The sequence below is a fragment of the Dysidea avara genome, chromosome 7 (assembly GCF_963678975.1).
Source record: "Dysidea avara chromosome 7, odDysAvar1.4, whole genome shotgun sequence".
Taxonomy (NCBI): Eukaryota; Metazoa; Porifera; class Demospongiae; order Dictyoceratida; family Dysideidae; genus Dysidea; species Dysidea avara.
The window spans coordinates 24,399,691-24,471,779 of NC_089278.1; the positions used below are offsets into that span (position 1 = coordinate 24,399,691).

The window sequence follows — 72,089 nt, forward strand, 5'->3', positions numbered from 1 at the left end:
ACAATTATAAATGTATGCAAAATTTAGTTACCTGCCCATGTTTGCACAGATCTAGTCATAATAATTGATTAAATCACCATCACTGAGTCACCATTCCCTCTTTTCAGGCTCATATGACATGAATACACTAAAGTGCTGGATTCCCATCACCCACTTACTGTAAGCTCCAACCACTGTTAGTACAGGCAAATAAGATCACCAATCTGACATCAAATGTGCAAGAACTAACAATGCACATGTTGATCCATTCATTGCACAGCTAATAACTGTTTTGTCCTTAGATTATGCTAAATACACATTAATGCTGTCTAAATCACCAGGAAACTAATAATAAAACTATAAAAATAAAAATCATAAAAATAGTTGATTGCAAGGCCTCGCAAACAAAAAGCACAATGGTTGACAACTAGTGCCGGGCAATATAATGAATATATTTTGTATTGTGATGTATTATTAATGTCGTGATATGATAGCTAGAAATTTTTATCGTGATAGAACTCACGTGACCTACCCAGCTTGTAAAATGGTGTCTCTAGTTTTGCAAAGCCTTGCATGCACCCTGTGTGTAGTTATACCATTAGATGTGTACATCCAATCTAGTATACTCTCTACCATTTTGAAAGGCGCTGGGTAAATACACAGATATGTTTACAATGGTCAATGCAATGCAGTGGGCAGTAAGAACAGTAGTCCAAAGTACCAATGCAATTACACTTGTAATAGATAAGATGACAAAGGTATCGCAGATTCAACCTTAAGGCTAAGTATTGTAACTTGTAAGCTATCAAGTATAAAGTTATGGGTATAGTGTATATCGTGATATATATTCATATCATGAATAAATTTTGCCATGACATATGACATAAGAAAAATCTATATCACCCAGCACTATTGACAACTGCATGAATTTCATGATTCATATCAATGATCAGTTGATTGCAATAACTCTAAACCACTGTGCTTAGTTGAATGACATACAGAATAATTCTGATGTGAATACATTATAGTGCAATGTTAGTTTTTGACTTGTAAGGTATTATACACAATCAAAAATACTGACTATATGTAGTAAAGCAGCCATAACAAGGACCTTTGCATAAGGTCCTCTTTATGCGAAGGGGCGGATGCTGCCAAACTAAACAAAGAGTGCAATGGGAGGAGTCAAATGAAATTTAGTTTATGATTTTGTCTCATGCGACTGCCTCTGTGCCAAATTTGGAAAGAATTTTATTGAATGACTGAAATACTACATTTCCTGAATCAATATCCTAAATTGCTCAATGCTGATGGAGGTCCAGCAGGTAGTTTATACAGAGAAACATTTAGTAGCATAAAATAAACTATAACCATACTGCAAGGTTCACCCAAAAAGGTCCATTCTTTGGCCAGACTATTATACTTTCATGCTATGATGAAGATGTTCTATTAGAGTAGTCAACTATTCACTAGAGTATTTCAATTTAGCAACAGTTTTACCATAATTTTCACCCTTAGATGAGCTTTGTTCTTTATCTATGCTTAAGATGCAATTGCACCTATACTGTAACTCCTACCAGTTTTCTAGCAAAATTTTGGAGGGGGTGCCTGAGCACTTTATCCACTCTTGCTGTACATACCTTTTGGTGTGATCCTGTCTCTTCAACAGATAACAAATAAGGGACATGCTTGAAGGAATTCACTGTTCTACTCATTAAGCATCTCTACTGACAACATTCAAGTATTAGGGGTTTATAATGGCCTGCAGATAGCTAAAAGCATGTATATAACTGTTCTGCCTGCATTACACTACTGTCAAGTGTTCTTGCCTTTCTTCTGTGGTGGCAAGCTTTCTGCAAGCCTTTACAAGTACTTTCAAACAGAAGGATCCCTCCCTCCTGATAATAAGATATCATTTTGACACAGTGGTATTCTCTTGTGACCATAAAAGTTGCAGGAAACTGGGATTTGTGGGTTGAGTATGCTTGTTGCTGGATTACTTTGAAATATACTGTAAAAGATTGGCTGCACACATGTACGAACAGAACAATATTTTTACGATTCCATTTATTTCAATGATGCATTATATTATACATTAATATATGCAGACAACAAGCTGTTCTCAGGTTGCACGTATGAATCAAATGAGCATCCTTATAGAGCTTGTTAGAGTCCAAAGGTTATAACTGCTATTGTATAGTGAACAAAGTGCAACACAAAACTTGTCAAGTCACCTAAATGAAACAAATAGAGCAGTTTTAAAATACCCTAATAGAACACACAGACTCACATCAGTGTGTTGGATACTTTTACTTGAGAGGGAATCAGCCCAATATGAGGAGTCTAGCATCCCCAGTGAATCATCACTATTATTATTATTTCTTTTACCAATAGCACTGAGTAACTTTAAACGTGGACCCTATTAAACAAGTAATGGTAAAGAACAAGGCATTATGACCAGACATTCAACCTTTGGCAATCCTATTTCGTGAAAATCTTTTTCTTTCATAAGTAACAGTGCATGTAAATCTATTTCATTTTCCTAAACAAAAGAAAGAATATTTTAATACAATAAGTTTACAGATAGATGCATACCTGAAAGAGGGGTAGGTGTTTTGACAAGCTCAGTCTTCCCAATACTGATTGTAATGTATCATCGGCTGATACTGTGAACTCTTCTTTTGGCCATTCAGTATCACTTGATGTTCCCTTGCCTGATTCAGACCTGTCATCATTAGGGCTCAGCAGACAAGCTTGATCCTCCTCTGGTAGTGAACTATTGGAACTGCCCCAACCAGATACCTCGGGTGTTGCTATAGAGTCAAACACACACAAACATTAATCTACACATACAATCTTTTGTACACCTAAAATAACTATACAGGAAATGTCTGTTCAGACAAGTTTTAACTCTAATAGAGCATACACTCTTAAAACGCTCCTAGTTGAACAGTCACAACAGCCATTCAGTTTGTAGGGCCATATCTACTACTCACCATTGTAACTCCACAGGCCACCACTATCAGTTAGAAGTGAGTTGCTCACTAGAGACAAAAATTACCAGTAAATAATAAACTACAAACACAAGCAGTATGTCTGTCTATAAGGATTACAGTGATTATTTTACTTACATGGTGGAATGTTTTGGGTTTCAGTTAAGGAGCTAGATCTCTTGTGTGCCCTCTCTGTACCAATGGGAGCTAACTTGTCACTCATTGGTCCCCCATCATACTCCACTCCTTTACCAAGTTGTTGCTCTGACTCCATTGGTGGTCCTACTTGTAGATAAGACTCATAGTTGTTCAAGCTCCTGTGAAAGTTGTTCTCACTGTGACCACCTGCCTCAGTCAGCATCCCCATCTGTTGTTCATTGCCAAATTGTTGTGACTGCTGCTGTAACAGTGACTGCTGCTGTAACAGAGACTGCTGCTGCTTTGGTTGGATATTTGATGGTTGTGCTGGTAGAGATGGCTGTCGTAACGGTTGTGAATTGTTCAGTGGTAATGGCTGAGCTCCAGGGAGATAGGATGGATTAGGGACTCGCTGTAGAAACACTGGTTGGCTGACTGCTGTAAATACCTGTGCGGGATCATTTGCAGATGGGATAATACCCAGTAGCCCTCCATTGGGGGCAGGAAGTTGTGATGTAGTATAGCCTGGCATGGGATGGGATTGATAACCAGGTGCTAGTGAATGGTTGGGGACAACTGGTGGCTGTGCTGGTAGATATTGAGTAGGAAATGCTTGTTCTAACTGTGACATTTGTCCCATGCTCTGTGGAGCAGGAATTGGAGCAGCAGTAGCCAGGATAATACTGGGGTGGTAACTCGGTGGTAGCTGAGAGCTCATAAAGCCTTGAGGACCATTACTAGGTACAGAAGATCTCATTGGAATGAAGGCTGGTGCATTAGGATTGAAGGCTGAATGAAGCATGTTACCTATTATAGTATTGTGTTGTGTGGATGGATTTAGTGGTGGATTAGCTTGACTACCATTACCCCAGCTGTGACTTGATGGTGGTCTATTACCAAATTGGACACTTGGTGATTGTGAAACAGATGGCTGATGTTGTAACTGCATGGTGACAGGGGAGTCAGAATTTTGCCTCGGTACTCCTTGGCTACTGACAACCGGTGAACCAGCAGAAAAGCCTTGCTTTGCTCCCATCATTGACTGTGGACTGGTATCTTTGCTAGCTACAGGAACAGCATGAGGTTGGTTCTGGAGTAATGTGTACTGCATCTGTGGAGGTGGAAATCCGGGTGGTGTACGTAATAGTGGCGGACGACTGCTCTTTGTAGTTGGTGCATGTATTGGTCTGAATGCACTGTCACAGTTCGTTGGGGAGAATGATTTTTTTGGTGACGGTGCAGAATGATCATTTTTAGGTGTACCAATTGGGTACTGTGGTACGTCAAGCTCTATCACTTGTACATCCAATCTTTCATCGAGCAGGTTTACATCATCAAATGTCGTTGACATATCGCCTTGGTCAACATGCATGTTCATCATAGTATGATCTTTATTTTGATCTGGTGGTGATGAGTTGATTAATTTGTAATCTTTTACTGGTCTTCCAATGGGACCAAGAGAATTCATTGCAGTGGTAACACCAGTCCCAACTGCTCCAGGAGAGACATTTTCTTTTGTATCAGCCATCCCAGTCTCTGGTTCTACATCTATGGGACCAAAAGGTCGGTAGATTCCATTGTTGGTAGGTTGGGGTTGAACTAGTGGAGATGAAAAGAGTTGCTTTAAGGTGTGATCGTCATTTTCAGAATCCATTTTCTCAACTGTGTCTACTGTAGATGCCTGTAAAACATATGCATTTTAAATGAGACAATATACTTTACAAAACACCAATACACAATATAAGTAACTTACATGTGTTTGTGATCCTACTACTGCTGACGAATACAGGGATTTCTTCTTAGGAGCTGAGCCCGAGTGTTGAGTGATGGTGTTATTAGCCTTAGAAGTGGTTGGTTGCTTCACTAGAGGTGCACTACTGGTCATAGTGACATTTTTCTCAACAGTATTAGTAGAATTTTTTAGGCCTTTACCCTTCTCAGGCACTTGGTTTACAAACTTCTTAGTTATAGGAATTGGATAAGATTTCCTGAGGACACTAGTAATTGGTACCGACTGTGTATTTGTATAAAAGCGTGGTTTACTAGTAGCAATACTAGTAATAGGAGCAATGGTTGTTGTACTCTGTGTTGTAGTCACCGTCACAGAAGATGAAAAAACAATACCAGAACAAGACTTTACTGGAGCTGCTGTGGCAGTGAATGGGACTTGCTCAAAGCAATCAGCAGCAGCACCAGAATTTTGATCACTGCCTTGCACAGGGAATAATTGCCGCTTGGTGGAGGTCACTGAGCTGGCAGGAACAAACTGTTGTTGGTTGGTGGTAACAGTTGCAGTGCTACGAGTGGTAGTGACGGTAGCATTTCCTTTCCTCACACTTCTAGTGTCCACACTTGTGTTGGCTAGAGGCTGTATTATGGCAGTAACTGGCTTTTTCTCCTTATCATGTTCAGCTACGTACACAAGACAAAAGGAAATAAATGTGATTAACACTTCCACCAAAATACTATAACTACCACATAGCAGGCCTCATACTTGTTCTATAATCTACATAGAGGAGTCTCCCTTTAATGGACACTTCGGGATTTGGCCCATTTTTTTTTTTTTTTTGCTACTTTTCCATTTTTTGGACAAAATGTATGAAGCTAGGGGAACAAAACCATTGTCCTTATTATGAAGTTTCACTATTGTGTCCTTCTTGCCCACACAAACATGTACACACGCACTTATGCACGCACACGCACACACACACACTTATGCACACACACACACACACACACACACACTTATGCACACACACACACACACACACACACACACACACACACACACACACACACACACACACACACACACACACACACACACACACACACTTATGCACACACGCACTTATGCACACACGCACTTATGCACACACGCACTTATGCACACACGCACTTATGCACACACGCACTTATGCACACACGCACTTATGCACACACACACACACACACGCACACACACCTGGTGAGGCAGGAGGAGCAAGGGAGTCAATATCAAAACTGTCCAGTGAGCTTGCAATACTAAACTGACTTGTAGATGCATCAAGACTGAACTTCTTCAAAACGTTCTGAGGAGCAATATCTCGTATGTTCTTGTGCTTGGCCAACTGGGAGATGTAGTGGTGTGCCTGCTTGGTGTTCTCTGCAGTTCCACTACAAGACCGGAATAAACAATGTCACATAGTATATAAACTAAACATCACTACCAAGCATATTCTACACCATATAACTTACTGTAAAGTGATGACACGATCTTGGTTGGGTTTCTCATACTTGTCAAGGATCACTTGTACTCCAGTAACATCTTCAATAACGCTCATGTGAACGTTGTTCTTACCAATCACATAATTAGCCACATCTCCAGATAGTGTGATACGTTTAGACCTACAGATACAACCAACAAATTCGAATAGTTGATAAATACAATATAGATTGATGGATTAAATGCCACAATATACAAACACAACACAAACAGTATATATACATACCTCTTTCCAACTTCCTTCCATCCCTCAGTTTCCTTACTACGAAGACGTCTTGGACTAGGGGAGGGTGTAACTCCAGTTGCCAAGGCGACATTCCTGTTTGAACTTCCGGCTACAGTGACTACAGGTGTTGCCGTAGTGATGGTGGTAATAGCAAGTGTGGTTGTCTTGGTGACAGAGTTTGATTGTTTGGAGTGCTCTGATGATTTGCTACCTCTCCTACTGGGACGACTACTAGAACTAGTAGCTGTGGTGGTAGCCTTGACAGTAGCAGTACTAGTAGATGATATCTGTAGTGTGAAAAACATTATCTGTGCATGCTAGTACATGAAAATGGCACAAGAGTAGTGTTGCATTACTCAGAATGTATTTGTGTATGCATGCATATGTGTGTATATATGCATGTGTGTCCCATGTCCCCCTAAAACTAACAGCATTATGGTTCTTGCTAGATTTGGTGGTGATGGTTGCTGTGGCATTAACCAGTGGTAAATTTGATGAACCCAGGTCACTACTAGTAGCAGTAGCCATGGCAACTTTTGAAGTGTGATCTACAGAACAGTGAAAATTATGCCCTTATTCAAACAAACCACTCTAATAATACAGTCAAACACACCTTTAGGATCAAATTCCTCATCTTTGTAATCGATGTCATCATCAGCATCAGCATCAGCAACAGAATCTGATGGTTCTTGTTCCCTGATAGTGTAATCACATGTGTAATATTACTGCCTAACAATGGTAAAAGAACTTACTTGGCCTTTTGCTTCTTTTCCCTTTGTCGCTTCTTTTTAGCCCTCCGCTTGGCAGCAGCAGCTTTCTTGCTTTCCTCATTTTTCTACATACACAACACAATCCATTACACCCTGGATGTGGGAGTTATGGCAACAATACCCTTTCATCATCCAGTTGCTGTAACAGAATTGAAGCATTCTTGTTGGCTTCAGCTGCTTGACGGTCTTTAGCACACACAATGATCTCCATACACTGGGAACATTTCTTCAACACCTCCTATGAGTAAACATATTTAGTGACTGGAAGTAGCAAAAGCAGTTGATAAACACCAACAATCACACCATGCCTATCATTTCAAAGACACACATACAGTATTTGGTTAATAAAAGTATACGCATAGGTTGGTTTTGCATCAGTACAACACTTAAAGCAGATGTTCTGAGTTACAAACATGAAAGATACATCAAGCCAAAGTTTAAATGGACAAAGCATACTTGGTACATGGCAGAATTTCTTTGCAGTTCAAAAATCTACGTAAATCCATGACAAGATCTGTGGCAGTAGCACTTCAGTAGGTTTAATTATTAATTAAGCTAAACAATTAAGCTAAACAACAAAAAAATATCAACTATATCATAACCCCATGCAAAGTGGTTGGCAAGTTCTATTTAAGACAGTCCTGAACAGTTGTCACGTCACAACAAGCCCTTGTAAACCCCCAACTGAAATATCCAAAAGCCACCAAAACACCATGCATATGGCAAGCAACACACTACAAGAAGAAACAAGACTGTTAAAATATGGCTAGTCAATTCCACCACACAAGTTTATACTGGCAGCTACACAACACTAACAACTAAGAGTAGCGATGCTGAATAACATGATAACATGATCGACAGACGCACAGGCACAGGCTCGACAGGCGCACAGGCTCGACAGGCGCACAGGCTCGACAGGCGCACAGGCTCGACAGGCGCACAGGCTCATAGCCACAGAACACTAGACAGAGCCAAGGACAAATTGTTTACCTCAAAACACCTGTACATTTCTGATGGACGCCTTGTTACAGCTGTCACAAATCGTTGTTAACTTGTTAATCTCCAGTTGCCACTACTTGTCCAGACGCAGGCTACACAATTCACCAAATGTGACAAATGTTATTACCAACGCAACCAGACTGAATGGATTCAGTGACGAATTTCCAACTTTCCTTTTCACCCGCTAATTTGACAGATACTATTGATGGTACAAACACTCGCTGCCCCCAATTATGCCAAGCTGACAATAAATCGGTTTATGAACACCTTACACAACACCTCCCTACAGATTGCCATGCTTCCCTTAATTCCTATTTCTAGCTGTTTCTCCTACTTTTTGCCAATGCAACATACATTTAATAATAATAGATGAAATTTTTTGAGTTAAGAGTTAAATTATAGTTCTTTGCTCACGCTGTGAATACAAGACAGATGAAACAAGTCTTCATATAATAACAATCCACTAAAGCAAGATGTGTGTGCATACGTGTTCGTCCACATGATAACGCAACCGTCACTTGTACACATATAATATCTCTCGGTACTTGCTTGTAACAAACCAATAGATTACATCTATTAACTCCTACAGTTACGAATATACATTGATTAGCAGCTTCAGCAAGTCCTAAACTCAATAAAATAAAATAGATTGTCACCAGATGTGTAAACATACATGCATACACACAACACATTAAAGCATTCACCTTATCAGATATGGTGGCAATATATCTGGTGCACTCTGTATCAGATGGGAACTGGGTCACATAGTCAACCATGTACTTCACCACCCTAACGTGGCCCTACGTAGAGAGGGTGTTTATTGTTTGTTGATGTACTGTAGTGTGTATACCTTGCGGAAAGCTGCCATTAAACAGAACACCTTGCGATTGTCTTGGCTGTCAACATCAGCTCCAGCTTCTACTAACAACTTCACCACATCAAAATGGCCGCCTAGCAACAGAACATACAGTAAATATATGTTCCTAAACATTACACACTATCTAGTTTACATTACAAACCTCATAGCATAGTACTTACCATTGCAGGCTAGCCATAACGGTGAGTTTCCCTTCTTATTCTTCACATCCACATTAGCACCATAACTAAGTATTAGCTCCACAAACTTGAAGTGTCCCTTGTCAGATGCAATCGTCAGAGCAGTGTCCCTAGATGTAGGTACTGGTAGTGCATTAACATCAGCACCCTACAGTGAGACATTATGTGAAGGAGTTTCTTAGAAGACTCTAGGAATGGCATAACTGTACAATACTGATGTATTACAATATAGTGTAGCAGCAACTTACACATTCTATAAGTACTTTCCCAACTTCGTGGTACCCACCAGATGCAGCCTCCATTAATGGTGTCAATCCAGTCTAAATAGGAGATATACATAATCCACTATACAGCAATAAATTCTGAGTACCTTAGCTCGATGTTCAACATTTGCTCCTCGTTCACACAGCAAACTGACCACTTCATGACGCCCTTGGAAACAGGCCAAGGTTAGAGCAGTGTTACGGTTGGTCTCAATCTGATTTTTAGAAAATGACATACTACACAACAATACATCTAATTAATGCCCACCTGGGCATTGATGTCAGCCCCAGCATCTAGTAACAGTTTAACAGCAGCAGTGTGGCCATTCATGGCAGCTAACATCAGAGGTGATATGCCCAGCTTGCTACCAGTCCTAAAGAAGTATAACAAAACGTTATAACACAAGTACTCTAGTAAGGATAGGTATTCAAATTTGTGTAAGTTACACAATGCAGTGTGTATGTGCATAGTAATAGTATTGTAGACTTGTATTTGAACACCTTCTATTATTGTGTATAAACTGAACATGTACGAGAGGACATTTTGTGTCACAAAAATATTTCACTTCCATATCTTTACATAGCAATGCAATTGTGCTATGCATAACACAGATAGATCAAAGGAAACATCAAGGGTTAACACATTTTCATTAAAAAGAAATCTGCAATGAACCCAGATACATTACAATATCCATCAAAGTTTTGTTAGGAAACCTACAATGAAGCCAATTTTATCACATCAGCACTAAAGACATACTTGTAATTAGTAACTTTCCTCTTGCCTACAGGGTACACTAAGGAAGTGACAGCATCTTATATTCCAGATCAGTTACTTATGGAAACACAATGGCTAATTAATTAACACAATTTAATTAAACACATTTACATCCTACAGGTGACAATATCAGTTGTCCAATAACACTAGTGTCACTAATCAATCAATCATAGCACAATAGACAAGACATTACTAGCTGTTTACCTTGAATTGATTTCAGCACCAGCTCTTAGTAAAGACTTGATGATCCCCACATACCCTCCTGAAGCTGCTAGGCTAAGAGGAGTGTAGTCCGACACATTACGATGTTCGTAGTTGGCACTTTTGTTAAGCAAGATGTCAACCACCTGCGTATATCACAAGAAAAGTCAAGTCTTAAACTAACTCTCTAGCAAACGGTGTGTGTGTGTGTGCGTGCGTGTGTGTGCGTGCGTGCGTGCGTGTGTGTGTGTGTGTGTCACTACTCACCTCTTGACGGCCCCCACTACAAGCTAGTGACAGAGCTGTGTCCTTGGTACGATCAGACATGGCCTCAATGTTAGCTCCATGATCCAGTAGTATGGACACAGTCATAGTGTGACCAGCACTGGCAGCCAATATCAATGGTGAACATCCTAGACAGAACAAATTAGTATACTCCATTATTGAACACCACTCCACCATACAATGTACACAAGTGTTGTGTTTCTCTAAATATGGCCCTCAAAGCATGTATGTGTATTAGCAGAATCACTTTAGACTAACACAAATAGTCATAATATTTTCACATGCACATAACTAAAGACTTCTTGTCAACATACTATGTACGTACAGCAAACACAGATACCGCACAAAGATAGATATGTATCACACAATTACAAAGCATAATGCAATACAATACAAAAACCACACAAAACAAAGCCTTTAGCAGTTGTGCGTTGCTGCTCAGTGAGATGTCTGCATACACGCACGCACGCACACACACCTTTCTTGTCTCTATGCTCTAGATCAGCTCCACGAGCCAACAACACTTGTACCAGCTCATCATGTCCACCAGTACAGCTCACAGTGAGTGGTGTATCATGAGTAGAGTCTGTCTGAGCATCAATGTTGATAGCTAGCTGGGTACTCAAGTCAAGATCATCATCTCCATACAAATCTACAACAAAACAGTACTTGTGGTAATGAACACAAAACTAACGTGTATATAATACACCATGAAGTGCATGGTAACATCTAAAGACTTTACCTCCATCAGATTCCTCTGCACTCTCATCACCATCAGACCCACCACAATCAGATGCATCACTACTACTAGAGTAAAGTGAAATTTCTGGTTGTTGTTTCACCTGATCACTAGTGGCCTGCATCCTCAGTGCCAGCATCTGTAATGGAAAGCAATACATAATTGTACCATTGTAAAATACTACACTAACAGGATGCAAGTACACACCACACCACTCCATACAAAAAGCCACAGATTTTAAGGGTACACATGTAAAATCTCTCTGTGACTTGCCTCTTGGAATCGGATGATATCATCTCGGCTGGGTCTAGGGAGATCCTTGACGCTTGGAAAGTTGAATTTCTCATCATTCAAGACAGACTTGGCATTCTCCAGCACCTTCTGCATGATTTCCTCCGTCTTGAGGTTGGCAAACTCTTGCTGCACCTTGAGGAAATCCTCTGGTGGACGGTTCTTCCAGTATTGCATTGAGAATTGCAGCAATTTCTTCTGACTCTCCATCCATTGCAATTCTATAGAGTATACACACAGTGAGCAGATATATACAAAAATACTATAGAAAATTGTGTCGAAACATTCAACCTTTCAGACATAACCTGAAGCATAACACTTGGTAAAGATTGTTGTGTAACATAAACAGACAAAATCACACGACCAGCCTATCCTTATTGGTAGTGGAAACCCGATCCCTCCAACTCAATAATTTTATCACTTCCCCAACTAGTTTGGCACCTTTCCCATCTGATTGTGGTTGATTTACAATAGATTACAAAGATTTATTCATAATCTTATTTACGATAGGTGATTTAGGTATATAGATTATGCAAATTATCTCCCAGCTCTACATTTCATATCCTGTATCTAATCCCACTATCAACATACACTCACAATTGTATAAGGAAGCCACATTCACATTCACCACTTAAAAACCACCCACTCAGTTTAATGGACTATAAAAACAGTCCTTAAAACTTATGAGCCAAAGAATTGATACAGACAAAAAGAAAAATCTCAATAGAGAGATGGTTCATTTACTAACTATGGCAATACATATATGGCATTTGACATAACAGCACCTGGGAATATAGATGACAGTTTCTCTAAATCTGACAAACAAACAAACTTGTAAACACAAACAGAACAAACCCTTATAGTCACCAGCGTGCCATTTATAAACATAAACCTTCAGCTGAGCCACAACAGTACACATACTGTAGGCTTGAGGGCTGGTATCCATGGGGAGTTGACACCAGCCATGGGAGAAGTTAACACCAGTATGGAAGAAAGCTTACAGGTGACAGTCCATCATGTGTAAATGCAATAGTATTTGGTATTAGATTAGACCAATAGCTGTGTATTGACTTATGATAATTATTTCATATTTATAAATACTTCAGGCTTATTTTACAGAATCTATTTTATGTAATTAGTTTATTTACTCAAATGCAGAAGTATATATAAATGCATCATACACTTACCTTTCTCTTTCTGTGAGTCCAATGGTTCTTGGTACTTGTCCTGTTTTTCTTTGTCACGTTTTTCAAGGTCCGCCTTGATAACTGACTCCATTTCAGCCAACGTCATCTTGTCAATGCTAGGTCTCTCTGTTGTTTCTGTGGTAGATCCATTGTCTTCATAAACAAAAAATGAAACACATGATCAAATATGCTTCAAAAATAACTATTGGCAAAAATTACATGTCCTTGCGAATAGCTGGTCACCATACATATACGCAACACATCCTATCAAGATAAAAAGATTATGTAAATGTAGTTTACCATCAGTTGACGGTTCGGTGAGAGTAGAGGATACCCCACCTAGCACTGGTGGTAAACTACCGACATCTGCTGTCATGACTGTGCTACCTGAATCAGTGGCAGTGGCAGTGTTACTTGCTGACTTTTTATCTTCCTTGTGCTGGACAGTTGCTGCTACTGCTGCTGCAGCTTGTGAAGAACCAGATGACACCTGCACAATGATGGATTAATACACAAAAGTTATAAACCAAATTGTTACTTGGCAAACTTCACACAATAGCTATACATATTATACATATCCCATTACTAACACAACATAATGCGTACGTTCTTCTTTGGTCTTTTCTGCTGTGTACCAACAGAGTTCATTTCACTGGCCACAGTGGTCACATTGCCTTTCTTGGTCACTCTTTGTTTGGAGGCACGGGAAGGATGTAATGGTTGCTCCATTATGAGACAGGCAACAGCAGTGTGGCCACCTTTAGCAGCTTCTAACAACATGTTGGAGTTGTCCTACAAGACAATACAACATCACAATACACATTAACAAAAGTGGTTAGTTTGGCGTTAATGTACCTTTAGCACATGCCCCACATCAGCATTCTGCATAAGAAGGTATTGTACTACACTGAGGTGTCCTCCAGCACACGCCAAGCTCAACACAGTGTGGTCATTATTGGTGGTGTTGCTATTAACATCAGCTCCTACATATAGAAACAGTGGGAAACTATAGATTACTATTAGTAAAAAAAAATGTAATTTACCTTTCTCAACCAAAAACTGAACAGTCTCTAAATGTCCAGCTCTTGATGCCTTCATAAGAGGTGTCCTCCCTGCCTCAGACCTGTGTTCCTGTATAAATCAGTAATATGTCCACACATACAAACATGGATAGTAACTATTATACTTCAATACACTGTATATGTATACAAGTAACACCATACCAGATCTGCTCCGTACTCCAACAACAAATCTACCACATTGGTGTGGCCATTAGCACAAGCATAAGTAATAGCAGTATCCTTGGTGGCTGTCTCTGCATGCACATTAGCACCTAAGAATGAAGACTAGATCAATGGATATCAACAAATCTATCTACAGTATATACAGATATCACTATGTATATGTTAAAGCATAGCTACGAGTGCTATATGAAAAATAAAGTACGAGGCGCGCGGCCGAGTACTTTATTTTTCATATAGCACAAGCAAGGCTATGCTTTAAATGATTTATGGAACTTTCTAGTTGTGTAGCTTCACCATACACTAGGACTCGTAATTAACACGCGTTGCACGAACTATTAGCAGCCTGAACGCACACGAACTAGTTTAACAAAGTAACTCACACGTATTTCACCATAGTTTGGCATGGTAGACATTCATTGCGTATTTTGGCAGGTTTTGCTCGCAACCCACAATCGATTCTATTGTGAGTCACAGTGAAATAATTCCGTGATATCTCCAGGACTTGTCCGTTTACATTAACAAATGTAACAGTAACGTTACCTTCTCCCACCCATCATCGAAGCATTTAGGTATGTCTATAAAAGCAATCCAGTGGTAAAACTCGTATTGGCTGGGGTGATTGATCACTCAGCGCGGTGAGGCTATCAGCCTTCACCGGCATGGGTGATTAGTCATACTGGCGCGAGCCCCGCAGGCTATTAGCCTGCACTAAGACACGTGGGCAACTGTGCTTTATTGCCCACAAAGAATGCTTTATTCGTTCATTATAGAACTTTGCGTGGGCAAGATCAAAGGGAAAAGTGTACTTTAAATGTCATAAAGTACACTCTCAGCCGGCCAACAGTGCTTCATGACCACAAAGAGTGCTTTATTGAACGAATAAAGCACTCTTTGCGGTGCAATAAAGCACTCTTTGTGGGCAATAAAGCACAGTTGCCCATGTGCAGGCTAATAGCCTGCGGGGCTCGCGCCAGTACGACTAATCATCCACGCCGGTGAAGGCTGATAGCCTCGCCGTGCTGAGTGATCAATCACCCCAGCCAATACGAGTTTTACCACTGGATTGCTTTTATAAACATACCTAAATGCTTCGATGATGGGTGGGAGAAGTGTTACATTTGTTAACGTAAACGGACAAGTCCTGGAGATATCACGGAATTATTTCACTGTGACTCACAATAGAATCGATTGTGGGTTGCGAGCAAAACCTGCCAAAATACGCAATGAACGTCTACCATGCCAAACTATGGGGAAATACGTGTGAGTTACTTTGTTAAACTAGTTCGTGTGCGTTCAGGCTGCTAATAGTTTGTGCAGCACGTGTTAATTACAAGTCCTAGTGTATGGTGAAGCTACACGACTAGAAAGTTCCGTAAATCATTTAAAGCATAGCCTTGCTCGTGCTATATGAAAAATAAAGTACTCGGCGCTTTATTAGCATCTCGGCCGCACGCCTCGTACTTTTATTTTTCATATAGCACTCACGGCTATGCTTTAACATATACATAAATCACTCTTTGCAGTGCAATAAAGCACTCTTTGTGGTCATGAAGCACTGTTGGCCGGCTGAGAGTGTACTTTATGAAATATAAAGTACACTTTTTCCTTTGATCTCGCCCACGCAAAGTTCTATAAATTACTATAAGGTGGCACTAGTAACACAAAGTTATACAACTATTTCCACAATCAATCAACTGAGTGTAAATCCATACTGGACTAGGAGAACAAATGATATAATGAATATCCAGGTGCATCTTATGATTCCAACTTTGTGAAATAACAATTGTGGTCTATGATATAACACCAAGTGTTGTGACCAGAGGAGGTTGGACACGTTCACACGTGAACTGTACCCTTAGTTGCATTCTTTGATTTGGTATTTCATGTGATCCTCAATAGTCGCAATACAAAACTGAAAAACAGTGGGGATCACTGGAGATCGTTAGATATTCAGATCGTCCTTCATGTAAGCTTCAAGGTAATGTGCTTTGTTCTGTAATCAGTGCTTGAATTCCGGGTGAAATTAATAAGTTGCAATTTGGTGTACACTACTTCACCAGTCTTCATGTACATATTCTATTGAAACATGAGATGATTGATTCAGTGAGTTATTCTGAGATCGCGATGTATTAACCTCCTTAACAAAATGATTTTGTGTAATATGTTTTAGTGGCACTTAAAGTGCGTCCAACCTCCTCTGTATTGTGACAATAGTTTCCTCTAGCTACCACAATTATTATATATGGCATCACTAGAAAACAGTGTGCCAAGCCAGTGTCACAAACAAAGAACTACACACACACGCACACACCTCTGTCAAGAAGGTACTTGACAATGTCAATGTGTCCTTCTTGAGCAGCTTCCATCAATGGAGTGGATGCTCCTTTTTCAATATCAGCACCTACAGGTACCCACAAGGTAAACAATACAGAATAAAGATGTATCATATAAGTACAAAACAAACTGATATTCTACATAAGCCCTTACCAGCCATGTAACATTACACATCCAATATATAAGGTAGCAGCTAGACATACAGTACACGCAATTAACAAACACATGCATGGACACTTACACATACACACGCGGCATGCAATGCACACAAAAAGCAAATCAAAGCCTTTGCCCACTGCCTAAGCCACAACTACCCAGGTAGTTGGCTGGGCTTTGTACACTACCAGGATACCCATGAGGCAAATCTTTTTTGGGGGGTAGGACCAGTACGCCACCCCACGGAAGGATATTCCATGTATCATGGGTGAAGATGAGGGCACCTGAACCTTACCAGTTATGTGAAACATGGACAGTTGGCATACTTACTTCCCAGGGCACCCATTTTAAACCCCAGGATTGACTTAAACTTATAATAGCAACTGAGCATCACACCAGGAACTTTGTGCTATAGTTATCAGACCAGTGCACTAACCACTTGGCTGCTGCTGCACTCATACACACACGCACGCACGCATGCACACACATACTTTTTGACTGCCTGTCCAGAGTCTTCATCTCCACTCCAACCATCCCTGGGAAGTATCCACCTATTTAGCCGGATAACCTAATCACAAGCAACTTAGACCAAGTGAGTGCACATCCCCGCCATGGACAATTTGTCCATTAGTGCTGAGCGATAAAATCGATAGTTCGATACTTGCGATCAAAAAATCTTTATTGCGATACGATAATTACACCTAACTATCATGATTATGTTGTAAGATTACTAAAAACATGGTTACCAAGTTTATTTAACTGTTCCGTAACTCATTAGGCTTGTTTTTCTGCAAAATGTTTGGTTACAAGGATATAACAAGCTATGTATAGTTATCGGTCACCCACGCATTTAGTCGACTGCTTCGTGAAGGGTTTAGAATCCCACTAAAAACACTGTTTGGGAAGCTGGGTTAGTTTTATAACTATTTGGCTGCTTTTTCAGTAAAAGTTTTGGCTATACAAATGGCTGTACCAAATATTGCTAAAATCAGCCACCCACGCAATTAATTACCTAATTAATGAGCTTACAACAAAACCAAGCAAATAGTAATCTATGAAAGTGTTAATCATGCTTAGCATATTTATTAATACTTGAAACTTGATTGAAGATCATCACTCCTCAATCAAAGTATAATTATCATGATATTATTGTATCGTGAATAATACTTCACAATATCTATCGTGATAGTGATTTTTCTACTATACTAGTGTAAATCCAACACAAGAGAACCCTGACCCTGCCTGGACTCCACCACATGGTCAGAGCCAGGGGTGCTATCATTAGCCACACCACCAAGTCGTATGTTACCAGGTACACCACAAGGAGATTGACAGTATGACCACAGACAGATGCACATAACATGTACAAACCTTTCTCAGCTAGCAGTTGGACAACTTCCAAGAAACCTCCACAGCAAGCTAGTGTAAGTGCTGTCTCTTGTGTCTCATCAGTTTGGGCATTGATGTTAGCACCTGAACATACAGACCAGTGAAGAACCAGTACAATTATTGTACAATTACCTTGATTAATCAATAAGGCCACCACATCTTCGTGACCCTCTCTGGCTGCCTCCATTAGTGGTGTATAGCTGTACAATGACAAGAATAATAACATGAACTACACAGACACACAGACACACACACAGACACACACTACTACTACTACTACTACTACTACTACTACTACTACTACTGCACACCAAATGTAAGAAAATTATCACTGGAATGTTCCAAAACTGTAGTTAGTTGAATACAAAAAAACACACATCATTTCACCACTTTCAAATGGATAATTGCATACCCAAAAATTTATATATTCTCCTTTGTAAGGATGTACTTACGACAAAGGTACCTAAACTATTGATTTTTTTTTAGGAACCTCACCCTCAAAGAAGATAGGACCTCTCTATTATTATCATTGAAATTTCAACATAAAACCTCTTTGCTCAGACATAAAAACAGATAACAGATACAACTTTTTCAGAAAACATTTCAGGAAACTGAGTGTGCACCCATAGCTGGACTGCGGCCGACTATGTGGGTGAGTTACCTACTTGTAGCAGAATAATGTTATTCAATTAAGTTGAGCTTGTGACACTGAATTTCATTTGATTGTAGCTTATTACATAGTTGAAATAAGCACAAAATGCCTTATAGATATCCATGATAAGGTTTCATTTTAGTTTAGAATTGGGAATACCACACAACAACAAATATTGGTGAAACTGATACAGTGGAACATATCAGTGGAACACCTCTTAATGGACACCCCTGAATGGCGGACAGCCTCTTTATAACGGACAATTAATAAAGTCCCAAATGCAACTTCCAATACCTGTGTGTATTAATGCCCCCTCAATAGCGGACACCTCTCTATTCCATAAACCGGACAGTACACAATTCTCAGATATGGCAAGCACTACAGTACAACACCTCGCTAATGGCAGACACAAGTAAGAAAGGTTCATTGCCAGTTACAACAATCAGTCGAACTACATTATTTAATGCAGAAAGCACTGTCTCTGCATCACCTATTCTACAAGCGCTGAAGTTATGAGAAGCTATATGAATGCATATACAAGTACTGCTGTTAATCATAATGGTCTTACCCAGGTCTTCTGAAAATAGTAGCTGGTGCACTTTAAGAATAAATTGCATAAACTGCACTACAGGATAAACTACATAATCTGTATAGCCAACCATCAAATACGGAGTAATCTGGACAAGTCTATATGGGAGCATGTATAAATTCTGTGGTACCTAATTGTCTGGATAGTACAGTAGAAGCCACACACCATAGGTCAATAACATCACTTCTGTTGCTATTAAACTGATCATACTGTATCTGGTTCACATGGTACCATAACCCATCTTGCTCCACCACTCATGCTCCAGTCTTGTGCATTAGAATTGATTATTTTAAAATTTGAGAAAACCCTTTAAATAAGGACACCTCCATATAAAGGACATATTTCATTTTCCCCAATGGTGTCCGTCTTAGAGGGGTTCCACTGTGTTTGGCGATTTGCAAGATGCTCTTACTGAAAAATTGGCAGTGCACCATTGCACATGAGGTTGTACGTGATGTAAGCTGATAGGAGGACGAAGCGTGGATGCTGTACAATCCCTTTTGTGATGAAATGTTATCTCATAGATTCAGTCACTGCATGCATCTGGCTGGGTTGGGCCAAATCATCTCCACTTTATAGAATATCTGGGTCCTGCTTCAGCCAAGTTTCTTTCATGGGCCACACCCACTTATCAGGATGTGTTTCTGTCTGTAGGCAAATGTAAAGCCTCACCCATTCATCAATGGCTATACACGAATTCATGTCTGTCGATGTTTGCAAGCTTACGTGGAGCCACGCCCACTAATGGAGTACAAGTTCTAGTCTAGTCATACAGCAGGCAGCTTCTGTCACCTATTTGCATGCGTGGAGTCATGCTATTTTATCAGGAAGGTGTGTTTTAAGTAGTATCCAAAAAAGCCACACTTGGTTTGTTGAAACTTGCCTCAACAAGTGCTATCAAAAGCTTTGACACAAGATATGAAAATAATATTGACAAATTTAAATATGGCATTGGTGAAGAATCACCAATTCACCAAATTTAGTTTATCGCCTCAGTTATACAATATTTACTAGGGCTGAAATGATCATGGTTTAGTATTCGAGTACTCTCTAGAGTTAACAATCGAGTACTTATGAAAACTAGTACTTGTAGTCTACTCATTTTGACATGCTTTGTATTGACTTTAAGCAGTTTACAGCTTTTTCAAGTAACAACAATGCTACACACACTGTTTGTAAGCACTGATGTTAGCATTCCTGACAAGAAATCATGCCAATAAACTCTATAGCTTTCATTGTGTCACTCCCCTGATGGCAAATGTATCATGTGAGCTGGGTCACGTAATCTTAATGAGTATTCAAGTACCAAAATCCTTAACGAGTACTCGAGTATTTGCAGTATTTGTTTCAGCCCTAGTATTTACTACTGCTGACCCTGACACACAAACTACAGTACAACAAGCTAACCTTAAACCACACATGTATACCCTTAATAGCATTAATGTGAAACAGACACTTAAGTCTTGTAAAACTAGAACTGTATCAAATTTCAAGGCTTTTGTGAAAAATTAGTCCATGTACTTAAATACAAAATTTTTTAGTTAGGATTACATTTTTTCTACACAGTCAGACACATAGTAGAGTTGGATGGTACTTGAACTACACTTTCTTAACATCCTTGTAGCATTCTAGTAGTATCAATAGCCAACTGCTTTGGTGGCACAACCCCATTGGATGAGAGTTTATATGCATGTGTATTGGGGTGTATGGGTAATCAGGGTATGATGTGGGAGTGGATGGTACTTGAACTACACTTTCTTAACATCCTTGTAGCATTAAAAAAATGCCAAGACAGCATTGCAACATGCAAAATGATTAACCAAGAACAAAAATTTCAAGGTTTTGTGGTTTTACTAAATCCACAGAACACTAAAAATGACAACTGAACACATAATATATGGTACAGTAAGTCATTCGCTGATTATACTGTTAACTTTTACTGGTCAATCTTCACTATCTGGTATTGTATGGAGTCAGAAGTTCACATTTGTATTTTATTTATATTGGGGAAATCACACATTTGGTATGAAAAGTCTTAGGTACAGAGGCTTCGGTGTAAGTCAGGGCCAAACTCTAGATGGGGCTATTAACCTTAAATGCAACCCTGTTATGTCAGGTTGAAGCTTTAACAGAACGACTAGTTTGCATAATTCTGGTTTTGAAATATATCGCATTGCATTGAAATACATTGAGTAAAAATGCATGCTATTAAAACAATTTTACGCACATTTTAATTACTTCAGTGAAAGAATCAAAATACATTATACCAGTGGATTCACCTTTTCATGAAGAGTAATGCTTGAACAATGTTCCTACTTGAAAACATGCGTGGATAGGCAGGCCAAAACTGTATCTTGATGAATTGTCCAGTTCATGGTGAACAGAATGAGACAAGTCCCAACTCCACAGCGTGACTTATGATCGATTAAAAAATGAATGCCTGTTTTTTTTGTCCATATATAGTCACTGTACAAATTGATAGTTTTGCTCTTCCTCGATCATTATAACTCCAAGAATATTCACCAGATAAGGCTGAAACTAGAACAGCTCACTGGTTTTCCCCTCTAGACAACAAATAGCCCGTAAAAAGAAGTCTGAGAAAAAGCAAACTAGTCAGATTTTCACTCAGCAGGTCGCATATGATAGATATTAAAATAACAGAGATGTGAGCACAATTTACAAAATCTCTAATCACCCATCTAACAGTGGTGCCATACATATACTTCAATGAGTACAAAATAACGGTAGTACCAAATTTCCATAGTTCTTGTACAAACAAATGTGCATAATTGTAAAGCAACAACAACACACAGTCACACATATGAATGTTACCATTGAGACAAGAATTAACCAATGATTACTACATATACGTCCAATAGAACAAACACAATATTAGCATGTACCATATCCATTACAATATAATATACACATGAGCATGAGCGCGTGCAACACACACATACCCCTCATCGTTCACTTCCTCAAGGTTAGCTCCACGAGATATCAGTAGAGCAGCCAGGTCCAAATGTCCACCACAAGCAGCCAGTGTCAATGGTGACTCAAAGCTATCAGCAGGCATGTTGACTTGAGCACCATGATCTAGTAGTAATCTCGCCACATCAACATGTCCATCCTGAACAAGAACACATCACCATGTGTTATATACCATGTCTGACTAGTCGTATACCCAACATGTCACCTATGCTATCTTTATTAGGACCAACCAACATATCACATGGCCGGTCACTGGGAAAGATTCACATATAAGCTATTCAATACATAATGTTTTAAGAACCAGGTATTTCAAATGACCATGTGTCTAAAAATATGACCCATGACAGCCTATTATTTTGAGCTCTGAAGTACAAATGTGTCTTAACAATTTTTCTCACACAATATCATTTCTTTAGTGTATATGATGAAACATATAACATACGGGACTAGTAAAAATCACAAGACATTAATATACTGCCATAAGTATAATGATGTTGTGTCACTACAATGTACATGTAAATTGTTCCAATTACAAATTATATAAGCTGTATAATAGTAGTTATTTACAGTGCCCAATCTACTTACAAAACAAAACCTACACGCACGCACGCACACACACACACACGCATGCACACACACACACACACGCATGCACACACACACACACACGCATGCACACACATACACGTACACGTACACACAAAAAGGGTTGAAAGCAGGCCAGCTATGGGCATATGCTAGAGGAAAATTGTACGTGCTTGTGCATTCAGATGAGGAATATAGTACGCAATAGGCATGCAAGATACAGGACAGTGGCTAAGTGAATAGGAACTCAAATTCTAAATTCAAAGAACTTTTCATGTGAGGATCCAAGTACAAACATTACTAAATCTGTGATATAGAACAATTTATGATGCAACTCCACTGATAGAACGAGACACATACTGGGTAACACAGAACAACAAGCAGGTGAAGTGACAAATTACGTGTAAAGAAGATGCTCTTGGATGGACACAATGACGAATTTATAGATAATAGCTTTCTGTAAGTTTTGAATATTTAAAAAAAAAACCTACTTAAAACTCTCTATTCCAGTAAATGTCACTTATCATGCTTTATGATTAACACAGCACTCAAAGAGTGGCCTCAAGGTGAAATGCACTAAGCTTTGATTTGCTTTATGCTCTTTTGTGTGTAGGTTGTTTTTCTTTCTGTATAGCACTCATGTAGTGGGAAATATTTTAGCTCATACTTACAGTGTATATCAACTTTTGAGCTATTTAGCAACAGATCAATTAAACAGTGTTCTTCTCAACAATGGACTGTCATACACGAGAATATTATAGACAATCTTACTAACACATTCACAATCAATTACTCAGAAATATAAGTAGGTGTACAATTATATACAATTCACCATGGAAGCCTCCATCAATGCTGTATGCATCTCATCAGTCTTGTGTTCCTGATCAGCCCCAGCATCCAACAGGAATTTCACCATATCAAGATGACCTGTAGTGACAAATGTAATAGTCATGACATGATAAAGCTTGATTATTTCTACAGGAACTAGTCAAGTAAAATGTACATGGTTTTACACAGTATCTACCCAGCTAGGTGTATATCATACCTTTGTAACATGCCAATGTCAGGGCACTCTCCTTGAACTCATTTGAATGTGTGTTAATACCAGCACCATACTCCAATAACAACTTCGCCACCCCTGTGAATAAAAACCACAGTGATCAATATACAATTGCAAGAAGGATACTAGGTACTAGGTTAAATGTGTATATATACTAATGCAGCATGCAATACAATGGACAATTAAGACACACAGTTCCACCTGTAGTACAGTGGGAGATACTAGACAATTATCATGTTTTAGTGTAGTGAAGGTAATTGAACTCCCTTACCAATGTGGCCCCCACTGGCAGCCTCCATCAGGGGAGTATGGCCATTCTCATTCTGCTCCTCCACATACGCACTAGCCTCCAGCAACAGCTGTACTACATCCTCATAACCCCCACAACAAGCATAGGTCAGTGCCGTGTTCCCTACAAAGAGTAGAAGGAACAGTTATGATGTGCTAGAACAATATACTTGAAATGATGATTGGGTGACTACTGAACATGTTTGACTACAGAACAAATGCAAGAATTTATTTGATGCTACAATGTATGTAATTATAAACTAAATAATTAAGACATCAATACTCATATCAAAAACATAATACTACAAAAAAATTGCACTCAGTAAATCATACAAGTATAAGAAAAAATTGGAATTTTAAATTAGATTAGAGACAGTGTATAATGCTGCAATAAAAAGTAGTGAAACAAGCTGGATCGGAGTACGTAATGTCCAAATACTGTAAAACAATAAGAAGTGAATATCCCTACTGTGCGTGTTGTTTGTGAAGTTTTTTTTGCAAGCTCATGACCACTACATATCTGCTGAGTTACTCACAGCACTATTATACTAGATTATGACTCATACAATAACAACTGATCAGTGGGCGTGGCTCTACATAAGCCTGTAGACAATAATGGACGTGGATTCGTACATACCTATGGACTGATGAATGGGCGTGGCTACCATATGTCTACAGATAGCAATTTACGTAAGTGGGCATGGATTCGTGCATACCTACACACTGATGAATGGACGTGGCTACCATGTCTACAGACTGTAATTTACGTAAGCGGGCGTGACTCACGAAAGAAGCATAGCTACGCTATGACGTGTAGTAACACGTCCACATTTAATTTAGCATGTGGGATCAGACCCGAATAATCTGTAAAGCAGGACCTGGATGACCCAACTCGGTTTAGCATTGTTACTAAACAAAGACTTACACATTGCTATACGGTTCGCCGTGAGTTGCTCTCTCTGATGGATATCAACAGCAAGTCATGTACGCGTGTTTTTGGTGCAACCGGCGACCACGTGTATTCGAATAGTTTGATGCAATATACACTGGTATAGAAGCCGTACTGTGGTCTATTAACACTCAGTAGTAGAACCTTAACTGATGGCCATGGTAAAGAAGGATAAAAGGTAAGACAATAGCACAAGCATTGTATGCTTATCAATATACCAAAGGTTTTTTCTTAAGAGAACTAGAAATGTTTCTGCAAAAAAGTTAGGGCTGTAGCTGTAGCCACTTTTCCGCTACGCTTGACTGAAGGCGTCAGGCAGGCAGGCAGGTAGGCAGGCAGGCAGGCAGGCAGGCAGGCAGGCAGGCAGGCAGGCAGGCAGGCAGGCAGGCAGGCAGGCAGGCAGGCAGGCAGGCAGGCAGGCAGGCAGGCAGGCAGGCAGGCAGGCAGGCAGGCAGGCAGGCAGGCAGGCAGGCAGGCAGGCAGGCAGGCAGGCAGGCAGGCAGACAGGCAGGCAGGCAGGCAGCTGTTACAAGGTAATAGATAGTAAGGAATTAATGGCAAATTTTTAAATGAGCAGTGAAATGAATTGAGTAAACTTCACATCAATGTGTGTAACATAGTGTACATGAATGCAATGTGTGTGTATGTGTGCGTATGTACATGAAGTGTACACGATCGCGATCACACATGTACACTGTGTATTACACATGTGCACCTACAGTGTTTGCAGGTGTAGATGTGCACATAACTAATGACTGCTGAGCTGATACAATTAACACAGTAACAGATAGTGTTTGGTAAAATCTAAATGTTTGATGATAACATGTACACATAAGTTGCAACCATGTTTACATAAATAATTTAATACATTACAAATCAGGTAAACATACAGCCAGTATACTAGTATAATTATATACTAAGTAATCAAATATTACATATGTAGCTAGATATATACATAAACGTTTAACAAAAACACACAGCTATTTGTGTATACCAGTATCATTGACTACAAGAATATGAATGTATACCTATGGCAATACATGTACAGAAAACACACAATACATACCAGCAGCTGATTTAGCATTGACATCAGCTCCATGGTCGATTAACAATTTCACAATATCAGCATACCCTCCGCTGGCAGCTTCCATCAACGGTGTACAATCCCCTATATAATATGAAATAGTGGACCCAGTATTACTAACACCATAGTACAAAAGGGATGGCAACCTTTTAAAAATTACTGGGTGATTTTATCCATCTATTGACCCATTGGTAGCAGCAATTACATTATAAATGATCAAGAACTACAATGCACATAGTTCTTCAGTTTCCCATTTCATGTAACAAGTAACCTTAACCAACATGCATGGTAAATACATCAATGCTAATCTCCAAAGTATATAGGTCCAATAGACACATACATGTGTGAACACATCTTCAAGCCACGTAAACACCATTGTACCTACTACAATGACTGGTGGTACTAACAATTTCTGCCTAATATTTATCAACACATTTAAAAGCAGACAACACTTTTCACAACACGCACTAGAAAAACATTTTTCTACACACTACGAAGTAATTAAGTACATTTGTAAAGGACACCCATCTAACTGTGTTAGTGTAGTGTGTGTGTGTGTGTGTGTGTGTGTGTGTGTGTGTGTGTGTGTGTGTGTGTGTGTGTGTGTGTGTGTGTGTGTGTGTGTGTGTCGCACGTATGCCGTGTGCGTGTGCGTGCGTGACGCATGTACGTTTGCATGTGTAGCATGTGGTAGTGTGTACACACATGTATGCAGTAGTATTTGTATGCAGTGAGTGTGCACATACACACGCACACAATGCTCATTTCTTTCGAAAATAATTTAAAAAAAACATAAATTTTCTTTGAAAGTTTAGGAGGATATCAAGTTTTCAGAAGAGCACTAATGTTAGTTAAGGATCAACCTAAACTACAATGACATCAAAACGTGAAATTATTGGGAGTTTCAGTGTAGAGTAACATAGCCCATTTAAAGTATAAGTCACAACTAAACCATTCATTGTTCAACCCATGTTACATCTGAAGATGAAACAGATACATTCATTCTCCCACCAATATTATTAAATTAATGGCTTAGCTATGTAACAGTAAAAATATGGGCTGAAATATAAACTATTTCCTTCTATCTCTACGCATTGTAAGTGGGGTTACTTGACAAGCCCTATCAACTACAAACAACCACTATATAACATTAAACACTTGTTATCAAAAGTGGAATGTTTACATCAAACTTCTAGGTAGCTATCGAACCACCATTTTTATCCCTTCCATTATACACTTAGATACTGGTAAACCATATTCAAAAAAATACGCAACACCTCAACAGAAGTAAAACTGTCCATGAACCAACAAACATGTTGTATATAGTATATTACCCGTAATGTAACCCTTATACATTTGACAACAGCTAACTAGCCAATTATTAGTGTCCAAAATGAGACCAGGATGGTAAGAAAAAAAATCTATATTAAATTGGAACTGGTTGTGGGCTAAAAAGGTATGTTTAAAATTGTATTGTGGGCCATAAAATGGTATAGTAAAAATAGTGTGCACAACTGATTATAGTGCTAGTGCTAGTGTAAAGTATAGTGTAGTGTGTGTTTTGTAGCATAGTGTAATGTGGTATATCTATCATATGTATAAATGTTCGTGTGTGCGTGTGCACATATGTGTAGGTACAACTAACCCTTTAATCCTCGATCTTCCACACCAGCTCTCATTCTTAGCAAAACTTCAGCAAGCTCATAATAACCTGCAGAGCAGGCCAAAGACAACAAACTCTCTCCTTCTTCACCTGGCTCATGTACACTCCGTCCTATCACAAATGCAGAACATTTACAAATGACTTTACAAAGGACAGTCTCTCTATTAACTTCTAATACAGGGGCTTCTTAACACAACTCCTCAACACTCCTTATATTATGGAGATCCTTTATGCTTTAATCATTAAGGCATTGTCATGGTAGAAGAATGTTAAACAAAATGTAACAGTGTGACATAACAGAAGCATAAGGTGGTTAGCCACTCTGTCAGGTAGACAAACGACATTACAAACAGACCTCGACTAAACCTAGAAGGCCCTAAAAATATGCTTCTATTTCAGACACATGGTCTCGCCAATTCCTAGCCCAATATATGAGAGTGATAATGGATAAAGCCTAGCAATATAGCACTATATTAGTTACTCTACAAACCTACCACAATTACTAGGTACAATACATTATTAATTTTTGTGTGTTTAGTGCACCAGTCCTTACCTTGTCCCAATAACTTCTGCACTGCTCTAATGTCCCCTTGGTTGCAAGCATCTGATAAATTACCAGAGGCATCATCTTGAAGTTGTCCTGCCGCCTGGGCAACACTGGCTATTGCAACATTAGTGGCCTGTGCTTCTTGTATTTTCATTTGGGCGTCTTGGCCTACGGACTGGTTACTCTCTTGTTTCATTTTGGTCAGGGCGGACGCGGCCTCGTCTAAAGCGTTACTCACACTGGACGTCAAACGCCTAAGTATCTCTGGGTCCGAAAATGTCTGTGGGTCTAAGTCAGACACACCGGCCACTTCTAATAAAGTCCGAAGTCTTGCATGGGATTCGTGTTGCATTTTGTGAAACTCTTGGGGCTCCATTAAGTCGGAAGCGAAATTCGCGTCCGCCTGAAATTGTATTGGCAACGGTGGTGGTACTTCAGAGTCAGAAAACTCGGCTTCTTCCTCTTCCATTTTACGTATCTTCTTGTTACTATGACCAGTAGAATCCATGTTGTTAATACTCTCTCAATATTCTTCTCTCTATCTCGTACATTCACCCTCCGGTTTACTACTGGAAGGCAACCCGAGTCAAGTCATGTCGCCATTTTATTCGAAAGCATGTGCCTCTGATTTTACAGTTTCCGGACTTACGCGGCATTAGGAAATTTAAACCAAAATCACGTGATTCACGTGATACTATTTTACAAGTACAGTACAGATACAGCTACAGCATGTTATTAAAAGCTTTACAGTGCTGCAAGAGCAGCACTGATGGTCCACTGGTAACCTGTACCAGTGGCCAGGAATTACAAATAATAAAGTAATCACTTAACTAGCTATTAAAGTACAGAAAATCAAAGTTGGGATTTCTTGGGTGCTTGTTACAGTTGATACAAGGACACAAGAAGGAGTAGCTATACATTTGTTATCTGAATTGAAGTTTGATAAAAAGTGATTCCAAAGGTGAGTACGTAATTTTTACTTGATTGTAACAACATTGAGATCTAAATCAATAACAGGGAGATGATTCCAAATTCTTAGCAGTCTGTTGACATAGAAATTTTTAGTAATGTTGTCTGAAGATCTGGTTTGATTCAGTTTTCGATGAGTGTCAAGTCGAGCGTTTCCAGTAGCAAATGTGATGTGTGATGTTGAAGCCTGGATGAAGTGATTTATAACTCAGTCTTGATGAAGAACATAATGTCACTTAAGTCAAATGTATACAATAATGGTAGTAACTGTAATTTAAGAAGATGAGTCTTGTAGTTATATACTTGGTTGCTCGGCATTGAATTTGTTCGAAAAGGTGCATGTGTTTGATGAGATATGGATTCTTTCCACAAGACTGAACAATACAGTAACTGGGAGCGAACAAGGGATATATATAGTTTTTTCTAACTACTGATGGTATTGTGAGTTGAGAAGGTATGTCTCAAAAGGCCTAGTAACTTATAAGCTTTGGCAATGATGTATTGGTAACGTGGCTCCCAGGAGAGGCCAGTTGGAGGAAACTAAAATACCAAGGTCATGATGGGTGTCAGCTCTAGTAATAGCAGATAGATTAATATTATAGGTTGTTTGCAACTTAGGCTTAAAGCTCATGTGTACGCACTTGTATAAATTGAATGAAAGGTTCCAGTCAAAACTCCATTTGTATAGTGAATCAATATCCTTTTGCAATTGGTCTGAATCAATCATATTTCCTACACTTTTAAAACATTTGGTATCATCGGCAAATAATAGTATTATAGAAGAAACAGCACAGTCTGGAATGTCATTGATGTAGATGAGAAATAATAAAGGACCTAATATACTCCCCTGAGGGATGCCAGATAGAACTGGTAGTAAGAGGGAATGTGTGTTGTTGCCGGATTTTCACACGTTGCTGGTGGTTTAGTAAGTATGACTTGAACCAAAGCCATAAGTTACCTGAGATTCCCATTGATCTAAGCTTGAGTACCAGTTCATTGTGTGGTACGCTATCGAAGACCTTGCGACAGTCCAAATAGATTACATCTGTTTGATTGTTGATGTGATTGAATAGACAACTATTTGTGCCTTCCCCTAGGGTGTATCAAAATATATCAGCAAGTAGCTATAGGCAGGTCGAACAATTTTCATGATCTATATTCCTTGCAGAGAGCTCTTTCAAAATCCTAGATTGGTGCACCTTGCTCTATAGTCAGGCAAAGGAGTATGCATACATATAATAGCTAAATCACAATGAAATAAAAACATGATAATAGCTAACAAAAGACAATAAACACAAAAAAGCATAAACTACAAAACTAAACTAAAAACCAAGTCAATCATTTTCTAGCAGGTGCAGTGCTTACTTCTCAAAACCATAAAAGTACATTTGGCTGGTTCAGTTCAGAAGATGTCCATCAAAAAACAATAAGGTGTTGATCTAAATTATTCCATCAATAGGTGTCCATTTATATAAAAAAATATTTTTGAGTGAATGAAAATTTGAACTGATAGCTACGGAACAGCATACATTATGCATGGTATCATAGTTTGACTGCCTGCCAAACTAAATTGGTGGACTCAGTAAAATAGTATTTTCTACATCACTATATGCCGGAAAGTGGCAAAAGCATTAGCAGACAATGGAGTTAGATATTGGACAGTAAGTGATTCAAGGTTCCTCCTACATGATTGAATTATAAACCACCCTAACAGAACGATTGAGCATCCTCTCTATTCTGGACAGCAGATCATGACTCAAGGATGGCCCTCAAACAGTTAATATAAGTGCACGTATGTAAGTAGGTTAGCTAATCATAACGTATATAGACCCTATGTGTGTATTTGATATTTTCTTGGGGCTACCCCCCTGGACACATTAGTAATTACTGGCTGTCCAGTACAATAAGTAAATAAATAAATAGGTCACATGCGGCACGAAAGACAGCACAAGAATTAATGGCTAGCTACATGCAGATAACTAATTTATGAGTATTCTTATCTACACATTTGCAGTTTTGATATGTGAGAAGTCCAATGAAGGTATCAAGTTACTATCAACCACAACTCCATAGTACTTTCTTGTAAAAAAATGTTCAGTGCAGAGCCATCTAACAAAACTGGTACGTAAATGGAGCCTCAAAAGATTTTTAAGACTAGAGATTATACTACATCATTATCACGTTTGCTTAAATTTCCTAATATTAAGCCTCATTCAACTTTCCCTGCATGACCCATGCATGATCGTAACAATCACAAATCCACACAGAGCCCACAAACCATTTGAGATACAGAGGAGACGTCATCTCTAAAAATAAGTGTCACAAAATTTTTGCTCATAGATTTTTCATTTTACTTTAATGTACGTATAACAGTTTAGTTTCAACAACACTATATTAAATGTTTACAAGTTAGGTGAGAAATTAGGCACAGATAAGTTTAAAAATGCATGACTGCTCTACTAGAGTAAATTAAAATGATTTTTTTGCAGTAGCAAATTGTCTTCAGTTTCCTACATTTTTACTGGTTATAAAATTTCACTTATTATATGAGCCCATAAAGATATAGCCCCAAGTATTGTTTTATATATTTTACATCTCCTACATGCATAAAGCAATCACTATGAAATTTTCAGGACTAGTTCTCTACATTCCAGTGACCAACTGAAACATCAGTGCAATCTGAGAATAATCAGGATTGTGGTGGATTTAATTGCAATGAAAAATGAGAAGCCATGATTGTTAAGTACTGGAGGAAATGATTCCATGCAGGCTGTGTGGCTCCTTACTGTGTCCTTAGGCACTTGCCTAGACTAGACTGCAAGCTGTCTGTGGATCAAGTCACCGCTTGGTCTGGGATTTTTTTTTTGCATTCAGCATAGTTTTCAGGTTCAGGTTTCTGACTCCCTGTGCTACAGGCTAACTTGTTTCCTCCCTGCAGGTCCCTAGAGGGATAGTTCAACAATGACAGATATTTATCTCAACCACATGATCATTAACAATAAGTGACCAGGCCTGTGAAAACAGGGCACGTGGGCACAAACTACATCCTATCACACTATATCTCAGTACTGGAACAGAATATTTACATTCTGTAACTTGCATCATAAAGCCAGTTAAATACTTACTACGAAAGGAAAATTGCATTGCCATAGCATAATGGCATAAAAAGTTATGAGTAATATAGTTGTGAAAAATTAGGCAAAAATCATGTGCCTACATGCCATGTTATCACAGGCCTGGTCACATATTAATAATAACTCATTCTTGGAAAAATGCGTGTATTTGCAATTTTGCAGCATATGCACATTGTATGTTAATAAATCCACTCCCTATCCATGGTAATGCTATGACAAGGGTTCTTTATACCATCAGGTAGCAATCTGAGCTTGGCACACAATAACCCACCCTTTTGTGATTGTCATCAGCTAAAGCCATGGGTCAGGTGCTGACCAACATGGTGTTAAAAAACACTGACCCTCTCCCCCCACACATGCAAGCACACATGCACACACACACATGCAATACAAGCCCAAAACTTCAATTTTCAGTTTGGTACTGCATGGACTGACACCATGTGCATGTGCAAAGAAATTTCTGACCTAAAGCTAGGGGAAGAGCCGTGTTAACAATAATTTTGCTTCAATATGACTTAATACACTATGTTACACAAAATGTTTTAAAAACATGAATGTCAGTCTATATACATGTCAGAATAAATAATGACTAATATATGAAGTATTGTTTTGAGTGTTTAAATTACAAGAACAATTATCATTTTCAAAATTTAATGGCAATTCTACATATCCGGAACTTAGTCCTGCATTGTTCACAGTTGAGACTTTTTTTACATTATGAATATCACTATCAAAATAATGTTCTGATAATGAAATTGTACTACTGCCAGCATGGCTAGCTGGTGATGATTGTGCATCGTCATCAGATACAGATTTCAAATGTATAGTTAGCCCGCCAAATGTAGCAACTTCGTGGTCAGCATCATCTACTTCATCATCAAGCTCAAACAAGTCACTTGTGCTGCTTTGACAAGATATAGAAGTTGTGTTTACTTCAGATTTAACTTTGTTTGAGGGCAACTCAAAGTACCCAAAATGTGATTCACTTGGCTCCATTGTAGTGGTAGCAGTATTTAAGCCTGAATCATCACCACAATCATCCAAATCATCTTTTGAAATGTAACTCAAACATTTTTGTGGAGCAGAATTACTGTTATTTAAACAATTTGAATCACTCACATAAGCACTCAGATAAGGCATGAAATTTTCTCTATTTATTTGCAGGTCTTGTGGCCTTTTACTCTGATAATTACTACCAGGGAGAGATATTGAATCTAAACTAAGAGAAGAGCCTGACATGTTAGTATTAGAGTCATCACCACTATCACTCTGATCACCAGCTTCCCTCATATACTCTGGTAAAGAGCCATCACAACTACTTTTCTGGTGACTGCTATTTGTAAAAGTATTTTCATCATAATATGGATACAGTTGACTGGTCTTAGTTGGTTTAGCATTGCATTTACCACTACATGAAAGTGGCAAACTCTGAATGCTACTCAAATCATCATCTGTTCTTCTACAGTATTGCTGGCAACTTGTTTCTTCAATATAGTCAGGTAGTGGAGTACAAGAACCTTTACTTTTCTTCTTATCATTCTCACAGATGTAGGCTATCATTTGAGATGTGGCCAGTGAATTAAAACTTTCAGACTTCAACAACAAGTCCCCAGAATGCTGAAAATTGTTATTCTCAATCCATTTTGTTACTTTTATTGTTGGTACTTCACACACACTAGCTTCAGCAATGTCAATTGTTGAGTTGCAGTTTTCAGTTACTGGGGGATTCATCTGTGTATATTGCATCATTTAATACTACTAGACAATACAATAGTACTTATTTAATAGCAAAAAAACTAAACTTTGGATACTGGCTGTACGTAGTGTTACAAGGGTCATATGGTAGGTTAAGGCACACCTGACTGCACTATTAGAGTTAAGGATGCTAACTGTTCTATTAGAGTATTTTAATCTTTTGGAACATGTTGTCTTCTCAATATTGAGGCAGCTGCCTTCAACAGTAGTTGCACCACTGAACAAGGTGGAGTCATTATCATATAGTATTGTAGTGCTTTTGTAGCAGAAACTGTCATATCTACTACCATAGAGTTATGCATTTGTAAGATCGGGTTTTCTTTTTTTCTTGTCAGTATACCCCCATGGTGTGACACACCTGCTTCCTTGGCTGTTATAGTGTGTCTTCATATTTTGAGCAATACAAAGCCACTTAATATCACATAAACTATTTCTTACCTTTTTAATAATTTGACTCATTTTCAAGAATCTAACATCTGCATTTTTTCCAGTACTAGAACAAACAAAATAATATTATGTCATATAGTGGTAATTGCATACTTTTTGTGTCTATAGACACACAGGACAATACAGAACACAATTCCAGATCCAAATAACAACAGAGTAAGTGTCACAGTGACTGCAATTATACCTGCCACAGCTGAACCTGAAACAACAATTGTAGTGTGCATACTTTATAATATGTTTTAGTATAATTTACTAGATCCACATCATCAGTTACAAGAATATCTAAAGGATATCCCTAACTACTTATGAGAGGCTAAGGGCTGTAGTTTAGCTGGAATATCCCAAATATGTGTTTTAAAATGCAGCTATAGGTCTGTAATGCTTTCAGACTTGAAATGATCACTTGAACCTGAAACCAATAATAAATGGATTTTTGTGTCCTATTTGGTGAAACCCTTAGTTGAGAAGTTTAAGCCTCACCCATGTAGATGTTGTAAATCACACATAATTATATGTATAACACAATCATGGTAAAGAGTATATGAAGTTATGCACATGGATTATGATAATGACAATAATCTGTAGTAACTTAATAACACAGACAGTCAGACACTGCATAAACACACAGTACCTTTTTTGCACTCAGTATGTGTACCATTCCAGCTCCCATCACTCTGACAGGACCTAGTGTCACTACCAGTTAGCTCATAACCAGTGTTACATGTGAAACTACAAGTATTTCCAAAGGAATGAACCCCATCATCTCCCTGAGAACAATTAACCACTCCATTGGGTAGAGCACTTGGTGGGCAGGTAACTAAAAGTTACTATAACAAAGTGTGATATTGCACAAACAACTTTACCTCTTCTACACATTGGTTTAATGCCACTCCAGGTACCATCACTCTGGCAGATCCTAATGTTACTACCAGTTAGCTCATAACCAGTGTTACATGAGGTACTGCAATTGTCTTCATAGGAATGAACCCCATCTTCACCCAGTGAGCAGTTGACTGCTCCATCATTCATGTCTGTAAATGGGTGGCAGGTGACTGTAAGATTTGAACTAATGGCACTACAATTTGTTTCTTAAAAAACTACATACCTCTTCTACACATATTATCAATACCGCTCCAGCTCCTATCACTCTGACAGGTCCTAGTGTCACTACCCATTAGCTCATAACCAGTGTTACATGTGAAACTACAAGTGTCTTTATAGTAATGAACCCCGTCATCTCCTAATGAACAGTTGACCACTCCATTTGGTAAAACACTCGGTGGACATGAAACTACAAAATTACTATAAATTCTGGTGTTGTATAAAATTGTTATATACCTTTTTTACACATGGACTCAGTACCGCTCCAGCTCCCATCACTCTGACAGGTCCTAGTGTCGCTACCAGTTAGCTCATAACCAGTGTTACATGTGAAATTACAAGTGTCTTCAAAGGAAGAAATTCCGTCATCTCCCAGTGAACAGTAGACCATTCCATTATTAGGATCAGTAAGTGATATACAGGGAACTGTCAGGCACAGTTTGTGATACCAAATCAGTTTATAGTGCAATCACATACCTCTTTGACACACATTGTTACTGCCACTCCAGCTCCCATTACTCTGACAGGTCCTAGTGTCACTACCAGTTAGCTCATAACCAGTGTTACATGTGAAACTACAAGTGTCTCCCTCATAACCCACTCCCATACTCCCAGAACTACATGATGTCATCTCTCCATTGGATGGTGTTGTTAGGTTGTCACACTGAATAACTGTAATTTGATAGCACATTAGGTCAGTATACTGGTAAGCATAATTGTTACTACCATACCCTAATAGAGCGCACATTTTTTTCTGAGCACTTCTAGAATGACTAGAGTTTTTATGTGAAATTATAGGCTGGTGTAGTAAACTAGAAATTCATTTATAATGCAAAAATCAAATGAGGTAAGTGACTGACAGCAGTGGCAGAGTGATAAAGGGTTTAGGTGAATAGGTGTGGAGGCACCTGAACTATTTTTTGTTTACTTATTGGTGAATATTTTATTGAAGTACCTCAGTCACGCTTGTTTCACATGTTTGGTTTTCACTTTATATCTCCTACTCTAAATACTTCCAAATTACAAAGAGCGTGCGACAACCTACCTGCATACCAATCTTTTTTTATCAGTAGTTTACTTTGCAGGCGGGACAAAAATACACTTGTAATTTGAAAATTGTATACCACTTTTACCAATCTGTACACAAAATTGGAGGTAAATGCACTGTAATATGTTAATTATACACTTCATATTTGAGAAGATTCCAATAAGACTTGTGCAGGTTATGGCAATTTTTGTAAGTGGTGCGAAAAGAAAAACTAATGCAGAGGAAGACAAAGAAAAATACAAAGAACATAAGACCAACTTTGAAGGCACATGTCTCAAAGGCTGGACTGATTTAGCTCAAATTTGTATGGAAGATTTCCAAGGAATGTTTCACAGAAAAAAAACCCAGAAAAAACAAGCTATTTCTGTAGTAGCTGTTACTGAGGAACAAATCACGTTCTCTTGGTTCCTGTAAAATGCACATTTGCCTGTCACTCATCCGAACGCATTGGCCTTGCTTGGCTGCATGACACACTATTGTGTGTCCTGATATAGCTACAGCTGCAACCTTTTTTTCTTCTTCAATAATCACAATTGTGTTTGTAGAGAAGAAAAAATATGGATCAAACCAAGCCATAAAGTTGATTTATGCTAATTAGCTTTGTGGCTGGTAACTTGGTGGAAAACAGCCAAACTATATACATACATGTATGAAAAAAGGGTGAAAGCTTGGATTAAACAGTTGGTAAATTGAAGGTGATGGCCAAAAAATAAGGTTATAAATTCATAGCTATTTAAAAAAAGGTGCAACTTTAAAGTTTTGAAATCAAAGGTGATGGCCAAGAAATGGCTGCAATGATAATCAACAGTAATGATAATAACCCAGTGTCATTGAAATTGATTAGCATTAACATCATTGTAGCCATTTCTTGATTGTCACTTTTGATTTCATTTTAACCTTGGCTTTTTGAAGGCTGCATGCACCCTTTAGCTGTATTGGCATGGAAACACACATGTGCACACGCTTACATGAATACATACATGCCACACATGACACACGTACTTATAGTACAGGTGATAGAATCATGGCATAATGCTCCACATTGACACTCATGTGGCAGAAACTCTGCCGTAATTTGATAACTGCACACTGTTCCATTTCGTAGATTGGATACTTGAAACTTATTGTTGCTAAAGTGGTTAGCATACTGTAAAGTAATGCATGTATTTGTTAATACATTGTATGCTATAAAAAGTATAAATATGTGATCTAAGCATAACGGAAATCTAGCTCTACATTCTGTTATCATTTTTATATGCAAAATTGCAAATACTGAAATATAGCTACCCATGTGAGCACTAACTACTTACATACAAGCTGGTTGTAATTCATAGGTGGTGAAATGGGGAGGATAATAGTAGAAAATACTTGCAGCAGAAGATCAAGATACTCAAACCAAACAATTATATTTAATTCCATTAACATGTATTTAGCAACAATGTGGTTGAAATAGACTATGTACATATCACAGCTTATAGGTTTGAGCGTTTTACATATGCCATCATTATTTTTGGGAGAACAGAAACAAATAGCTTTAAGCATAATGTTAGCATAGTACTAGGACAAAAAAGGAGGTTTTTGCTACAAATATGTAAAAAGTTACATGCAGTGGAACCTCAGTTATCCAAATCCCTTGGGACCAGGGGTGGTCCATAACTCTGAAAAGTCCGTATCTCTGAAACTGTCTATAAATAACCTTAAAATAGCATAAAGACTGTTTTTTAAAATCTTAGTATTATCAATTACCCTAATAGAACAGTCACTACTATAATAGAGCTTTCATTTTCGTAGTTCGGTTAACCGAGAATCCAGATAAGTGGGGCTTGGATAACTGAGATTCCACTGTATCATATAATTATTGTATATATTTATCTTTAAAATGGAACCACACATACTGTTGGGTATAATGGAAGATTAAAAAGCATTTTTGAACACAAGTGAATCCTTGTTTTATGTACAAGTGATCACATAGTTTACCTTAGAACGTTCAACTACATTCTGGTGATCTACACAGCTACCATGTAACCTCCATGCATTCATATTATTGGTCACAAAAGAGTGTGACAATTTTTCCAAAGTGAAGTAAGCTGTTCCATTAGGATAACAACTTCCAGATATCTTTGGATCTACAAACGCTATAGGGAGACAAACGTTATAAATTACATTTTACATTGAGTCATTTCTGACATGCAATTATACATACATCTACATAGCTTATATGCATGCATGGATTTGTGTCTGTATATACGTACCTCCTATAGTATCACACAAGAGGTTATCATGATGACTAGTCACCAACATGTTACTAGGTATATATACTATATCAGTGGAATAATTGTAGTGGATACTAACACTGATAGTATATCTTTTATTAAACATCACATTATTAAGGGTAACCATAGCATGAGTATCAGTTGTGTTAATAGTAGTAGTATGATGAGAAATTGTTAAATGATAATAAATGTAACTGTTGTTCAGTCCTCCATAATATTCAGATGGTGACCAACTGATGTTATAGGTCACTATTGACTGATCAAGTGGTGATATAGTGATAATTGTTGATGATGGTTTTCCAGGGGGATTTCTCCAACCTGTAACAGATCAAGAAATTAAGGTATACAGCTGTAAGGCATTCCTTTATTTTGAAAAACAAATTATGTGCATGTACCTAAGCATGCAAGCATACACACACGCATGCGAGCACAAGTGGAAATTGACAATGGCAATCTGGGATGGTTGAAATTGTATATGATATGTTTTTAACCGTGCAAGGAACTACTAAACAAACACTAACACTCCATTCTTCCTATAGGCATATTCCATCATATACAGCTACAAAATATCTTATACTATATCAAGACACAAGGTAGTGTGTTGTGCGGCCAAGAAAACCGGTGACCACACCGTGAGTATATTAACAGGAAGAAGAAAACAGCCTGTTCATGCGTGTATAGCTCCATGGCCCCTTCTCCAAAGCACACCATTTCTGCATTATAGCTGTCCTCCAGATAGGGTACGCCACACAGCAAATTTGATTAAATTTGCAACAGCCATTTGCAAGATATGGCCATTCAAAATTTCGTTTTAATTTCTTCATTTTTTTCTCCTTCTTATGCCATATGGGGGCTTCGATTTCTTTTCACACACTTTGCAAAAATTGCTATAAAATGCAAATGTGTATCTTGATTGCCTCGATATTTGGCACAAATGAAGAGCGTGTAATGGTGGATTCACGTACCAAGCGTGTTGTGAATCTGAGGAATATTCAAGGAGTTATGAGCATTTATTCACGTAAAAAAAGATCAAACTTCTGTCATGGCTACAGGTAGGCACCAGCCTATTATGCTTTTAATTTTTCCTATTATGCTATGTTGCAGCACTCAAAAATTTTGTCTATTATACTCATAATTATGCTCAAATTTTTTGCCACAGTTCCCATGTTTTGTAACTTTCTAACAGATAATGATAAACTTTGGCTTATGAACAACTGGTTAAATGTAAAAAATACTTGTTGTGCATTAAGAAATTGTCTGCATTGTAAACTATAATCACAGTCGTGTCAAATAACTACTCCACACTGCCGTATTAGTGGCATCAACCATTCTATTAGTGAAAGTCAACCTTTTTCTGTGACATGCATTTTTGCTTACAGTATGACAATTATTCTGTCTATTATGCTAGCATTATGCTTGATGTTTTCAGGTACCTATTATGTTCAAAATTATGCCTGTATAATAGGCTGGTACCTAGCTACAGGGTAAACTGAGTATAGAAATAACTTGAAAGTTGGTGTGAAGATAGGCTGATCATCATAGCAGTGCCTTTTGATAGTATGAATAGCAATAGAGTTACAGCGACAGAGTTATAAAGTAAAAACCAAGCAAGTGTAAAATCGCGGGATTGAGATACTCTAATAAAGCAGTCACCGTGGGGTAAAAAAGGTGTGTAAAAAATGTTGAAAAAAAAAAACTTACCGGAGTTCAAACCAGGGATCTCCATACCTAACACCTGCATCCTTAACCACTGAACCACTGCTACCTTGGCTGATCAGCTTGCTTTATTTCTGCTTTATAAATGAAATTTCTAGTTGAAATCTGCTTATAATCAAACGTTTGTAATTTCGTAGTTCTACCAATAGAAGTACTAGATTGTTCTAGAACATTCTATGTATGTTCTATTAGAAGTCCTTAAAAAATGTGCACTCTATTAGAGTATTACAATACTATTATCAAATATTGAATTAAATTATGCAATGAAATACATTTATAAGTCTGTCTTCAATAATCATCATTGTATTTACATAGAAAAGAAGAAATGTGAGTAAAAACAAACCTCAAAGTCAGCCATAGGCTGGTTTTGGGGCCTCATAAAGTACAAAAAGAAGTGAAATCCACACAAAAACAGCCAAGCTGTGAAAAAATCGTGCGGCCTTAAATAGCCTAGGTGAAAAGAGTTGTGAAATCAAAGGTGGCGGCCAAGAAATGGATGCAATGATGTTAATACTAATAAATTTTAACAATCCACACAGCCATTATTAAAATTTTTTTAGCATTAACATCATTGCAGCCATTTCTTGGCTGCCACCTTTAATTTCACAACTCTTTTCACCCAGGCTTTTTAAGGCCGCACCATTTTTTCACAGTTTGGCTGTTTTTGTGTGGACATATATATATATATATATATATATATATATATAACAAACATTACAGTTAATAGACGCATTAAGCGCATGTGGCATACTTGCACTAGACACCTGTTTGTGAAGCATATATAGTTAAACTTGCTACTGCAAGATTGTGGTTTGTAGAATGGCATGAAAGGACCATTAGGAGTGTCACAGTACACCCAATGCCTCAACATGCTACTACCTGTAATAATGATAGCTGCACCAGACTTTTCAGGAATGCTGTTTCCTGAACTAAAGCAAGCTATTTGACTCAATGCTGGTATCCAAATCACTTGAAAAATGTGGTTGGCATGAATAATACTCTCTCAACAGAAACTTCTCGCAGTAATTTATTAGTGTGTGCATGCACTTAGTGAAAAATTCCACCAAAAGGTGCCTAATAATCACATCTATGATTATGGTTAAAACAGAAGTTATCACTACAAAGCTGCTACAATTCTGCATGCATCATCATTATTATTGTAAGCACATGCGTACAGCGAATGTTCAGTTACCTGAGCCTCATGAATGCATGAATTAACATGACTGTTCAATTAGAATATTACATATTTCATATACCTATTTATACTATTACAACAGTATTGGGAAAAAAAAGAGTTAGCTCATAACAGATTCAATCATTGAACAATAGCTAAAAACCTTAAAACAGTGGTCTGAAGCTGTATGCATGTAATCTACTTACCATAAGGAAGAACTCTGGTCGTACTATGAACAGTTCCCACATTGTTAGTAGCAAAACACTGCCAGTATCCTATTATATTACATGGATCTCCACCTTGAAGTGTCCACGTATTGTTCTCAACAATAATAATAGTGGTGTTGTCAAAATAGTCAGTAAAGTTTACCAGTTCTCCATTATGGTACCAACTGATTACTGGACTAGGATGACCAGTAACTTGACATTGTAGTGTGACTGTCTGATTGTGAGGTGACTGATCACAATTGTTATCACCATCAGGTTTAATAAGAATATACTGTGAGGGTGATGTGTTGTATATCACTGGGTCTGTATAAAAAACAATGAGGTGTATGAGATATAAATGCAATAAAACTGGAAGAAAAATTTGGTAAGAAAAAAGTGATCTGAGACATGAATCAGGTAGGGTCAATTTCATGTCACCTATACCGTATAACATACATAGAAAAATTTTCCTGCGAATAACAATATGGTAAAACACATGTAGCAAGCAGCTAAGCATAATATATCTGTGTCACTGATGGCATTATTAATACTGTTGACTCAGGCATTACATGTTATAAAAAGATAGCTGATGAGCTCAAGAACATATTAACAGACACGCACTCTGAGGTAAAGCCACTAAGCAGTAACGCAGTTAATCTTAACTTGAAGAGGGACCACCAACATTGGAACCTGGGCATATGTATTATGTGTGTAAAGGACAAATCTATTACTCACTCTTAGTAAATGCAGTAGGTTCAAATACTATCAACATGTAGGATGAATCATTAACAACCACACCAGACTCATTCACTTGACAGTGATATTCACCATTGTCTTCTCCAGTCACACCAACAACTACTAAACTACTATCACTATCAACAAACATTGTTTGTTTAACTTCCTAAAAGAAATGGTGGTATGATATCAAATTGCAAGAGATTGATACACATAAATTAGTATCAATTACAACATATATACCTGCAGAGATAATTCAGTTTGGTTCTTAAACCAAACTGGGTTATCAAATAAACAAGGTAAAACCACAGTAGATTTGTAGGTTGCAGTAATATTGTTATTCAGTCCATCTTCATTATCCAGTACTATATAGAAGTAGAGTATCACTTCACATACAAGTAGCAAAAGGATAGCACTAAGTATTATTAAAAATAATACAAATACAGAAACACTTCTTGAAACATAGATTCATATCTTGTAAAATCTGTGTAGGTTTTTGAAACTTTCTTAACATTATGGTCACAGTGAACTCATTTTAGCCTGTGATCTGATCATTATGTGATGTTAAATTGGCACTGCATTGCAAATAGCACATTAGTGTAACCATGATACGAAATTTGTACTTCCAAGAAGGAAACAACTATACTACCTCAAACATTTCAAGTAATATACACGCAACAATGCAGCCATATAAGTGATAGGAAGTAGAAGCATCATCTAATTAGTACTGTACCATGAACTGCTTGATTGAGTTTCAAATATGAGCTTTGCTGCTACATATGTATACATTGACACAGGCACAGCAACAATTAAGGTGTTGAAAAACAAAAACAAGATTGAACACGTGACTAAATAGCAATAAGAATGCAATTAGGTATACATGCTTATCTCCTTCTACCTCTTGTTGTGTTGTACAGCAGTACCCAAATATTCCAGTAAATTTAACAAAAATGAATTAAACATCTATGTACGCATAATTACCCATCTTGACTAGTTTGTTATACACCAAAATAGTTACTAGGTCCCACTTACAAACAATCAAACAAGCACTCTAATAATAAACAGTTCATAGATTTTAAACATCAATTCATGAATGGAATTAATGCTTTTTGTTTGCATCCAGATGTCGACCATAGCAGTGACAAAGTAGATGATCAATAGCATGAAAATGAAAATATTTTTTCATTATGTTTATGCTAATGAGCCTACTAAAACTACACGGAGGAACCTAAGTCATCAGTATGCCTGCTAGGCAATACTTCATACTTATGATGCATGACTAAACTTACATCATTGCCTCTCTAATTTGTGATTGACTATGACACGTCTTCAATAATCTAGCTCAAACCTTTTAATTGCTAAGAGTGCCCATATAGTGTCCTTGTGGTATAAACCTTACAGTACTAGAGATTTAGATATGCTATACATATACTATTTTCATGTGCTAATCCAACCAGCATGCCTATCCTGAAACTCCCGAAAAACATAGAAAATGGGTAACTGGACCCTTCACGTGTAATGTTGTGTAATTATCTGTTCATCCATGGTGTGTTTAAGCATCTAAAAAGAGTTATAAAACAATAATCACATAGCTAAGGGAAGGAAAGATGAAACTTTTGTGTTTGTGCATGCATAGTTGCATGGAAGCACCTGAAAATAAGCCTTAATGTGTGTTACCTTGATTATGTGCAGATTAACAGTGTTTTGTAAGGAACATGAGAACACTGTTCACACATGCTCACAAATCTAATGGCCTGATTTATGGTTTACAACATTCTTTTGGTTGCCATAGTAGTGACATAATCAAATTCCTTAGACATTATCATGTGTATATATTAGGGGTAATTATGCTTTAGATTCTGAGATATGGTGATTTATATAGAGTGCTTTGGTCTCTTAAGCAAAACTTAGTGGTAAAAGGGTTGATAGTTATTATAATTATGAAATAATTTAAAGTGATGCAGTTAATATAAGCTATGCTAATGTGGTTGTTTACTCTGTGTGTGTGTGTGTGTGTGTGTGTGTGTGTGTGTGTGTGTGTGTGTGTGTGTGTGTGTGTGTGTGTGTGTATGTGTGTGTGAGTCTTCTGTGTTCCTGTCTGTCCATTCATTATGGACCTATTAATTCATCAGATCAACATGAGGTGTGGGGATCAAATAGTTAGTTTAAACAACTCAACCCTCGGGTACTGATAATGTATATTTGACACATCTGGCAGTGAGAGAATAATAGATTACGTTATTTTAATTAGAAACCACAGCTGTTTGCGATGAGTTTTTATGAGCAATTGCAATTGCAACTACAACAATTGTTATTGTAGTGTGAAAAGAATGTGTGCAGTACTTAAATGCCTCATTTGACAGTCCAATTGCAAAGCAATAGCAGTTGTCATGAAAGAAGCCACATAACAATATTATTAAATTATTAGATAGCAATTGATGTGGAATTATAAAGCACTTAGCAAGCCATTATGAAATAGATAAATAAAAACTTACCAACTACATGACCATATTTAGTTCGGACTTTGTTCTTCCATTCATTAACACAACAGTGATATTCTCCTTGATCATCAGTGGTAACATTTCTCACTATTAATATACTAGTTCCATGACCATCACTGGTGATATTATAATGTGGTCCTGGTTCAATTATTGTATTATCATGAAGCCAATTAATGGAATTACTGTTAAGTGTAGTTATTGTAGTGCTGCAGACAAATTTGATGTCCACTCCAACCAAAACTACATAATCATTTGGCTCTTGTAAAAACTGAACTGGATGTGGCTGTACATTGAAAGTTCTTTCATCATACCCTAACATGGAATAAGATGTAATAGACTTATTATAAACAGACCACAATAACACTTCAAATGGAGTCATGGTTACATCTACACAATTACTTCAAATTATCTCATTATAATTAGTTCTGCATTGCCAACATGACATAGTCAGTGGAATTCTAATTTAAAAGTGAACTGTAAGATGTCATGTGCGCATGCATGATACAGCTACAAATAGCTCTACACAAAGACACACATATATGCACAGGTGAACACAAATGTGTTCACGTATACATACAGTACATCTATGTATCATTATGTGTACACATATGCACTAACATGTATACACACACATATATACATACACAACACAAATGCAGACATTACAACCTGTTGGACAACACAACATAACACAGAGTTGGTATGATATCACATGCTTGGTTGCTTACATTCTTTGCTACTGAAATAATAGGTGATAAATTATGAATATGGAGTAGTAAATTCATTGATCAAACATTACTGTAATTGGCTCATACCAAGCCATGAAAATCATTAGAATATAGTTTATTCTCATTATGGTAGTTTACCCAGAGCGCAAATATATAACACTACTTGATACAATAACCTAGTTGATGTGGTCACAAATAATTTCCTAGGCACGCAATTAAACTATGTCTTCTCATGAACCTACTATTACATTCAGCATATTTTTCTCTTGTTTAAAATCAGCTAGCTACCACAAGATGTTGTAAAAGATTAGTGTAAAAGATGTACTACATAACAACCTTATGTAATTACTGTTCACTATAATGTGGTTTTTTCAGTACATCTACTATAGGACTTTACACTAATAATGATTCTATGAAACACACATCGCAGACATTTGTATTTAACTGAATATGATGAGAAGCTCTGCCAGCTACTCCTAACTTCATTACTGTGGTTATTACACAAGGAAGTTATGAGTATATATGCGTGTTAATATGGCTTTGGAAATGTAACCTGAGTAGGTGTGTTATCTGATGCTATACTGTGTAATGAAGCCATTTGGATTATGATGTATACATTCAATATATTAAGCAACACATATATCACTGATATTCATAAAGCGTCAGTATATATTCTAGGGATGGTTGCATATAAAGGTTTAGTGATGTGTAGCAATTCTATGCCAAAACGACCACCTCACAGCTCATACAAAGTCACCCCACACTTGACTACAACAACTACAGAAAGTAGAGCCTGTATGAAGTATTTACATTGAACAAAGGAGCATATGAAAATGGTAACCTACAGTGCAATTTCTGGAAAATTAGCCAATGTCTGACCATAATTGAATTTGGCAGGACATAATGTCCTATCAAAGGAGCCCAAAAAGCCCAGCGTGTGCATATTTGGTTTGCTGTTTACTTTACTATATACTAACATCTGTCTCTTGGTTGCTAGGAGATTAAACATTCAAGCCATCCAAGAGAGTAACCAGTAATGTAGCAATGCCAACCCCTCTGCTGTTCAGAAATCTCACAAATCACTTGTAATAGTGGCTCAGCACATAAAAGAATGTCTATCCCCAGCACAACAAAAAGGGATTGCCTACAGCCAGAGTGCCTTACATCAGAGAATGCCTACTACAGGCAGTGTTATAGGTCACTTGTGTCCATACAAAGTATAAATATGTCCAGACAAGTTTGGATTTGCCAGGACATTTTGTCCTAGCACTTTAGAATTCTTATCGGGAGCACTGAACCTATGTACCTAACAAAACCTTGACTCCAGCATGACTCAAGGAAGCATTGCATAATATCTCACAAATACAGTATAGCTACTTGGTATAATAATTAGATTACACAATGACACTTATATGAAGTCATTAATTCAAAATCACTTTATAATTACATTATCTCAATATAACTAGTTCGTTATATAAACAAATGTCAAAGCAGACAACACAAGTTATAAAGCATGTAAACCATATACAGCTACTTATTTGGGCAAACTAACAGACTTCCACACATGTAGTACATATGCACAAACACCTACACTGACAAAAAATGAAGATTTGTTTGCATAAGTACTATACAAAATGTATTCTCTGCATCTCAACAAATTGTACATAGCAACATACACATGGTCAGTATGATGATGCATCTTTAGTTGTTTTCAAGATTTTTTCATTAATATTTTATCAGGTGCTCCATCAAATGAGTATGGATTTATCCCATTAACATGATTATATAGTACTATTGCAAAACAATATACAGTGATATAATACCTTGATGTGGCCACAAGCAATAACCCAAATATGCTGTGTATACATTTTGGTTTTACCTTCCCACATCCATTGTGGTGATTCATGAAGTAGTTGTGTACACAACACTTTAACACATTTTTCTCAGAAGGTATAGCTATCACTAGTGGTGTACCATTAGTAGTGGTAAATGATTTAGTGCATGTATACACTGCACACATGTACTGCATATTATAGGTGACTTTTTCTCTATGTTGGCTATAGCTAGTAGCAATGATAATTCTATAAAAGTGAAGATATAGTGTACATCTTACAGTAAACATTTTATTATTTTTGTAGATTATAATTATTTTTTTCTTGTTCAACGTATATCTGTGTATTATGCTCTGTATTGAGTGTTTCACAGTAACTAATAAATAAATAAACAAGATGTATTATATTTATGCCAGTACCCTATAATGTATGGAAGTTAAATGAGTAACTATAAAGTGATATGGCTTTGGAAATGTAATCTGAGTAGGTGTTAGAGTTGCAACGATACAGTGTGTAGACGTATCAATATATTACCTCTGGTGTATCACGATACAGCGATATATTGCACGATACAAAGTGGAGTCTAAACAATGGTCTATGTCGTTGTTTAAGGGAAATAAGTGAGCTATTTTTTCTTTGAGAAGCATTACATACTATTCAGTTTAACCACAATATACAATAATTTGATTGTCAACCATGTTAACAAGCCATGATATGTAGATATATCACAATACGCGATGTATCGATACAGTTTGACATTGTATCGATACAGCGATATTGTTTTAAAATGATATGATACGCATTATATTGATATATATTGTTGCATCTCTAGTGTTATCTGATGCTATAGTCTAATGAAGCCATGCATGCAGTGCTTAAAGGGACAGTACTCCAAGCCATACAAGTGCTAATTTCACATCCCGTAAAATATGTTCATGACGTGATAATTTGTTGCGTTTTATTACATCACGCCACGAAATGGCGAACTTGTAGTGGGATAATTGTAAACAAAGCGATGGTAGTGGTATAAATTTGTACTGTTTTACTCGTAAGGTATATCCCCTGCAGTTCACATCGTTGTTTGGTAGTGAATAGAACTGCCCATAAAGCCGCCTCGCCCCATGCCCGAGGCGGATTACAAACAGCCGCTTCAGCCAGGCTCTAGCAGCTGGTATAGGCTTGTAATGTTATCATGATTGTTGCACTGACAAGAACTTGTAGTAAACAAGCCTGTTGAGTTAATTAAAGGTCTACAATGGGCTGGCGCTGCTGTTCTTGTGGCTACATTTCCAAGCGCTTCGTGTCGTTGCATTACCTTCAAGCATTCACGCCGTTTCGCCAGTACAATCTTCTACTTGGCGTAAATAACCTGTTTAGACATGTAGTTTCACAGCAAAATGTCCAAATCATAATTGTAGCAGGCTGTATGGAAGTGTTAATTTCCACAATTGCTCAGTAATAGGGTCCGCAATCCGAAAAATCAACTTCTACAAATCAATTTCTCTACCATTGTGGGATGTTCATTGTAGTATCCCACTGCTTGATCCACCATGAAACCGGAGGCACGATTGTTGTCTTCACAGAAATATCGTTTTCAGTATCTCGCAAGATGCAAAATTTATTTTTAAAATTTCATGCTCCACACAAAGGACCGGATGAAACTTGTTACTTAGCCAAATCGTATCCAGAGTTGTTGTAGTTGAAAAGTACACACAGAAATAAGTAAATGATCTTCTGGGTGCCCGGCACAAGGTTGTTTTCTTTGAAAAAACAGACAAAGAGATACAAAGTTTCGAATTCAAACTGCCCTACCACCCAGGGTAAGAGAAGCCAACTCTTCCTCATAGTGTTTCGATACGGTTGGGTGCATAGTCTGTCTATACTGTTAGTTTGGAAAAGATCTGAGACTTCTCACCATCTGGGTGACGAGCGTCAAATTTTTCTGCAGTTTCAAAGAATTGTGTCGCGCTTTCTAGCCATTTCCAGCACTTCTGCAGCCACAATAATCATCAATTATAAACTAAAACTATGGCAAAAGATGTCCCTGAACATTTGGTAGCAGCGGTTGTCAATTATTATTTTATCCACGGCTTCCACGTCTCGCTCTAAGCAATGCATCGAGGGAGGCAGCAAATTCGTCCAAATTTGACTTCACCCCTCACGCTCCACAGCAGCTTCAAGTTTTCACTAGATCACCCTACATCACCATTATGCTGCAAAACATCCAAAAACAAGCCAAAAAAAGCACAAAATCTTTCATTTTTGATTCGAGCTGGGTGGAGCTCCTGGTGAGCTGCTGGTATACTACACCATACGAAATCACAGAAACACCAACTACTACTACTACCAAACATTTTGATCCATCATTTATCATCATTCTAAACAAAATTAAGTGACCAGTGTGTCATCAGAAGTACTGGAAAGCACTTTGGTACCATTGAGAGAATCCCTTGAAATGACGCACGAAAATTTTGACGTTCTTCACCCAGATGGTGAGAAGTCTCAGATCTTTTCTAGACTAACACCATAGACAGACTATGCATCCAACCTTATCACATCACTATGAGGAAGAGTTGGTTTTTCTTGTCTTGGCTGGTAGGGCAGTTTGAGTTCGAAAATTTGTGTTTCGTTTTCTGCTTTTTGAGAGAAAGCAACCCTGTGCTGGGAACCCAGTGAATCATTTGCTTATTACTGTGCGTACTTTTTAACTACATTAACTCTAGACAATACCTAGCTAAGTAGCAAGTTCTATCCTGTTCTTTGTGTGGAGCACGAAATTTAAAAAATAATTTTTGCATCTCACGAAATACTAAAATCGATATTTCTGTGAAGACAACAATCATGCCTCCGGTTTCATGGTGGATCTAGCAATGGGATACTACAATGAACAACCCACAATGGTAGGGGGATCGATTTGTAAAAGTTGATTTTTTGGATTGCAGACCCTATCAGTAATTACACAAAACAGTATCAAATGCTTGTCCACTTGTATGGTTTCGGCACTTGTATGGCTTGGCGTACTGCCCCTTTAATGTCACATTCATCCATGCTGAACCCATCCATCCATCCTATAGTCAGTGCTAATGTCTGTTTTGTACCAGAAAACAAGTGCTATATTATTTTTTATATTTTGGCCTTGCCAATTTTTCGTTTGATTGATAGTAAACAGTCACTGGTAACCACACTACAGTTTTTAAGATAGTAACTTCATGGAATTTTTCTACATTCTAAATATGGGGTGAATTTTTCTACAATTTTTCTACATTCTAAATATGGGGTGGTTTTGGTGCTGAAACAAATGCTAATAGGCAATCTCCGGTGTGTCAACACAAAGCCATTCTACACTTTCTTATAATAACTGTTAATCAGCATCATATGCCACAAATATGCTATCTTACATCCGGCACATATGGCCTATTTGGAAACCTTCATGGTGCGGTATGGTGGTATTAAATTTTTTGTATGATGCTTTATGCCACAAGAACCTTGATTATGCACTCCTGCATGTTTTATAAATAAGATGCTAATAATTTACATTTCTAAATACATTTTCTAAAATGTCAGTCTGCAGCCATGCCATGAAATGCGTTGATGATGTTTCAACATGGCATGGATAAAAGTGCACTTAGCAATTTGTCTTTTAATGTTGTCTCCCATGCACCTAGTTACCTCAGGTTAACAATTAACTCATCCCAACTGTATAGCCGGTGCAGTGATCCAGCTGGTGGTATGTTTTCTTCATATTCAACCCCTGCATGGGTGGGTGGGGCATATATGACAGCCTGCAGCATGCAGAAATGCAGGTTGCACACAATATGTTAGGTACTTTACCACGTCAAACCGAAGGCTAGTAGCTCAGTATAATCAGCTGGTGCGCTGATTGCCAGCTCTGTGAACCATATATTGTATACTATATTCCCTACCCCACTATGAGTGAGCCGACAGCATGCATATGAAGGAAGCAGGTCGGGTAGCATCGGCTGATAGCTACAACACAACCACTCACAAATCACTTATACTGTCACACACGTTACAATGAATGCAATGAAGACATTCTACATTCCGCATTCATATAGTGTCCAACAACTGTCACGAATGAATGCATCAGTTTGTAAAAACTGACTTACTATCAAATCACAATTAAGTAAAATTAAATATAGTAAATACAAAATTCTAACTAGCTTAACTACCAAACTAAGTACTTTAACTACAAAACTAGCTACCTTAACTACAAAACAACCTTAATTAATAACTTAGTTCAACAAGTCTATGCCATCTTCTGGGCATAAGCCATAATGCCTCAGGATCATTTTGGCATTATATCGCCAGAGAGTAACTGACAAGCGCTGAAGCAATTGTTTCCTTGCAAACTGTCTGGGAATACCACTTTAACAGTGGTACGGTCGGCAATCGTGGATAAGGTTGATAAAGCAAAGGGTGTCCAAACACCAAACGACTCGCAAACCAGGGGAAAAAATTCACCACCATGGTTATTAACAGTTTCCAAATAATGGTCATCCTTAGCCTCCTCACCGGCAGCAGCAGCAGCTACCCCAGCCTTAGATGCAGCAGCGGACATAAAGGAAGGCTGAGTTGTGCACCTGACAGAGAGGTCAAAGTAAGCAGGACCTCTCTGTCAGGTGCACAACTCAGCCTGACAAACTGACTTACTCAATCCTTGCGTTGAAATTGACATCAAATGCACCGCTAGTAGCGTTGACACAATCAGCTGTGGTCGATTCGTCATCATGATAATCTCATCGCAAGTGTAAAATGTTAACTGACTTTTATATAAACGAAGGAAGCCCAATATAATGATAACGTGACGTCATATTCGATCATTGCCGGGATGTTCAGTCGGTATTTTTTTATTAATCATTTATTTATTTATTTTTTTTTTTTGAGGCATAAAACATTAGAATGCACAAAGAAGAGAATAAACGATCATAACACACGTACATACTGAAAACTACAACATACTACTACTTATTACCTAACTATATACTTATTTACTACCTATACGTACTTAACTTAACCAATGTCAAAGTCAGGAAATTCGTCCTCAGCAGTAAGCGAATACTGGCGGAGTATAATTTTTGCATTGTACCTCCACAAAGTCACAGACAGTTGCTGGAGAAGTTGGCGCCTAGCAAACTTTCGAGGTAAACCGTTTCTAACAGTTGTTCTGTCAGCTATGGAATAGCGTGGAAACATCTTGGGCCTGCGCTTTTTGCTGCACATTTCCATATGTTCCGAAAATTTTTCTGTAAAAGTGTTCAACCACAGATATACTGTAAGTGCACTGAGGTTGTTGCAACTATCGGTATCGAGTATAGCACGATTCAACATCATTTCACAGCCGGCCTATAAAAATAAGCAGTGAATCTCACTGAGTGGGAAATAGCTATAGTGAATGTCAATGAACAGTTTAGTGACCGTCAATTGTATATATTTTTATAGTTTATTATTGTAATTGTACATATGTAGATATAATTAAGTAACTTTTCGTAATTGTACATACTTATATAGTTAAGTAACTAATTGAAATTGTACACATGCATGTAATTGCACATCAGCATAATACCCCTGGAGGGTCCTGCTGATTAACAATACTGAAATAATAATAATAATAATAATTTTCAGTGACGTTCACTATTTGCCACAGTATATATTTACTCAGGAATCTATCTGCTACAATCGATATAACTATAGCTTTTGGTTGAACATGGTCAAAATTCATGAATCATGTACTTTTCAAACTTTTATTTTATGACATTATAATGCTAAATGTCAATACAGAACTTTGTATCTCAGTAGCTACCAGAATAAAATTCTGTAACTCACATATTACAATGAAGACAAAGCAAATATGTAATAGTTTAACAAGGGTTGACCTACTACAATAGCTTTTGCACAACAACAAATTTTAAAGCAGCCATGCACTTGTAACCTGCATGAAGGTTAAAAAAAGTGATGTATATACTGTATTTGGTTTAAACCTTGTGCATGTAACTTCATATTTCTTTCTTTCTTTCTTTTTTTTTTTGGCCATCCCGTAGCTCCTGTTATGTGATGTACAGGTCCAGTCAAGTGGGTAATTTTTATTCACTAGCTGGATAGCTAGGTAGCTGAATTAGATAGCTCACACAGCTGCAACTTTCTTAGCTAGCTAGCTATACTAAGTTCTTTATGGTACAAGAAACCATTGAAACAGTACCACATCTACGTATAATTATATATAGTGATGTTGAAGGAGATGAGAAGCTAGTCTTATGTAGCATGGCTTAAGGACATAAGTTGATAGATTCCAGGTCCTTAGACTCACATTTGCTTTGATATATAAATCAGCGAAGACATGTAACATAGCTATAACTAGCTCCAATGTCAAGATTTCATTTCCCTTCTTGCGGGTCTAAAAATAATCAGTACAACAAGGTGTCCATCACTTACTAAGCTTCATTTTACTACTCAGCCAGTATAAATTGAATAATTTATTCTTTTTCATAAAATTTCAGAGCTTAGTCTCTGACATCATAGGGCAGTTAACAATGGGTTTATTTTCATCTGCATTATCTTTAGGATACTCTATAGAACAACCAATCACTGTAACATGTACAGCCACATCTTATTTGTAATAACACTGTATAACTTATAAATTTTAGGAGCATACTCCTAAAAAAATCAGTAGTAGTGTGATTCATGTTACTGTGAACCATAAATGATTCTTTTTTTACAAAAAAAAGAGAACAGCTGTAAGAGCTGTGTTGAATTTTGTCATAGGTAGTGTCTATATATAACTTCTTGAAAACACTGTACTGTCATGCATGCACGAATAGTCTCCTATTGATGATTACTAATTTGATTGCTAGAGAGGCTTTTAAATTGTATATTCAAATTTAGGAAGAGCTTAGATTATACAGAAATGTTGATCTGGCATATAAAATATGTAAGAACATATATTAATTATAGGCAACCAAGCATGCTTCACATCCAGACAAATCATCTTGCTTTGATCATGTCACTTATATACACAGTCCTTAAGACACTACATGGATAATGTGAAAGACACAATGGTTGTTGAGTATCCTTTAATGGACCTATGGTGGCCACTAACAAAAAACAAAGAAGTTTTTCTCCTTAACAAGACACATAATTATTTAGATAGTCTGAATTAATAATTCCAAAGTAAAAAAAGGTAACATGTATCAACACCACAACACCAATTACTGCTGTAGTAGATTGAACATTTATCTTCAGTGAAAAGTACTCATTCACAACTGGTGTTTGCAAATCACACTACAGCACTCAAAACATTATATACATGTGACGAAAATATGTACAAAAAGGATTTTAAAAGATAGGAGTGTCAATCTACACATCAGAAGAAAAACAATGACTCACAGATTGAGTATTATTTAGAGTGTTTAAACTGTGAGAACAATTACAATCATTTTCAACGTTTATTGGAACTTAGTCCTGAACTGTACACAGTTGAGACTTTTCTTCTTACATTATGAATATCACTATCAAAATAATGTGAACTTGTACTAGCTGGTGATGATTGTGCATCATCATGCAGATACAGATTTTAAATCAGTGAGCATGCCAAATGTAGTGACCCTATCATCTATTTCATCATCAAGCCCAAACAAGTCACTTGTGCTGTTTTGACAAGATTCAGACGCTGCATCCACTTCACACATTTGTTTTTGTCTGAGAGTAAATCAAAGTACCCAAAATGTGTTTCACTTAGCTCCATTGTAGTGGTAGCAGTATTTAAGCCTGAATCATCACCACAATCAGCTATTGAAAGACAACTCAAACTTGTACTTTGTGGAGCAGATCAGAATTACTATTCATGTTTAAAACAATTTGAATCACTCATATACGGCATATATTTTTCTGAATTTATTTGCAGGTCTTGTAGCCTTTTCAGTGCTCTGATAATTACTACCAGGGAGAGATATGGAATCTAAACTAAGAGGAGAGTCTGACATGTCAGCACTAGAGTCATCACCACTGTCACTCTGATTACCAGCTTCTCTCATATACTCCGGTAAAGAGCCACCATGATTACGTTTCTGGTGATTACTGTTTTTTGAAGTATTTTCATCATAATAATGGAGATGGTTGACAGATTTTAGTTCGTTCAACACTGCAATCATCTGAATCACTACATGAAAGTGGCAAACTCTGAATACTACTCAAATCATCATCAGTTCTTCTACAGTATTGCTGGCAACTTGTTTCTTCAATATAGTCAGGTAGTGGAGTACAAGGACCTTTACTTTTCTTCTTATCATTCTCACAGATGTAGACTATCATTTGAGATGTGGCCAGTGAGTCGGAACTTTCAGATTTCAACAAGTCCCCAAAATGCTGAAAATTGTTATTCTCAATCCATTTAGTTACTTTTATTATTGGTACTTCACACACACTAGTTTCAGCGATGTCTATTGTTGAGTACAGTAAAGGTCAGTTGTTGGAGGATTCATCTGTGCTGGTACATTATGTCATTTAATACAAGTAGAAGACAAAATTAGGAATCATACAGTATGATAGTACTGTATAGTAGGGACCACAAAGGTGTGGGTGTTGCCCATGAAAGCCAAAAATCAGCTTAACTTTTCCCTGACTACAATGAAGCAGTACTGGTTTGGAAAACTAGGGTCTCACTGATCATATCCGCAGAAACATCCAGGAGACTATTGTCCGTATCTTCAATAATGCTACTTGTCATTACTACTACTAGAGTTAGTGTCACAGTGACTGCAATTATGCCTGCCACAGCTGAACATAAAACAAACAAAAAAATTGTCACATTTGCTAGGAGATCGCTATTAGCTATAGGGAAACACCCAAGATTATTTTGGAAAGTTTCTAGTGGCTATAATTACATTTATATATGTACAGGTGCAGCTGTAAAAGATTAAAATTTCATAGATACTTATTGAAAGTATTTCAGGTTGCAGGTTTATGCTTGATCATTACTGTCAAGTTGTTGTGAAGCTTTGAGTAATATTTTCTGGCTGAAATGTGAATCTTCATGATCCCTACTATACAGTATATTACTGTATTGTATATATTTAACCTTTAAACCTACAGTTGTTTTTAAAAAAAATGATGCACTGAAAATCTATTTTGCAGAAAACTGGAATTTATGCATGCCTTTAAACAAACTCCCATAGAGCAAGGACTCTAAAAATTTGGTTTACATGGTCCCATACTTTGTCACATCTGATGAACCCAGAACTTCACATTGTACCTAGAAAAGCAAAAGAACTATCTCTTTACTTTCCTTGTTCACATATCAGTGAATGGACTTTATCCACATGACATCACAAGCACAAGATGACTGCATTATTTGTGGGACAAACATAGAGGTGCCTATAGAGAAATTGTTTTGTTCAATCATATTTCGGATAGAAAAAGGATATATTGAGCTCTAAGCAACAGGTATGACTACAAAACAATACAATAAACTGCACATTGGATAATTTTTTGAGATAATGATACCTGTTGGCTACTAGTCAATATCTTGCTTCATGAATGATCACAATTGTTATCCCCATCAGGTTTTTCATAAGTAAATATTGTGAGAGTGATGGGTTGTATATCACTGGGTCTGCATAAAAAACAATGAGGTGTATGAGATAGAAATGCAATAAAAACTGGAAGAAAAAATTGGTAAGAAAAAAGTAATCTGAGACATAAATCAGGTGGGGTCAATTTCATGTCACCTATACCGTATAACATGCATAGAAAAATTTTCCTGTGAATAACAATGTAGTAAAACACATGTAACAAGTGTCACTGATGGCATTATTGATATACTGTTGACCCAGGCATTACATGTTATAAAAAGATAGCTGATGAGCTCAACAAGGTATTAACAGACACGCACTCTGAGGTAAAGCCACTAAGCAGCAACACAATTGTGAAGAGAGACCACCAACATTGGAACCTGCATGGGCACTGACTACCTATGTATTATGTGTGGGTAGTAAAAGATAAATCTATTACTCACTCTTAGTAAATCCAGTCGGTTCAAGTACCATCAAAGATGTATCAACCAGACATTAACATTGTTTGTTTAACTTCCTAAAGTAGCTAACGGTAGTATGATATCAAATTGCAAGAGATTGACACACATAAATTAGTATCAAATTACAATATATATACCTGCAGAGATAATTCAGTTTAATTTGGTTCTTAAACCAAACTGGGTTATCGAATAAACAAGGTAAAACCACAGCAGATTTGTAGGTTGCAGTAATAGTGTTATTCAGTCCATCTTCATTATCCAGTACTATACAGAAGTAGAGTATCACTTCATATACAAGGTATACGAGGCAAAGGACAGCACTAACTATTATTTATGATAATACAAATGCAGAACCATTTTTTGAAACATTGATTCGTATATCGTAAAATTTGCAGGTTATAAAGCTTTCTTAACATTATGGTCACACTGAAGTCATTTTAGCTTGTGGTCTGATCATTATGTGATGCTAAATTGGCACTGCAGGAGAAGACATTGCAAATACCACATACGTGTAACCATGATACAATATTTGTATTTCCAAGAAGTAGGAAGGAAGTAACTACTACATGCCTCAAACCCTCAAATCCTTAAACTATAATATTTACACATGTAACTACAGCAACAATGCAACCATACAAATGATAGGAAGTAGCAATATCATCTAATTAGTATCATTTAAACTGCAGCTGGATTGAGTTTTAAATCTCTGAACTATGCTGTTAGCCTGCTACATATGTATATACATCGCCATAATGTTAACAGGCACAGTAATGGCTAAGGTGTTGAAAACAACAAAAAAAGATTGGACAAGGTACATATCATGCTTATCTCCTTCTGCCTCTTGTTATGTTGTGCAGCAGTACCCAAGTGAAAATTTAATACAAATTTTAGTGAAAATGAATTGTATATAATTATATGTATAATTATCCATCTTGACTAGTTTGTAACACTTCTGACACATCTGGTTAATTTAGCAGTGAGAGAATATTTTTAAGAATAACGTTGTTCATGCAGCTTTACTTTAATTGAAAACCTCAGTTATTTGTGATGAGTTTTATGAACAACTGCAACTGCAACACAAGTTCACAATTGTTATTGTAATGTTGCATACAGTACTTAAACACCTCGTAAATACCAATTAGATACCAATTAATGTGGAATTGTAAAGTACTTGGCAAGCCATTATGAAATAGCTTACCAACTACATGACCATATCTGCTTCGGACTTTGTTCCTCCATTCACTAACACAACAGTGATATTCTCCTTGATCATCAGTGGTAACATTTCTCACTGTTAATATACTATAGTGAAACCTGTTAATCAGGACACTTGAAAATGAGGACACCTGGGTAATCTGGACACTTGGCAATGGTCCCAAAGTATCCCTTAGCATGTAAACTGACAATCAGGACAGTTTGATTGGTCCCAAGGTGTCCTTAATACACAGGGTTTCACTGTAGTTCCATGATCACCACTGGTAATATTATAATGTGGTCTTGGTTCAATTATTGTATTATACCAATTAGTGGAATTGCTGGTTATCGTAGTGCTGCAGACAAATTTGATATCCACTCCAACTAGAATTATTACATAATCATTTGGCTCTTGTGAAAACTGAACAGGTTTTGGCTGTACATTAAAAGTTATTTCATCATACCCTATCAGGAAATATTATGTAATAGACTTATTATAAACATACCACAGTAACACTTCAAATGGAGTCATGGTTACATGTACACAGTTACTCAATTATCTCATTGTAATTAGTTCTGTTTTGCCAACATGACATAGTCAGTGAAATTCTAATTTAAAAGTGAACTGTAAGATGTTATGTGTGCATGCATGATACAGCTACAAATAGCTCTGCACACAGACACATATAAAAGCATAAGTGAGCACAATCATATACAAAACACAAGTACATGCATTCAACATGTTGGACAATACAGCATAACACAGAACATCACATACCGATGCAATTCTTTTAGATTTCTCTAAGGCCTTTGAAAAGGTATCACACCAACATTTCTACCATAAATTACATCATTATGGTATCCGGGGAAACACTTTGGAATGGTTGAAATATTTTCTTACTGGAAGACGACAACAGGTATTAGTTAATGGTGAGCAAAGTGACACAACTCAAGTGACATCAGGAGTTCCGCAAGGAACCGTTTTCTTGCTCTGTTATTGTTTTTATGCTTCATAAATGATATACCGAAAAACATACTATCAACTGTAAGATTATATGCAGATGATGTCATTCTGTACACCCCTATTAACTTAAAAGAAGACTGTTATCAACTTCAGAAAGATCTAACTCTTTTGGAAAGATGGGCAAACAGCTAAATGGAAAATGACATTTAGCTAATGTTCACAAATGTGAATTTATCAGAATAACACACAAGAAAAAGCCTATTCTTTACCATTACACTTTGTATGACAATGTTGTGCAGGAGGTGACACACACCAAGTACCAAGGTCTTACTATTGAGTCAGTGCTATCCTGGTCTGAATACATTAGACAAATAACTTGCAAAGCTAACAGTATCAAAGGGTTTTACAACGTAACCTTTATAGCTGCCCAATTTCGGTCAAAGTGAGTTGTTACAAGTCACTTATTAAACCAATCCTAGAATACGCCTGTGTGGTCTGGGACCCTTATACACAAAAGAACATCTTAGCTATTGAATCAATTCAAAGACGGTGTGTGAGGTTTGTGTATAATAATTATTCTTCATATGTAAGTGTCACAAATATGTTGCAAAATTTGAATTGACCACCTCTATCTCGCTGCAGAAACCAGCTGAAAGTGATCACAATGTTCAAGATCACGCACCAATTAATAGATATACCCAGTGGCGGATCCAGGATGGGGCATTTGGGGCAAATGCCCCCCCCTCCCTTCAAGAAATTGCATATACAAGATCGAGATACTCTAATAGAGCAGTCAATTACTCTAATAAAGCAGTCACAATGTTCATGAGGCAGTGTAGCTTACCTACGAAGCTATAAATAGGATTTTATTTTACATAGCAGACGTGATATAGTTGGTAAGGATAACTAGCTATTATTGTTGTGACCTTTTTTTTTTTTTTTGGTCTTCAACTGGTTTTCAACAAGTTTTTTTTTGGTCTTCAACTGTTTTTTAGAAAGGTGCCCCCCTCTTTCCAAACTCTGGATCCGCCCCTGATACCAACTGATACTACACTCATACCAGCTCCATCTAACTACTGTTTATGAGGTCACCTAATGAGGCTGTTACAGCCAAACACAAGAGTAAACTCATATCTTAGCTCATTCTTTTCATCAAGTATAAAGATCTGGAACAATTTACCCAATTACCTCATCACCTGTTCAAGTTTAGACCAATTTAAAGCAAGGCTAGCTGAACATCAATTAATCACATAATTAATTTTGTTGATTCATTATCTGTGCTTGTATATACTCTTTGTAAGAAGTTTTGCACAATAAACAATAATAATTATACAACCAAGTACTAAGAATAATACGAAACGCGGTTAAAATTACGTCATAAATAAATAAATAATTAAATAAATAATTAATAATTAATGTTTGAGAAAACTACGAGGCCTAGAGACATGAACTAACCGGGGATAGATTCGCCTGTGAATGAAGGCACAAACGTATAATCATCGCTCCTGTTTGTGCTGATGACTTGACCATACGTGTAATTCTATATAACGCCCAGTACCACACCCTTGCTTAATTACTTACATATTGCGCGAAGAAGATTAGTGATGCCCGTGCAGGAGAGCCAGAAGCCACTTGTGTAAACAAGAAGATTACAAGTAAGTTTTTATGTTTGTAACATCTCAAGTCTCCATGCCAGCTGCCAGTGGATTCATTCACGTAAATAAACAATACAAGAAAACATTAAACTGACATATGCCACGCTCTTTACAATAAGCTTACAGTTACATATAAAATACAAGTAAACAATGTCTTGTGCAGCTGGCATGGCGAACTTTCTTTGTGTTGGTATCAGGCAATTCAATACGTGCTTAATCTTTTTTACCTTCACCTGGCGTAGCTACTAGGCTCTAGTGGCTTGGCTGTCTTCCTTTATCTGGTTCATCTGGCTTGCATACGCCTACAGCATTGTGTAGCTATCTCCTGAAAGTTGTGTATGCATAACTATAGTGTGTCACCCATCACTGTGCCATTGCTACATCACTGATGAACCTTACTTAGCTCTAGTTGATGTTGATATGCATTGCTGTATATTGGCTAATAATTTTTATCTGCATGGTGATGTTGCCTATAATGTATTGCTGCATACAATACTGCAATAATGTATAATTCTCTCCTGTATGTTTTGTATACATATACTTTGTACACATCACTGTGCCATTACCACACCAATGATGTACTGGCACTTAGCTACTGGTGGCCTTTAGTTACGATGCCACTATTGTGTTATATCTGTCACTACTGTGACATATTGAGTTGATTTGGAGATAATGCATTCACCACCTAATAGCCTCACCGGGGGGCTGTCACGTTGGTGTATGTACTTGGTTGTATGTGACGCGGTCCTAGTAATAATAATAATAATAATAATAATACTTGGTTACTTACAAGGTTGTTTGCTACTGAAATATTAGGTGATAAATTATGAATATAATTATGGAGTATAGTATCCCACACAATTATTAAATTCATTGATCAAACATTTACTGTACATGTAATTGGCTCATACCAAGTCATGAAAATGGTTAGAACATAGCTTATGGCTATTTGCCCAGAGCACAAACATATAGCACTACGTGATACAACAACCTTGATGTGGTCACAAATAATTTCCTAAGCATGCAATTATACTATGTCTTCCCATGAAACCTATACAGTCACTTTAGCATATTTTCTCTTGTTACAATCAGCTATAGATATCACAAGATGTTGAAAAGGGGGGTAGTGTATTAAATGTACTATATAACATGCAATTACTGCCTTCTTATAATGTAGTTTTTAAATCTACTAATAATGATGATTCTATGAACCACACATCATAGACATGTATGTAACTATGTACCAATAATTAATATGCATAAACTAGATGTGTAGCTCTGTTGATGTATATACTCCCAACTCCAATACTGTGGTCATTTAATTACACAAGGAAGTTATGAGTATAAATGTGGAAATGGCTTTGGAAATGTAACCTGAGTAGGTGTGTTATCTGATGCTATTGTGTAATGAAGCCATTTGGATTATGATAGCACATTCAATATTAAACAATACATCAATCATTAATCTTTATTTCTGAACATCTGTCTACAAATGTATCTGTAAACATATATAGTGGCTCTATGGGATAGTCATCCATAGTAATGTTTTTAATGCTGGTTACATATTATTTGGTTTTAGTGATGTGTAGCAACACTATTGAACTCTATGCCAAAAAGACCACCTCACAATTCCGCACAAAGTCATCCCACACTTGCGTAAGGTATTTACCATGAATGAAGGAGCTAGAAACCTATGTAACTAATAAGCCTTGTGGACTCCAGCATGACTCAAGGCAATATTGCATAATACACAAACCTCACATGTATAGCATACTTGGTATAATAATTAATTTGATGGATTACACTTAAATGAACTCATTGGTTCAAGTAGAATCATCTCATTATGACTAGCTGTTTATGTCCATACAAGTCATAAAGCATGTGCAGTTACACTTCTTATTTGGGAAACCAACAGACTTCCACACATGTAATACATATGCACACATGCACAAAATGAACATTTATTTGGACATCTATACACACCCTAACAAATATGTTCTCTGCATCTCAACACACTGTACAATAAGCTAGTATGATGATGATGCATACTTCAGCTGTTTTCAAGATTATTGATATCATTATCAGGTGCTGGGTATGGGCTTAACCCATTAACATGATTATAGTTTAATTAACAATACTATTGAACACAAGCATAAAACAATATACAGTGATATAATACCTTGATGTGGCCACAAGCAATAACCCAAGTATGCTGTGTATACATTTTGGTTTTACCTGCCCACATCCATTGTGGTGATTCATGAAGTAGTCATGTGTACACGACACTTCAAAACATTTCCTCTTGAAGGTACTTATACGTAGCTATCACTAGTGGTGTACCATTAGTGGTGATAAATGATTTAGTGCATAAACTGCATACATGTAACTACTACATACAATAAGGTGATTTTTTTTTCACTATAGCTAGTAACAATGATGATTCTATGAAAGTGAAGATATAGCACAGTAGACATTCTAATGCCAGCACCTAATTTCTATTACAATATATTGTATGGAAGTTAATGAGTAACTATAAAGTGATATGGCTTTGGAAATGTAACCTGAGTAGGTGTGTTATCTGATGCTATAGTCTAATGAAGCCATGCAGTGATTAGTGTTGCATTCATCCATGCCGAAATATTCAAGTATGGATAACTGATATGCAACGAACTAACCAACAGTGTGCACATAAAAATTTATCAGCAAATGGTATCAGTATTATCAAATTTTTTACCAAGGAAACGTATCTTATATCTTTCTTATAGAAAATTTCTGAATATAGTAGTTGAAGAAGTGGCAAGAGAAAGATGCTACTATATTATCTACTTGGGTTTACTCATGTCAACCATCCATGCATCCTACGGTCAGTGTTAAAAATATTGTCTGTTTTGTACCAGAAAACAAGTGCTATATTTTAATATTTTGGTCTTGTCAATATTTGCATTTGATAAATTAATAGTAAATAGCCATAGGTAGTTAGTAACCACACTACAGTTTAAGATAGTAGCTAACTTTCTGTAAATTCTAAATATGGGATGGTTTTGGTGTTGACTATTATGTATTAGCTGATCAGAGCAGATTCACTTTCATTAATACTTAAATGGCGAACTCATTGAATTTATAATGTTCCGCCAATTTTCTTAGTGACGCTAGGTACTGTGCTACTGATCCGCCTTCCTTTTGTGTATGCTGGTGAAACTTAAAATGTTCAGCGATGGCTAATGGTTTTGGGTTCAAATGATTTCTGACTGTCTCTATGATGTCATTGAACAACTTCACTCTGCTGGTTTTGCTGGAGCTACTAGATCTCTTGTAAGGCTGCAGGACTTCAGGCCTACTAAGGTTGCTACTTTCTTGGCATTAGCAATGTTGTTTGCAGTAAAATACTGTCCCAATCGCTCAATGTAAGTTGGCCAGTCATCTCCTTGTTGATAGTCAAAAGGTTCCATTTGTCCAAAACTTCCATGGGCCATTTTCATCACCACTGTTATGTATTAGCTGATCGGAGCGGATTCACTTTCATTAATACTTAGAATGGCGGACACACACATGTACAAACACATGCGCATGCGTACAACTACACGTCAATCAAGTTACAATCATTACAGAATAAATACAGATTACAAATACTACTTATAGAAGTCTACTCTATATTGACAATAGGCAATTAAAATTAATTATAAGTGCTGACAAGTTGTGGCATAAAGCAGTTTTAATATAACCACCATACTGCACCATGAAGGTTTCCAAATAGACCACATGGCATGGATATATGATATATAAATAAGGCCACTCCAACTTGATTTTCTGTCCACTGCCCGCATGTTTTTTTCTTGTCAAGCTAGAAAATTCCATTATTCTGTAAACTGACGTATTCTAAGTATCACATGATTGTTTTAGTCTAGATTCTTAAGTGGACATGAGGGAATGCATGTAGGGCGCAGGCGAGTGTGCTGACTATTTATGATAAATGCTGCAGAAAAACTGTTCTTAGTTGAACAATTAATGACAAGGATACAGTCAAAGATTACTTCTCCCGTGTCGAGACATCCTTGTGTTGAACTGAATGGCCACAGTTTATCAAAAGTACATATTAGATGCTGCAGGTGCAGCTGAAGTAGTATATAGTTACCATGCATTGTCCACCTTGTAGCTGTGTAATAGACATGTGTAGTTACCTGTGTCCATGTGTACTATATGAGTAGTTGGCATAATGGAATAATGGAATTTGTGCATGGCAAAGTTTGTTTGGCCAGGATGAGAAACAGGAAATCAAGTTGTATTGGCCTAATATAAGTAGTGCACTTTTAAGAATATAGTTCACTTCATCTACAGCAATTTGTCTTTTACTGTTCCTACCTCAGGTTAACCATTAACTCATCCCAACTGTATCACTAGCCAGCGGGTGGTATATTTTCTATATTCAACCCCCTGGATGGGTGGGGCATACACGACAGCCTGCAGCATGCAGCAATGCAGGTTGCACACAATACTTTAGCATGTCAAACCATAGTATAATCAAACTGAAGGCTAGTAGATAAATTATTCAGCTGGAGCGTTGATTATCAGCTAGTATTCCCCACCACTATGTGTGAGCCGACGGCAGGGATCTTGTGACGCTCCGTCCAATTCCTTGGAATTGGGGCGGGCGGCACGAGACTAGGAGCAGGTTGGGTCAAGCATGGGCGGATCTAAGATTTATAAAAAAGGGCATGGGCTAACTCAAGGTACTAATCTCTTTGGTGGGGGTGTGCGAAGCATGCTGGAACTAGGGGGGTCTGGGGGCATGCCCCCCCCTCCAGGAAAATTTTTGAAAAATAGATGCTAAAATACTGCAATTTGGAGACATTTCCACATAAAATGCATATTTCTGCCTGTAGATATTTTATTTTATATACTACCTTTAGATTATAGGTATCAGCATTGCTAATGGAAAGGTTTGGGTATAGGTTCAGACAACCAAGCACATGATGCACCCTTTCACAATTGCACAACGACAAGTACATGTTAGCTAGAAGAATAATGTTGAAACTGGAAAATTTTGAAATTTGAATGATACAAGATTGAATCTGAGAGCATTTTCAATGGAAATTGTGTACCTGAATTAAGTATTGCCATACATAAAACTACACAAGTAGATGAATCAAGCCTTTTAAACAGACCAATGCACTTCATTGTTTGTGCAGATTTGGAAAATTCCATAACAGAACCAATTTTTATGCTTCTACTGAATGTTCTATTAGAGTAGTTAGGTGACTGTCCTATTAGAGTATCTCAATCTTGTACACCTCCAATGCTGATTCGGGTCCTTGTTGAATAATAACCTTTTGCATAAATCCACTGATAATTCCTTGGGAAGATGTTTGTTTATAAGGTGGGTTTATGAGTATTTGTATTATTAGTAATCATATTATCATGCTAAGACAAAATTTCGTTATATTTCCTCAGCATATTGATCAAGTAAAGCCTTAGTAAAAGTGAAGGGGGGGTGCTTCAGCCCCCAACACCCCCCTATCCCTGGATCCGCCTCTGTGACGAGGCCAGGGTCGGCTGATAGCTACTGAACACAAGCACTCACAAATCACTTATATACACTGTCACACCTGCAGTGCACATTACATAAAGACATTCATTATTTATAGGGTGCAACAACCGTCACGAATGAACGCATTAAAAAAAAATTACTGACTTACTCAATCCTTGCGTTGAAATTGACACCAAATGCACCGCTAGTAGCGACACAATCAACTGTGGTCGATTCGTCATCACTACAGGTTCATCGCAAGTATGAAAGCAGCTGACTTTTAGGAAGGAAGCGCAGTATATTGATAACGTGACGTCATGTTCGATCATTGAAAATTTTCTTTTCAGAATTTTCACTGTACAAGTGTATACAGCATAAGTGCATGAGGTTGTTGCAACTATATAGTATAGTTCAGCAGCATGGTTTATGGCAGTTGTGCTTATATAGTCCACCTTGCTACTGGCTAACTATTAAAAAGTTGCTTCATGGGAATTTATTACCGCTCTATTATGAAACACTGAGTAAAAATTAATGTGCTAGGTCACTATCTGCCTAGCAGTATTCACGCTTTAAAGAGTTTTATTGATTTCACTCAGCCGTCTATTGCCACCAAATCTAACATAAGACAGACTCTAGATAGAGCAGCCAACACTTGCATTACATGTTCACAACGAATTTTCTTGGCTAGGTCGGAACTGCAGTGAGTGGTCTCCTTAAATTTGTAACTACTAATCACCTTTTTTTTGTTTTCTGTATGTATGTATGTTTGTCAGTTTTGTTCTTGTATTTACCTTGCTGTGCCAACACAGATCTTTTACTACGATCTGATTGTGGTCGCACGAGACCGAGGTCGCACATACTGTAAGCTAACTCTACTTATTGTGTTTTCTCATTTATAATAATGATGGTTCTCTCTCAGTGATGGTTATTACAAGAAGTCATTGCAAATTGTTTGCCTTGCATATGGTTAAGAAACAGTACCATATAGTGGTGTTGGTGGGGATGAAAAACTATCTTAGGCCTAAGGATATAAGTTGATGCAAAGAGAATAATGCTATAGTTTTCAGGCTTTGTGGCTCGCTTAGTTATAGAAGTCAGCAAAGGTATTTAACATAAGTATAGCTAGTTCCAATATCAAGATTTCATTGCTCTTCTTTCACTGAGCCATCTAAAAATAACAAGGTGCCTGTCACCCAACCAGCTTCATTTACTACTCAGCCAGTATAAATTGAATGCTTTATTCTTTTTCGTAAAATTTTAAGTCTATGACATAGGGCAAGTTTATTTCCATCTGCAAGATCATCGTCAAACAAGTTAACTCAGATTTATTATTATTATTATTTGAAGTGCTTGGTTGCCTTAATTATATACGTTTTGGCATATGTGTATGCCAGATCAACATTTCTACCATACATATAGTCTAAATAGCTAGTAAATTTATACAATTCTCAGTTTTATATTAAAAGCCTCTTTTGCAATTATATTTGGAGACATATTCCTGTAGAAGTTGTAACAGTAGTGTTTTCAGGTAGTTAGACATTTTCTATGAGAACATTTAAAATAGCTCTTATGTTTTACTCTTTTTTGCAACATAAATCACTACTACTGATCACTAGTTTAGGAGTATGCTCTTAAAATTTATTTATAAGTTAAGATGTAAAAATATGGCTGTTACAGTGATTGACTGCTCTATTAGAATATTTTACTCATCGTCCTTCAACTCCTTCCACAGTTCTTAAGCACATCATGGATAATGAGGCTTACATGAAAGACACAGTGGTTGTTGAGTACCCTTTTATGGACCTGCATGTGTCGTCAGAGAAGACTACTAGTTTTTCCTTAACATGTTGATATAGTCTGAACTCCAAAAGGACAAAATTAAAAAAGTATCAACACAACACCGATTACTACTGTAGTAGATTGAACATTAATCTTTAGTAAAATTACTCATACACAACTAGCATTTCCAAAATTACAATGCAGCACTCAAAATATTATATACATGTGACAAAAATATGTACAAAAAGGATTTTAAAAGACAGGAGTGTCAGTCTACACATCAGAAGAAAAATAATGACTCATAGATGAAGTATTATTCAGAGTATTTAAACTACAATTGTAATCATTTTCAACATTTAATGGTAATTCCACATATCCGGAACTTAGTCCTGAACTGTACACAGTTGAGACTTTTCTTCTTACATTATGAACATCACTATCAAAATAATGTTCTGATAATGAACTTGTACTAGCTGGTGATGATTGTACATTGTCATCAGATACAGATTTAAAATCAGTGAGTTTGCCAAATGTAGCGACCTTGTGATCAGTATCGTCTATTTCATCATCAAACTCAAACAAGTCACTTGTGCTGCTTTGACAAGATTCAGACGCTGCATCCACTTCACATTTGTTTTTGTCTGAGAGTAAATCAAAGTACCCTAAATGTGTTTCACTTAGCTCCATTGTAGTGGTAGCAGTATTTAAGCCTGAATCATCACCACAATCAGCTATTGAAAGACAACTCAAACTTGTACTTTGTGGAGCAGAATTACTTTTCATCTTTAAACAATTTGAATCACTCATGTAAGGCATATATTTTTCTGTATTTATTTGTAGGTCTTGGGGTCTCTTACTCTGATAATTACTACCAGGGAGAGATACAGATTCTAAACTAAGAGAAGAGCCTGACATGTCAGCACTAGAGTCATCACCACTGTCACTCTGATCACCAGCTTCTCTCATATACTCTGGTAAAGAGCCACCACAACTACTTTTCTGGTGACAGTTATTTGTAGAAGTATTTTCATCATAATATGGAGACAGTTGACTGGTTTTAGTTGGTTCAACATTGCAGTCATCTGAATCACTACATGAAAGCGGTAAACTCTGAATACTATTCAAATCATCATTAGTTTTTCTACAGCATTGCTGGGAATTTGTTTCTTCAATATAGTCAGGTAGTGGAGTACAAGGACCTTTACTTTTCTTCTTATCATTCTCACAGATGTAGGCTATCATTTGAGATGTGGCCAGTGAGTTGGAACTTTCGGACTTCAAGTCCCCAGAACACTGAAAATTGTTATTCTCAATCCATTTCGCTACTTTTATTATTGGTACTTCACACACACTAGTTTCAGCAATGTCTATCGTTGAGTAAAGGTCAGTTGTTGGAGGATTCATCTGTGTATATTACATCATTTAATACAAAATTAGGAAATTTAAGGTTCAAAGAAAAACGTAGTGGAACACAGGAATAGCCAAACAGTAAGAGGCTGCCTATATCTGCATGCAGACGTACTAGCGTACATTTAATCCCTATAATTTCAGTCTATAACCATGACTGAATTAGGGTTTAATGTATGTCACTATGAAACTGCAGGTATAAAAATAGACAACTTCAATCCCTTGTTCTACTACTTATTTTCTTTGATCCCTAATCCAATTTCACCTACTACATCAAAGAAAGGCATGCCATAAAGTTAATTTGTATCTGAATGCACACCTCAAAATTACTGAAGAAATAAAGTGTACAATACACTTTGTTACAAATGAAGAAAAGTGTACGAGAAGAGTCTATCAATCCAGTTGCTACGGAAAAAACAGGTGATAAGTGTGATAGACAGCTGCAGGAAAGCTGTACCACATTACTGCGAATCACCACCTTCACATTGTCAGTGAAAAGAACTGAGACACAAAGGAGAACAAAGGTAAGTCCATGATGCATGCATAGTAACTGCTGCAGATGGCAAAAAGGCACAAAATGACATTGGAAATCAAGCCCATAGCCTTGTCCAAAGAGATATGCTTGGCTGAAGACATCAGTTAGTCAGTCAACCAGTTAGTGAACAGAACATTCTGTTAAACCGACTTTTTAAAAAAATTATAAAAACTTTTAGGAGGGGTTTGAGGCCACTCTAAAGACATTATGGGCTTGGTTATGCCTAACTGATACTGCCAAGCTGTCATGAAGGAAAACTGAGGCTGGATATTTTTAGCCAGAAAAGCCCAAACCTGTCATGATCATCTAATATACAGTATTATCATCATAATGTATGATTACTAAGCAGGACAGATCCACCCACAAAGCTAAAATGTGCACATAAAATTGAGAAATCAAAGCCCATACTGATCATTGACCCTATAGAAATAGCACAAAAGAGCTATATCACCATGCCAACAAGATTATGAAATGAACACACTACACTAGCCTAAAGTCATTGAACCTCTTTTAGTGATCATTATAACAGTGCATGATAATTATTATAGTATATTAAAAATTATGAATTTAAAAAGTAGTGAAACAAGAGATGAACAATGGTAGTTATTACAACATAGCTCAGTGAGAAATCCTTACTTTGGCATTGAACACAAAATAATTGTTATATCATGC

At 37.2% G+C, this 72,089-nt stretch overlaps 3 protein-coding genes and 1 long non-coding RNA gene across 5 annotated transcripts in view; all 4 read right to left on the reverse strand.

Annotated features, from left to right (window-relative positions):
- Nucleotides 1-2,012: 2,012 nt before the first annotated feature.
- On the reverse strand, nt 2,013-29,330 carry LOC136259735 (ankyrin repeat domain-containing protein 17-like). Its single transcript, XM_066053256.1, has 41 exons — nt 28,702-29,330; nt 28,131-28,259; nt 26,468-26,569; nt 24,436-24,576; nt 24,150-24,242; nt 23,937-24,031; nt 22,489-22,658; nt 18,420-18,487; nt 18,270-18,371; nt 16,720-16,809; nt 14,388-14,497; nt 14,208-14,295; nt 14,020-14,147; nt 13,771-13,956; nt 13,465-13,654; nt 13,165-13,317; nt 11,960-12,198; nt 11,690-11,825; nt 11,426-11,599; nt 10,930-11,075; nt 10,666-10,808; nt 9,955-10,060; nt 9,794-9,901; nt 9,672-9,743; nt 9,406-9,571; nt 9,218-9,318; nt 9,072-9,167; nt 7,490-7,606; nt 7,351-7,433; nt 7,212-7,294; nt 7,028-7,146; nt 6,599-6,885; nt 6,345-6,494; nt 6,073-6,263; nt 4,861-5,519; nt 3,108-4,788; nt 2,973-3,020; nt 2,572-2,789; nt 2,447-2,518; nt 2,267-2,395; nt 2,013-2,210 (listed from the first exon to the last, which is right to left on the reverse strand). Exons 1-41 carry the CDS (start codon nt 29,201-29,203, stop codon nt 2,202-2,204), a joined length of 7,680 nt encoding a protein of 2,559 aa, XP_065909328.1. The 5' UTR covers nt 29,204-29,330; the 3' UTR covers nt 2,013-2,201.
- Nucleotides 29,331-33,286: 3,956 nt separating this feature from the next.
- Nucleotides 33,287-53,106, reverse strand: LOC136259969 (uncharacterized). 2 transcript variants are annotated; one of them, XM_066053549.1, is made up of 16 exons: nt 52,986-53,106; nt 45,749-46,066; nt 43,497-43,618; nt 43,254-43,419; nt 42,519-42,842; nt 39,402-39,740; nt 39,127-39,284; nt 38,152-38,296; nt 36,579-36,773; nt 36,339-36,527; nt 36,106-36,291; nt 35,864-36,052; nt 35,632-35,817; nt 35,094-35,199; nt 34,992-35,046; nt 33,287-34,529 (listed from the first exon to the last, which is right to left on the reverse strand). In XM_066053549.1, the coding sequence occupies exons 1-16, from the start codon at nt 53,062-53,064 to the stop codon at nt 33,372-33,374; spliced, it is 3,915 nt and encodes a 1,304-aa protein (XP_065909621.1). In that variant the 5' UTR covers nt 53,065-53,106; the 3' UTR covers nt 33,287-33,371. The 2 variants fall into 2 exon arrangements, with proteins under 2 accessions (XP_065909621.1, XP_065909622.1); XM_066053550.1 differs by having other exon boundaries at nt 45,749-48,273; nt 52,986-53,043.
- Nucleotides 53,107-57,546: 4,440 nt separating this feature from the next.
- On the reverse strand, nt 57,547-60,003 carry LOC136261361 (uncharacterized). Its single transcript, XR_010703869.1, has 4 exons — nt 59,558-60,003; nt 58,497-58,623; nt 58,342-58,424; nt 57,547-57,939 (listed from the first exon to the last, which is right to left on the reverse strand). It is a non-coding gene; the product is annotated as an uncharacterized lncRNA (long non-coding RNA).
- Nucleotides 60,004-69,621: 9,618 nt separating this feature from the next.
- LOC136259968 (uncharacterized) overlaps nt 69,622-72,089 on the reverse strand; it is a 22,715-nt gene continuing 20,247 nt past the window's right edge. Inside the window, exon 18 of the mRNA XM_066053548.1 lies at nt 69,622-70,879. Coding sequence (XP_065909620.1) covers nt 69,749-70,879 — 1,131 coding nt within the window. The 3' untranslated portion in view covers nt 69,622-69,748. The remainder of the gene's footprint in view (nt 70,880-72,089) is intronic.

Coding starts and splice junctions, on each gene's coding strand:
- LOC136259969 (XM_066053549.1), bottom strand. CDS start 53,064: ATGATGACGAATCGACCACAGCTGATTGTGTCAACGCTACTAGCGGTG. Junction 36,528..36,578: donor TAACAATGTGTGTCAAAGAG/GTATGTGATTGC, acceptor TGTGCCTGACAG/TTCCCTGTATATCACTTACT. Junction 34,530..34,991: donor TGAGTCAAATTATTAAAAAG/GTAAGAAATAGT, acceptor CAATATACACAG/ATGAATCCCCCAGTAACTGA.
- LOC136259735 (XM_066053256.1), bottom strand. CDS start 29,203: ATGGATTCTACTGGTCATAGTAACAAGAAGATACGTAAAATGGAAGAG. Junction 24,577..26,467: donor CAATGCTAAATCAGCTGCTG/GTATGTATTGTG, acceptor TACTCTTTGTAG/GGAACACGGCACTGACCTAT. Junction 24,032..24,149: donor GACATTGGCATGTTACAAAG/GTATGATATACA, acceptor TTGTCACTACAG/GTCATCTTGATATGGTGAAA.